This window comes from Humulus lupulus, chromosome X (assembly GCF_963169125.1).
Source record: "Humulus lupulus chromosome X, drHumLupu1.1, whole genome shotgun sequence".
In the NCBI taxonomy this organism is placed as follows: domain Eukaryota; kingdom Viridiplantae; phylum Streptophyta; class Magnoliopsida; order Rosales; family Cannabaceae; genus Humulus; species Humulus lupulus.
In genome coordinates, this window is record NC_084802.1 from 1,998,510 (window position 1) to 2,070,598 (window position 72,089).

At 33.2% G+C, this 72,089-nt stretch overlaps 4 protein-coding genes and 1 long non-coding RNA gene across 7 annotated transcripts; 2 read left to right on the forward strand and 3 right to left on the reverse strand.

Annotated features, from left to right (window-relative positions):
- Window positions 1–18,866: 18,866 nt before the first annotated feature.
- LOC133803372 (mitochondrial carrier protein CoAc1) lies at window positions 18,867–22,394 on the reverse strand. The gene is made up of 7 exons (XM_062241386.1): window positions 21,580–22,394; window positions 21,165–21,250; window positions 20,868–21,075; window positions 20,379–20,511; window positions 20,093–20,277; window positions 19,636–19,767; window positions 18,867–19,237 (listed from the first exon to the last, which is right to left on the reverse strand). The coding sequence occupies exons 1-7, from the start codon at window positions 21,754–21,756 to the stop codon at window positions 19,136–19,138; spliced, it is 1,023 nt and encodes a 340-aa protein (XP_062097370.1). The 5' UTR covers window positions 21,757–22,394; the 3' UTR covers window positions 18,867–19,135.
- Window positions 22,395–25,322: 2,928 nt separating this feature from the next.
- Window positions 25,323–27,965, forward strand: LOC133804100 (uncharacterized). 2 transcript variants are annotated; one of them, XR_009878307.1, is made up of 3 exons: window positions 25,323–25,495; window positions 25,577–26,182; window positions 26,901–27,965. It is a non-coding gene; the product is annotated as an uncharacterized LOC133804100 (long non-coding RNA). The 2 variants fall into 2 exon arrangements; XR_009878308.1 differs by having other exon boundaries at window positions 25,577–25,652.
- A 6,697-nt stretch (window positions 27,966–34,662) lies between these two features.
- LOC133803800 (cytokinin riboside 5'-monophosphate phosphoribohydrolase LOG8) lies at window positions 34,663–37,634 on the forward strand. Of its 2 annotated transcripts, none has more exons than XM_062241914.1 (8): window positions 34,663–35,065; window positions 35,184–35,318; window positions 35,648–35,745; window positions 35,912–35,942; window positions 36,269–36,368; window positions 36,494–36,564; window positions 36,648–36,791; window positions 37,357–37,634. In XM_062241914.1, the coding sequence occupies exons 2-8, from the start codon at window positions 35,205–35,207 to the stop codon at window positions 37,447–37,449; spliced, it is 651 nt and encodes a 216-aa protein (XP_062097898.1). In that variant the 5' UTR covers window positions 34,663–35,065; window positions 35,184–35,204; the 3' UTR covers window positions 37,450–37,634. The 2 variants fall into 2 exon arrangements, with proteins under 2 accessions (XP_062097898.1, XP_062097897.1); XM_062241913.1 differs by having other exon boundaries at window positions 34,664–35,007.
- Window positions 37,635–46,422: 8,788 nt separating this feature from the next.
- On the reverse strand, window positions 46,423–50,465 carry LOC133803563 (probable magnesium transporter NIPA9). Its single transcript, XM_062241649.1, has 9 exons — window positions 50,273–50,465; window positions 49,654–49,752; window positions 49,242–49,371; window positions 48,803–48,891; window positions 48,548–48,604; window positions 48,401–48,459; window positions 48,056–48,176; window positions 47,754–47,902; window positions 46,423–47,015 (listed from the first exon to the last, which is right to left on the reverse strand). Exons 1-9 carry the CDS (start codon window positions 50,381–50,383, stop codon window positions 46,793–46,795), a joined length of 1,038 nt encoding a protein of 345 aa, XP_062097633.1. The 5' UTR covers window positions 50,384–50,465; the 3' UTR covers window positions 46,423–46,792.
- A 2,897-nt stretch (window positions 50,466–53,362) lies between these two features.
- LOC133805253 (phenylacetaldehyde reductase-like) lies at window positions 53,363–56,453 on the reverse strand. Its single transcript, XM_062243384.1, has 6 exons — window positions 56,252–56,453; window positions 55,605–55,774; window positions 54,962–55,153; window positions 54,420–54,582; window positions 53,861–54,047; window positions 53,363–53,696 (listed from the first exon to the last, which is right to left on the reverse strand). The coding sequence occupies exons 1-6, from the start codon at window positions 56,376–56,378 to the stop codon at window positions 53,552–53,554; spliced, it is 984 nt and encodes a 327-aa protein (XP_062099368.1). The 5' UTR covers window positions 56,379–56,453; the 3' UTR covers window positions 53,363–53,551.
- Between the last annotated feature and the right edge of the window lie 15,636 nt (window positions 56,454–72,089).

The window sequence follows — 72,089 nt, forward strand, 5'->3', positions numbered from 1 at the left end:
TGTATGAATATTCAAGTCTTGTGAATCCCAATTTCATTTCATTGTTGTAGCTCTAAACAATTCCAAGGAGAATGCTAGGAATAGAGATTTTTGGACAACAAATCTTCATTTGTGTCAAGCCTTGTAACATTTGTGGTTCATATAAAATCATAATCTTGTGATTTTATGTTTGAAGGTTATTCTTCAAGAAAGGTCAACCCTACACTTGTTTATTTGTGTTTATGTACTTTGTGATTCTCTTCCATTAGAGTTAGATTACTTGTGATTATTGTTTTCAGTTGTAATACAAAACCAAGGTTATTAGCCTTAACCCCCAACAAGATGAAGAGCTCCACTTTTACAGCTAAAGATATATTGGCATCCAATCGAACCCTTACGTCCTCATCCGATCCTAGTTGCGGAGAAATACACCTTGGGAAGATTTTTTAGGACAAGCTTGATTTGAAGAACAAAGCCCACGTCTTCAAAATGAAGAATAATTTTGAATTTGTGGTGAAGAAGTTGTACTGATGTGTGGTAGATCACTTGCAAAGATCCCAATTGTGGTTGGAGATTAACAGAAGAAAAAAAAACTAGTTCACTCCTCCATGTTTGAGATTACTGTCTACAACAATGAACACTCATGCTCACTAGAACTATTTGAAATTCTTTCATTATTAACGGCAACCTACCAACGAATAAACTCATCACCTTCGCAATCGGCCAATATATCAACCATCATCAATGATTTGAGGTACAATTTTGAGCCAGACAATTTCCAAATAATGAGCAAAGTTGATTGAAGTCAATACTGAATAAGAAATCATGAATGGAGGTATGTGATCAAAGGCGAATGGAAGTGGGGGAAAGTGGGGTCCACTTGATTTATTCTATTAGTAATTTAGTATTATCTATATTTAATAGAGATATTTGTGGCGAAAGTACCTAAATTATTCGTTTGTAACACTTAAGTACTCAAGTTATTTTTTTGCTGACGAAAGTACATTTTGTTCATGTTTTGTTGCAGCCGTTTATTCCAAACGTTAAATGTGTTTGTGACATGTTGGTGAAAGTACCAAATTAAATTAATATTTGCAGTGAAAGTATCTAATTTAAGATATATGTGCAGCAAAAGTACCTAAATTATGAGATATTTAAAGCAAAAGTACCTAAGTTATATGCAAATTTGACGACACATGGTACACTTAGCGGCAAAATAAACAGTTGTAACAAAATATGAATGGAAGGTACTTTTGCCAGCAAAAAAATAACTTGGGTACTTAAGCGCTACACACGTAATAATTTAAGTACTTTCGCCGCAAATATCTCTATTTAATAATATAGAAATGAAGTTTAAGCAATTTGGAATGAAAAAATCCCACATTTATTTTAGATATAATTTTATTTTGGCTAAAGGTTGTAAATAGGTATTGTTGGTTGTTAAATAAAACCATCTCAAAAACAAAAATTATATATTTTCTTAAATAATGAAGATTTATATGCCATTTTGGGTCTATATTTTCAATATTAATCTCATCTAGAGGGGGTTTTTAATATTTTTCCCATATTCTTTGGTGATTAAGGAAAATTCTTTATTCTTTAGTTGGTGCAATTTTACACCAAAGAGGTTGGCGAGAATTCTAATCAACCGGAACCGACTAATAGAAACACTCCTTTGTTCTCGTAGCCCTAATTTATTATAATAGGAAAAATAAAGCTTGCAATGTTGGATGTTAAAGAAATAATTATAGGAAGTTGATTAAAAAAAGATCAATGACAAATAAAAGAGACATGATGCTATTTTTGCTTGAACGATATGCCCTTTAATAATAAAATCTTTAAACCAAAGACATTCTTGATACATAAGATAGTCTTAAAAATCAAAATAAAAGACTGATAAAACAATTGGGATAACATTAGATCATATTCATAAAAACAAAAACAAAACACTGATAATTATAAGCTATGAAATAAAAAACAAAGAACAAAATCGAATTTCTTCAAGAATAAATAAGTGGAGGAATTTGGGTAGGCAAAAAAGGATGCACAAGAGTGAAGTTGTGAATCAAGTTAAAAGGAATTTCATCAATATCCTTTCCATCTTCCCTTCCAAAATATCATACTCATGAAATGGAAAATTATTGAATCACAAAATATCACATTATTATTGTTGGGATGAAACCAAATTCCATGAGAAAGTTAAGTTCTCATCACCATCATGTGACAACCTCTATGCAAGTCACACTCGATCCTGAACTAGTCCAAAACAAACATTTGTATTATAACAGTGATTTTCACCATAGCTGAAATCCGAAAGAAAGTTAATTTCTTTGCAAAACTTATTGTTGTCACTATTGAAGAGAATGAATGTAATAATTCTATTAACATTGTTGCAGCTTTCATAATAAGAGGCTAGCCAATGCAGCAATGTGTTGTGCAATGATGCAAAATGAGAGTATGTGTCACAAGTTCCATACTCAAATATTGTTGATATAGCTTGATGCATTCAATGGTGTGTACATGACCCGACATTTTACAAGCAGTTGGAGCTATGAGTAGGTACATGGGTGATCCTAATAAAGAGCATTGGGAAGCTGTGAAATGGAATCTACAATATATTCTGAACACCGTAAATGTTCGTTTGATTTTTGAGTGGGATGATACCATTGGTCAGGTAAACTACTGGTTATGTTTTCACTCTTGCAAAGGCATCAGTTAGTTGGAATTAGGGGTGTTCATTGGTCGGGTTATAACATTTTAATCAACCCAATGTAAAAATTGGGTTGCAAAAATCAAACTATAATTCATCCAATTAAGAACAGATAAAAAAATTATTCGTCTAATGTTTTAGGCAGTTTGGCTGGGTTAACCCACCCAAACCAATCTTAAGTTTTTTTTAATGTTCAAATAATTAGATTCAACAAACTAAAAGTATAGTATATATCCTCTAAACTTAAATATATTATTATAAATTGAAACTTTAAAACATTATTCTAAATTCATTGTTAAGAATTTCAAAAAAAATAACTAATATTACATATAATGTATGTAATAATATACATAATATATATATGTATAAATGAAAAAAAATTCTTAATCGGTTTATTCCGGTTATTTGGGCGGGTTGGTATAATTCTCAAACCGCTTATTATGATAATTGGGCGGTTTGAATTTTTGTCGGGTTATTTTGGTTGCATTTTTTTGTCAGTTTTTTCAGTTTGGTTTTTGCGGTTTATTCGGATTGAGTGATTTGCAAAAAAATTTACACATCCCTAGTTGGAAGTCTACTTGACGTCCAATATCACTTTATGCAGGAAATTATTGAAAAATGTGAAATACTACTTCAGAAAATTGGAGCTACTAATAATCTTGCATATATGATAACCAAGGTGGTGACAACAATCAAGTTGAAGTAGTTTCACTCTCAGCTGTTGAGATGGCGTAGTGACATGTGAGAACAATAACAATAGAAGCAGTGGAAGATTTTGTAGTAGAATATTTAGTTGTTTGAGGTGGAATAAATTCAAGCGTCCTGGCTAGTAGATCCGAGCAAGTAGACATTGATTTAGTTGCTTTTGCAGCTAATTCTAATCATGATGTTGATTCGACGCTACTTACCGGTGATAGTCGCAGCACCAAGAGCTTTCAAGAGAGGTAGACATGTCTAGAGAGTAGAGTGTCATATCTTCTAAATCAAGGGTCCCACCTAGTAAACACCATATAGGGAAAATACATGAACTTGGTTAAAATTTTGCAAGTTTGAAGCGTCTACAGATGCATTTGGTGATGTTGCTTAAGTTGAACAAGAGATCAGAGGAGTTTGTGGCTCACAAAGTTGCCAAGGTAGAGATTTGTTGAAATGGATCCTTTATGAGCTTTGAGAATAAGTCCCACATTAGTTGGAAATGAGTATTAAGCTATTCCTTAGGCTTATAAATAGAAGCCTTCTTCACCATTTGTAATCATCCCTTAAATTATCATTTTTCTCTTTTGTAAATGTTATTGTTAACTCAATGCTGACCAGGTCACTCCACAATGTAAGAGATGTGATATCACAATATTTGTTAAATGTTGAGAACTACAAAGATAGATGTAGAACCAATTACATTATGCAAAGAGATGTGGAGATTTAGAACAAAGAGATGAACCAATTACATTAAGCAAAAAGATGTTGAGAATTACGAGAAATTAAAGTAAGATAGTTCAAGGAAAAAAACAAAGTGATAGGGTAAGAGTGACAGTAGTGATAGGGTAAAAGTGACAGTGATAGTGATAGGACAAGAAAAAAATCTCGATACATAAAATAATCTTAAAAAATTTATACATAAGATAGTCCTAGTGTTGTGAAATTTTTACTATGCAAGTGTACGCAGTCAAGCAACTAATGATAATAGAAGTAAAGTATCGTTCCCACAAAGAATTGATCTACTAATTACCAAAAGTGAACGTTAATTTCTATTTGACTAACGAAAATAGAATGAAAATTAACTAAGAACCATAAACTAAAATAGCATAATTAAATTAATGAAAATTCAATAGAGAAAATATTAGAGCATTTTAACGTTGTGGTATTGTAATTCCCACTTACTGACTTAAAAGACCCACTAAAAATTACCTTACGTTTTTTTGGTAGTTGCATTTGGTATTTTGGAAGATTCGTCTATTAAATATGTTACAACCAAGCAGGGGCATTTCATGTATTGTCAAAAGTTCTAAAACTAAACTCATATATATAGCTTTAAAAAGAGCTTCAGAGGAACGATTTCATTCATTCTGAGTTTTGGGATTTTGGGAAACACTTTGAGAGTACTTGTAAGGTTTGTGAGAGAGAGTTTTTGTTATACCCAGATTTCGAGCTATGTTAAATATGACATCGAAAGTTGGATTCACAAACAAGTGGACTTATAAAGTTGGAAGTATGCTCCAGGATTAAATATCGAGCCTGCAGGACATAGACGACCTCGAATATGGTGACCTCGGAGTGTTCATGATCTCGAAAGGCAGCTCCGGGGAAGCTTTCATCTTCAGGGATGACCTCGGATCAGGGGTCCCGAGCTCGACGCACATACGATCTCGAAAGCCATGTGACCTCGGGAGATATCTCTAGCTCGAAAGATGACGGGAAACCTGGGAGGCTAAAGCCTTAGAGATACGTGATAACCACCTTGAATATCTATAAGTGTTGTAAATACGAGTTGTAATCCTCATTTATTACTGTAAATCCCCTAGAATCGTGGGATATTATTTGGTCAGTTATACGTCCCCTGGTCTTCAGCGGACGTTTCCTTTTATATCTGATTATAGGCATTTAAAGCCATTAATTTTATTCACAAAAAGGGTAACTACCCAAAATATGTGGGATAGTATTCTGCAGCCTTCTCTATAAATAGAGAGGTTAAGCACCATTGTAATGGACCGAAATTCTGAACTTTGGGAGAAAACTCTGAAGAATTCTTGCTGAAGAATTTTCAGAGATAATCTTGAGTTTAATAACAGAGACTCGTGGACTAGGCAGATTTAACTGCTGAACCACGTAAAAATCGTGTGTTTGTATTGTCTTATTTCAATTGGCCATTATCAGTTATTGTTTATGTGCTCTTCTTTCACTGTTTGACGAAAAGCGTCAACAGTTTTGATTCTTGGAGTTGTTTTTCTTCAAAAACTTACATGTAAGAGTTTCCTCTGCTCTAGACACAAGTGTTTTCACCATTGTTGATCATAGGCTGTAACAAAGAACTTGTCATAGCGGAACCCCATTCATGGAGGAACTGGATTAGGCTAACACATTATTAGTTGAACCAGTATAAATTATGGTTGTCTTTTTCCTTTTACTTGTTCTTTGTTTGTTGATTTTAGTATTGTTGTTTGAATTTGAATATTGCTAGTTTTGAGTTATGTTTTGTGTATTTACAACAATGGTACCAGAGCCAGGTTTGGCAAAGAGAGGAACTCATAGATTGAAAGGGCATTGATTCAGGAATCTTCAAGTAAGCAACGACAATGGCTTCTGCAACAGCAAGATTTGATCTGGACAAGTTTTATGGTTCAGGGGATTTCAGCCTTTGGAAAGAGAAGATGATGGCTGTTCTAATTTACCAGAAATTGGACTTAGCTCTTGAAGAAGATACACCAGAAATGAAGACAGATGTGTCTGTGAAAATGGAAGACTCAACTTTGATCATGAAACAAGCTTGGTCTGCAATTTTCATGAATCTTTCAGACAATATTTTGAGACAAGTTATCGGAGAAAAGACAGCTTCGAGTTTATGGAAGAAGTTAGAGCAACTTTACATGACCAGAACTACTGCAACAAAGATTTTCTTGAAGGAAAAATTCTACGGTTTCAAGAGGAATGCAACCATGTCTTTGGACCAGAATTTTGATGAAATGAATAAAACCATACTTGGCCTCAGCAACATGGGAGAAGACATTAAAGAGGAGGATCAAGCCGTCATCCTTCTGAATAGTCTTCCTGATCAATTCAAAGAATTGAGGACTGTAATAATGATATTCCACAAAAGTAAAATAAATGGAACGAAATTACCGAACAATATTTTCTGGCTGAGTCGCGGACAAAGTCGCTCTCTTTAAGACGTTTCGCGGCTCTGCCCTAAGTGTGCATGGCAGTCTATCAACCACGCCGTCCCCAGGATAAAACAGCCTCTGTACGAATCCTCCCTGCACCGAGAGGATCGTTCTTGTACACCCTTTATAAAAATTGCTCTCTGAAAATTCTCGTAGAACCCAGAACCCAGTAAGAACAAAAAGAACTCTCTGTTTGTATATTTTATTTCCAAAATAGTTCTATCTTACTTATACACAGAAAAATCCCCAAAACATCTAAAAACGTTTTTCTAATAAATCAGAGGAGGATTAAATGGCTAAAACGTTTATCTTAATTAAAATAAAAATCGTTTTTGTTTTATTAAAGTGAACGTTTAAAATTTAAATAAAAGGATAAACGTTTAGATACTTTTGTTTAAAAAATAAAACTTAAATACGACACCACACCACCCACCCGCCAGCCAGCTCAGCTCGGCTTGGTCGGACGGACAACGGCGGCGCGCGCGCGCGCGTGTGGTGGTCAAGTGTGTGAGTCCTCACCCATTTGCACAAAACTGGGTACCCCTTGGGGCACACCCCAAGTCATTGCATTTGCAATATATATACACTCTATGAAGAGTGTTCCAAATCCATGTGGGACTTTTCCCATATCACACACAACTCTAATGTATCAATTTTTTAATAATTCATTGAAAAAGGTTCCAACAATCCCCCACTTGAATTTTTTAAAAATATTTTCTTGAGCAATTTCAGAATCTATAAGATTGTGCATAAACAAATGTATTTTTCGATTTGAACATTTGCGTAGTGAATACGATTTAGATTATACTAGAGTGACACGTAGTCTTGAACTCTATTTCTAACATCGTACCACGCACCAACCTTTCAAGGGTGTAATAAAAAAAGCCCGTGCGTTAATGGCCATGCACGTCTATCCCAGTATAGTGAATGCTCTAGAAATTTTGCCCAAATTCCATAGGAAGCGGCCCCACTTCCACATTCACATAGGTGAGTCTATCAAGAGTACTCCTGTAGCTCGGTACTCCACTCCACATAGAGTATAGATCTCATTAAGAGTTTCTATTAACTCATCCTCTCATCGCTTCAAGAATTCATGCTTCTATTTGCTTTAACGGAAATAGCATGATTCAACTCATATCACTTCACAACTTGTTATTACCCATTGAACCTAGTTCTTGGGATCTCCAGTCTTTAGGTTGGGTTACCATCATGAGTGATTCATCATTCTAAGGGCAATAGTCCCATTCCCTTCGATGTTTTAAGGACTTTCTCTCTAGCTAATCCTTTCGTCAAAGGATCTGCTAGGTTATCATCAGTGCGTACATGATCCACTCTAATAGCTCCTGTTGAGAGAAACTCTCTAACAGTACTATGCTTACGACGTATATGTCGTCTCTTACCATTGTAATAACGGTTATGAATTTTTGCAATAGCCGCGGTACTATCGCAGTGGATCAACACAGCTGGTATCGGTTTTTCCCATAAAGGGATCTCAGCTAGCAGGCTTCTCAGCCAACCTGCTTCTTCACTAGCTGTAGCTAGTGCTATCATTTCTGACTCCATGGTGGACTGTGCCAAAATAGTCTGTTTCTTAGATTTCCAAGAAACAGCTCCACCAGCTATACTAAAGATATAGCCACTTGTTGCTTTGGAGTCATCGGACAGAGAGTTCCAGTCTGCATCACTATAACCTTCGAGAACAGCTGGAAACTTCTGATAATGTAATCCAAGGTTCATGGTTCTCTTTAGGTATCTCATGACCCTTTCAATAGCATGCCAATGCTCTATACTAGGTCTGCTAGTAAACCTGCACAATAATCCCACGACATAGGCAATGTCGGGTCTCGTACAATCAGTGGCATATCGAAGACTGCCAATGATGCTCGCATAGTCAGATTGTCTTACACCGTCACCAGTGTTCTTAAATAACTTTACACTTGGATCATATGGTGTGCAAGCAGGTTTACAATCAAAGTAATTATATTTCTTTAGAATCTTCTCAATATAGTGAGATTGATCCAGAGAAATTCCCTTTTCTGACCTAGTAATCTTAATACCAAGGATTACATTCGCTTCTCCGAGGTCCTTCATATCAAAGTTAGCACACAGCAGAGATTTCACAACATTCACAGCATGGATATTCGAACCAAATATGAGCAAGTCATCCACATATAGACATACAATAGTGCAAATGTCATTATCAGATTTATAATAAATGCATTTGTCACTTTCATTCACTTTAAATCCATGTGAGATAACTAAATTGTCAAATTTCTCATGCCATTGCTTAGGTGCCTGCTTAAGACCATACAAAGATTTATCTAACTTGCAAACCTTTTGTTCCTGGCCATGGATCACAAACCCTTCCGGTTGATCCATATAGATTTCTTCTTCTAATTCACCATTCAATAAAGCAGTCTTAACATCCATTTGGTGTACAACTAGATTGTGAATTGCAGCTAGGGAAATCAAAACTCTAATGGATGTTATTCTCGTAATAGGTGAAAAGGTGTCAAAGAAATCTATGTTTTCTCTCTGCCTAAAACCCTTGGCTACCAAACGAGCCTTGTATTTTTCAACAGTACCATCGGGTTTCAATTTCTTTTTCAAGATCCACTTACAACCTATAGGCTTACAACCAAGAGGTAAATCAACTAAGTGCCACGTTTTGTTAGACTCAAGAGACTCCATCTCATCATTTATTGCTTCTTGCCAGAGGTCAACATCTAGGGAGCACAAGGCTTCTTGGAGGTTAGCAAGATCCTCCTCTAATGTATAGACACAGAAATCAGAACCATAATCTTTAGCAACTCTAGTTCTCTTACTTCTCCTAGGTTCTGATTCTCTATCCTCAATATGTTCATTATTCCTAATCACAGGAATGTTGCTAGTAGATGCGCCCCCACTATTTCTCAATTTAAAAGGGAATCTATGTTCATAAAAATCAGCATCATTTGATTCCACAATAACATGCGCATTTAAATCATAGAACCTATATGCCTTACTATTCATTGCATATCCGATAAATACACATTCATAGGCTCTACTTGCTAGTTTAATTCTCTTAGGATCAGGAATACGAACATAAGCCAGACAACCCCAAGTTCTAAAATAAGACAGGTTAGGTTGCCTATTTTTCAAGATCTCATAAGGTGAAACTTTACTTTTAGACTTAGGAACTCTATTAAGCACATAACAAACAGTAAAAAGCATTTCACCCCACCAATGAGATGCAGCACCAGAATTCAATAAAACAGCCACAACAGATTCAGTAAAAGTTCGATTCTTCCTTTCAGCTTTACCGTTCATTTCAGGTGAATATGGTGCAGTGGTTTCGTGTACAATGCCATGTGAATTATAAAACTCAACAAACATGTTTGAATCATATTCAGTTCCTCTATCACTACGAAACATTTTAATTTTCTTATTAAATTGATTCTCAATTTCAGTCACAAATAATTTGAACATGTCAAGCGCATCACTTTTATTTTTCATCAAGTACACATAAGTAAAGTCAGAACAATCATCAATAAAAGTGATAAAATAACGTTTACCATTCCTAGTTAACGTTCCGTCAAGTTCACAAATATCTGAATGAATTAAATCTAGTGGCTCAGATTCTCTAGTAACAGACTTATGAGGAGTCTTAGTTATTTTTGCTTGACTACAAAAATCACATTTTTCAAAATCGTTTTCTAACACTTTAGGAATCAGTCCTATGTTACTCATGTTCTTAATAATGCGCTTATTAACATGACAAAGTCTAGCATGCCAACCATTAAAATCACACAACATATAAGCAGAAGGAGAAACTTTATTGGATTCAACATTTAACTTAAACATACCATCAGTAGCATAACCCTTCCCAACAAAAATACCATTCTTAGTGATGGTGTACAAATCAGCCCCAATAGTTTGAGTAAACCCAGCCTTATTAAGCAGAAAACCAGAAACCAGATTCTTTCTCATCTCAGGAGTATGCATTACATCTTTCAGTAATAAAGTCTTTCCTGAGGTAAACTTAAGCTCCACATTTCCCATCCCAGCAACAATAGTGGTGTGGGAATCTCCCAACAGCACTTTCTTATCATCAGCAGCAGTGTATGTTTTAAACATAGCACGATCATAGCAGGCATGGCGAGAAGCGCCAGTGTCTACCCACCACCCATCTGATCCACCAAGAAGGTTGATCTCAGAAATCATAGCTATAAAAGCTTCTTCAGTCAAGTTAGCCTGCGGAGCAGTGCTTGGCTTGTTCCTACACTTACGTGCCATATGACCTGGCTTGTTACAAACGTAACAAAGGAATTGTCCAGAGTCATTCTGTTTAGGTGGAGGCTGCTGCCTTCCATGTTGGTTCCTGTTATGGTTCCAATTCTGATTGTTGTTTCGAGGATTGTGCTGGTTGTTGCGGTTGGAATTTGAATTCGCGTTGCGGTTGGAATTTGAATTCGAGTTGCGGTTCTGATTCTTAAAGGTTTTTCCATTTGGCTTCAGAACCGCAGGTGTGGGCTTCTTAGGGATGCTGTTAGAGACAACAAGCACCTCTTCTTTCTGGTCTTGTTTCCTTGCTTCCTCCTCGATACGAAGGCGGGTGATCAAACTTTCTAAGGAAAATTCCTTAGTCTTATGCCTGAGAACATTTTTAAAGTCCTTCCAGGAAGGAGGTAATTTGTCAATTAAAACAGCAACTTGAAACTGTTCATCAAGGGCCATACCTTCTGAGATAATCTCATGAGCAATTTTTTGAATTTCGTGAGATTGGGCCTCCACAGATTTATCATCAACCATCTGATACTTCAGGTAGCGACTAACAGCGTATTTTTTAGTCCCCGCCTCCTCTGTATCATATTTCTTTTGCAGCGCCTCCCAAATCTCCTTTGCTGACTTGTCTGAGTTATAATAGTCATAAAGATCATCAGATAAACCGTTAAGAATGAAATTCTTACATAGGAAATCGTTTTCCACCCAGGAGTCCAAGTCCTTCTATTGCTTCTCACGTTCAGTCTGATTGTCCTTGTCGGTCGAGGCTTCAGGGACAACCGGCTTCAGAGCAGTGAGCACAAACGCCACCTTCTTCATGGTCAGATAAAAAAGCATCTTCTGTTTCCAACGCTTAAAGTGCAAACCCTCAAAGCGAAATGGCTTGTTAATATCAACAGATGTAGAACCAGAAAAATCATCGGTCGCAGCCATAGCAGAACAGAACGTCTTAAAATTGATATTCCACAAAAGTAAAATAAATGGAACGAAATTACCGAACAATATTTTCTGGCTGAGTCGCGGACAAAGTCGCTCTCTTTAAGACGTTTCGCGGCTCTGCCCTAAGTGTGCACGACAGTCTATCAACCACGCCGTCCCCAGGATAAAACAGCCTCTGTACGAATCCTCCCTGCACCGAGAGGATCGTTCTTGTACACCCTTTATAAAAATTGCTCTCTGAAAATTCTCGTAGAACCCAGAACCCAGTAAGAACAAAAGGAACTCTCTGTTTGTATATTTTATTTCCAAAATAGTTCTATCTTACTTATACACAGAAAAATCCCCAAAACATCTAAAAACGTTTTTCTAATAAATCAGAGGAGGATTAAATGGCTAAAACGTTTATCTTAATTAAAATAAAAACCGTTTTTGTTTTATTAAAGTGAACGTTTAAAATTTAAATAAAAGGATAAACGTTTAGATACTTTTGTTTAAAAAAATAAAACTTAAATACGACACCACACCACCCACCCACCCGCCAGCTCGGCTCGGTCGGACGGACGGCGGCGGCGCGCGCGCGCGTGTGTGGTGGTCAAGTGTGTGAGTCCTCACCCATTCGCACAAAACTAGGTACCCCTTGGGGCACACCCCAAGTCATTGCATTTGCAATGTATATACACTCTATGAATAGTGTTCCAAATCCATGTGGGACTTTTCCCATATCACACACAACTCTAATGTATCAATTTTTTAATAATTCATTGAAAAAGGTTCCAACAAATAATGTACAATCGGGAATCATTAACCCTAGAGGATGTCATGAGTGCTCTTAGATCAAGAGATGCTGAACTCACTTGGGAAAGGCTGCAAGATTGCACTTACAGAAGCAAGATGAAAGCCTCATTGTTCATGGAAGAAACCAGAAGAGAAACACTTCGAGAGGACCTTCAAGATTTCATTCAAGATCTAAGTCAAGGCCAAAGGAGACCAAAAAATGTCATCATTGTGGCAAAGTTGGCCACTTAATAAAGTATTTTTGGGAATACAAGAAGAAGAAGAAAGAAGAAGATAATGGAAATTCATTAGCTTTGGTGGATGATCCTTATAGTACAGATGGGGATGTGTGTTGTGTTTCTGTAGATAGAGATGCACAAGATTGGATCTTGGACACAGGATGCACCTATCACATGTGTCCTAAAAGGGAGTGGTTCATGAATTATAAAGAGACTAATGGTGACAGTTTTTATGGGAAATGACCACCAATGTAATGTGATTGACATTGGTTCAATTTCCATAAGAGGTTTAGATGGAACCATGAAAATTATGAACAATGTAAAACACATACATGATCTGAAAAGGAATTTAATTTCCCTAGGCACTCTTGATGATGAAGGTTACGACTACAGAATCAATAGAGGCGTCATGAAGATTACAAAAGGTTCTTTAGTTGTCATGAAGGGAATGAAGAAATCTGGTCTCTATCACCTTGATGGAGAAACTATTCCTCCAGCTCATGCATCGGTAGTAAAGAAAGGAAATTCAAATTCAGTAACTTAGCACACAAGAATGAGGCACATCAGTGAACAAAAATTGGTTGAGCTATCCAAACAAGGTATAATTCCTAACTACACTCATGTTAACTTACCATTTTGGGAAAACAACACAGACTTAAATTTAGTTACAGCAACTATATAGCAAAGAAACCATTGGAGTATATACATTCAGATCTATGGGGAGCAAGTAGAACACCTACTTAGGGAGGCAATCTCTATTTTTCATCAATTGTCGATGACTATAGTAGGAAAGTTCAGGTTTACTTACTCAAGAACAAATCTGTGTTGGGGTTTTATGCCCTAATTAAAACTTAATTTTTTTGTAATCTTATTTTATTATCAATAAAAGAATAGAAATCAATTTTTGACTTGGTCAATTACTTTGCTCACATGTTTTATTTTTGTGATTATTTGTTTAATATAAACTTCTATTAAATCCCAAGGCTTGGGGTACCAAAAACGTCCCCGAGGGTAAAATAGTCAAAATCATTATAATTCCCTCCTGATCTCACTAACTCCGAATATATCCTCGAAGATTCATTCTCATTACCCAATATCCTGGTAATGTACTAAATACCCACAATACCCCTTGACTCACCTTGAGTCAAGTATTAATCCCGTTGTGACTTTCCCGCTAACTTGCTTCCTAGGATCGCCTCGTGCCGAGTATCCCAAGTATATCCACATAATAATGTGTTCTAACACATATATCACATATATGCCAAATATATCCATAACGGGCCAAATTACAAAAATTGTCCTTCTTATAAGAAACATGCCCACATGCATATTTAATACACCTAAACGTGCATATCAAGTCATATTATAATATAACTCACATAATCATACAATGATACACATAAATATTACATAAGCACATAGTTTTCCGTAGTTTGTCATCTTGGCCCCCTAATCAAGACCATAAATCTTATTAGGTAATTTAGGACGTTACAATCATCAATGATTTGAGGTACAATTTTGAGCCAAACAATTTCCGAATAATGAGCAAAGTTGATTGAAGTCAATACTGAATAAGAAAACCTGAATGGAGGTATATGATCAAAGGCGAATGAAAGTGGGGGCAAGTGGGGTCCAATGCCTGTAAATTTCATTAAATATTTTTTTATTCACCAAAATGATCCCTTTTAATTCTAAAATCAAAACTCAAAATTAGAGTTTGTTTTGTTTAGCCAAAAATGGTTTAAAACGAGATTTTTGAAGCAGCCAACTAAAAGAAAAATGGTTAAAGCAACATTGTTTAAGTAGAAATGATAAAAATGACATTATTCAAGTAAATTTGATTAAAATTTAAAGTTTTTAAAAAAATTCACCATGAGGCCCAACATACCCGAATCCGGTCCGAACCTGCCTGAAAATTCAAAATTCGAATCCGAAAAATCTGAATGTATTTCGGACGGGTTTTGATGGATGTTTTCATAAATCCGAACCCACAAAACTCGAATCCGAAAATCTGAAACCGCAAAACTCGTCGATGTGCACCCGTACTACAATTTGTCATCTATTGTGGTATTGTTAAACAATGAAAGTACTAATGTTTTCATGAGGGTTATCAAAATAATATGACAAACTTAAGGACTAGTGTTTCACGATAGGACAAAACTAAAGATTGTACCTCAAATTAATCATTTTACTTTCAATATATAAGTTTGGTTTCAATAATTTTTTTCCTACTTTCAATCAATAGTATTTAAAATAGAAGTTAACGCAGAGCTTCTCAAAAGAAACTACACCCTTAAGATCAATATAACATATCATTACTCTTTCAACTAAAGGATTGGTTATACCAATTGGACAAATTCCACCTGACCTTTTGTTTTTTAAAATATGACAAAGATGACCTTAGCCTGATCATAAAGATAAAAGCAATCACATCACAAAGATGACCTAATCTTCACTATCAAAATAATTGTCTTTGTCACTTCCTCATGTGTGGTAATGGACAAACTAATCTTAATGACTAGGCTTCCTGACTAATCTTCAATTGAAAAGCACAGTCCTCAAATGATAAATTGATTAATTCATTGAAAGAGCACAATTATTTTTTTTTTAGAAAAAAATACTAAGAGATTCCATACATAGTATATACTGATATCATCACCTCATTTCTGCAGGAGCAATGAGCATTGTTAGAGAATACAATTTTTGTAAGACTTTCAAATAAAAGACTAATGCTCCACGAATCTTAAAAAAAAATTAGGGCTATCTAAAAAGTTTTTTTTGTAATAGTGAAATTTTTCAATAATTAATAGAATAGATTTGAAAATATGATTTTATTGAAATATACTTAATATGGAGAAGCCCACTCATCACTTATCATAAGAGTAATGATATGTGCACCTAAAATATATATAGGAAATTCACAAATATACATTAACATTTAAAAAAAATATGAAAAATACGTTAGATTACAAAAATATGGAATTTTTATGAAAATCACGGAGGGGCAAAAGTGTAAATACGGAGTAGCTGTGAAATATAACTTTTTTTTGTTAATAGTCATTACAAATTCGTAAACATGTGTTACAGATGCGTAAATCAGTTACATAAAAAAAAAATTGTAAACAACATTTACAAATATATAACCAAGTTTTACAAGATTTGTAAACAAGTTTTACATTTTTGTAGACAACATTTACAAAATAATTCGTTGCTAATTTTTTTTATTTTTGTAACAAGAGTTTACATAATTAATTTTAAAACTAAAAAAATCTATATTTGTGACTAATATTTTTAAAAGTAAGTTGTGAATTTAGTTAACATGTTTATAACAAAAATATATAAAACTAAGTTTGTAACTAAAAGATATACTTTTATTTTATAACTAGTATATACAAAAATGTTAAATTACATTAAACAAATAACATATATTTTCTAAAAAAAAATTGTAACTACTAATAAAGAAATATATTATATTGATTAAATATATAATATTTTATGTATGCATAAATATTTATTTAACATTAATAATTATATTCATTTTAAATATTTATAAGTAAAATAAATTTATTTGTAATTGTTATTATCATTAGCATACCAAAAGTATGTATGAACTAATTGGTGAAGAGAAAAAAAGACAAAAAAAAATTAAAGGGTAAAGAATAGAAAGAAAAAGAGTAAGATTATATATATATAAATATTTATTTTTTAGCATACTCAAATATTTATCATATATATATATATAAACATCTATTTACATATATATATATATATATATAATATTAGTTTGAGGAATAGCGCTAAAGGATGTATAAATGTATGGATGTGAAAGAGCATGAAAGTTAATATAGAAAACTAGAGTTTATACCGTAAATTTATAATTATTTTATATAACTATATATTTAGTTTTTTTTTTCTAAAACTCCGTACAATTTGTAATTAACTCAATATATATGTCCTAAAATAGAGATAGAGAATTTTAACTCCTTTGTTCTGGTAGCACAAGATAATATTATACATTTTAACACATGTTTTTTTATATCATTTAAAAGTTCAGTGACAAACATTCAATCAAATACATAAGGTACATAAAAAAATTAAAAATTAAAAATTAAAACCTCTAAGCCAAAAGCAATGAAAATAATAAAAGACTGATAAAACAATCTGGCTAGATTAGATATTCATAAAAACAAAAACAAATGACTAATAATTAAGCTAGAACAAATTAAATCGAATTTCCTCAAGAAAAAATAAGTGGAGGAATTTGGGTAGGCCAAAAAAGATGTAAAACAGTGAAGTTGTGAATCAAGTTACAAGGAATTTCATCAATCTTTTCTCATTTTTCTTCCAAAATATCAATCTTAAAATTAAATTAAATAATAGGATAAAAATATTTTGAATTTGAAATATGCACCTAAAAGCTAAAAAAATCTAGGGCTTAAATATATATTTACCCTTTTCAAATATATATATATATATAATGTCATGTCATGTCCCAAACTACAAGGAGTTATTACCATAATTTAATTCTCATATTTTTAGCACAAAATTATTATGTGACAACTGGAGAGGTAAATCCGGGCCAAGCTTTTTCGCATAGTACAAGTCCGAGAAGCATGAACATGACACGATACGAAAAAATATGGTTTTGGACTAAGCACGACACAAAGTTTCAAATTGGCACGACACGAAACGACAAACTCGAAGGCATATCACAAATAGACTAGCATTAAAGTACGACACAATAAAAAACCTGATAATTTGATATTAATAATAATAATAACAAATTTTTTATTTGTCAATTATATATATATAAAAATGATGACTTATTTTTCTTAATATTTTTAATTTTATAATTAAAATAATTATAAAATATAAAATTTAAACTATATTAATTTATTTTAAGATTTGTGAGTTAAAAAATTGAACATTTATTAGTAGGTATTCAAATTCTAATAATTATCTTTAATATAATTTTGTATAAGATATTATTAAAAAATATATAAAAATATCTCAAACTATAATTTAAAATAAATAAATGTATTTAGGGCCTGTTTGGCATAGCTTTTACTTTTACTTTTAGACATAAGAAGAAGAGAAGTAAAAATTTGAGCTTTCTAATTCTTGTTTGGATTTATATTTTAAAAGAGCTTTTTTCTTTGTTGAAGAGTTTTTCAGAGTGTTTGGTATATACTACATAAAAGCACTGATAAAATAAATATCAAATTTAACCATAAATATATGTTTATAATAATAATAATATATGTTATGTCTGAATTCATTTGAAAATTAATTATTTTTTGAAGAAAAAAATCTAATTACATACATATATAAATTAATATTAATTAATAAATAAAAAATCATAAAAATCTAAATGTAATTAACAAAAAAAATTTAATTAAATATTCAAATATAAAAATCTAAATGTAGTTAGAGAATGAAATTATATATATAAAATAATAAAAAGAAAAATAAAAACTAAAAAAAATTGTACTTAGATTTTTTTTTAAAAATTAGATAGAATACTTTTTAAGAAAAAAAAAATCGTATTATATAATTATTATCTTCATAATTTAGGATAAAGATATAATTTATTTTTTTGTTTTATAAAAAATAGGAGTAAAATAAGTATTATGAAAGATTCATTAAAACAAGAAAATAACTTCCCGTGTTTTTTTAAAAAAATTTCCTGAAAAAACGGGTGAGTCAGTGCTTCTCTTAAAAACTCTCCTAAATTCAAAAAAAAAAAATTCTATTGGGTCCTTTGCTCATTGACTCAAGGTGAAGGTTACATTCAACCTATTCACATTCTTTTAACAATAATAAAATGGGCCTAAAGATGTGCCAAAATAAAAAAAATAGGCTAGCTCGACATGGACCGAAACTTGCAACGTTTTCTCCTTCAAATATGGGTCAGGCACAAATCTAGTGACATGACAACCTCGAGTCACATGAAAAGTTAATTTCAGGGTAATAATTGACAACATAATAATTCTATTAACAACGTGGCAGCTTACATAATAAGAGGCTAGTCAATGCAACTCATTTTAATTATATATACCAATACTTAAATTAATTAACTAATCAATATAAAATATCAACTCTCTTCAACTAAATGATTGGTTAGACCAATTGGGCAACCTCCACCAGTCAACAAAATTTACAGCAAAAAGAATTCCAAAGTGTAAAAAAAAGCTAAAATTATTTTCCATAAATCAGTATTGACCATTTCTTTGACAAAAAAAAAATATATATATGTATATATATAGCTGACAAATCCTCAATGTTGTTGAACTGTCTGAAAATGACCTCCAAAGTGCAAGGGTGCAGTTTTGTTAAAAATGGATCCAACAGTGCCTTCATGCAGAGGATGTTGGTTGAGACTTCTGTCGAGGCGGAACCCGCAGCCAAAACTTCATCGTGTCGTATGCAGTGAAACCAATAGCCACCGACGGAACAATCTGCGAGCACGGTTTAGCTGTAAGTCGGCGAGAAAAAGGATTCATCTTGAACACACTCAGTAGCAAGCACAAGCAATCACATGACTAAGAAGATGACCCTTGACTTGAAAAAATAAAGCAATCACATGACAAAGATGACATAAAGATAAAAGCAATCACATGACTAAGATGACCTAAGCTTAACTCTCAAGATAATTGTCCTTGTCACTCCCTCATATGTGGTAATGAATGACCAAACTAATCTTAATGACTTGGCTTTCTGACTAACCATACAATTGCTATGTAAGGACCGGGACTCGAAGGAAGCAAACCACATACTTAACCGTTCGAGCCACACCTGTTGGGTTTAACGACCCTGAGTAATGGACATTAGTGATTATGGTTATGAGAAAAATCACCTTGATATAGTTGATGCTTAGGCCTGCAAACAACTGCCTCCACCCTTGCTTACGAACGATAGTGGTAAGCCCTTCCAATGTGTTCTTGAATCCGGCTTCACCACCTTGAACCGTACTCAATCTATTTCCAACCTGAGATAAAAAAATAAAAAAAGCTAATGAAAACTCAAAATCCTACTTTCTTTACAAACTTTAATATCTCATAGTTATCATGACCTCAGCGGCAACAGAAGAAACAACTTCAAATCAGTTATCATCTGCCTCTTGCTGTGGCCATGCTCATATTTGCTGGATAAAGATGAGCTGAGTATAAATGTCTAGTTTTTAGATACCATAGAGATTATCTATCAAAGAACAACATCTAATAGACTTAGCAATGATTAAGTTATGCAGATCTTCATTACTCCACAAACACATCTAAAGGGAAAGGGAACCAGTCTTCGCAATGAGACAATACCTGCATTTGCCTCCTAACAACATCTAAAGGGTAAGTGAAAGTCTGTCCAAATAATCCAGCTAACGCTCCACAAGAAAGCCGCATGGTGATGGAGTTCTCATACTCTTCTGGAACATGCCTCTTAAGTTCTTCATATATGTAAAACTTCAAACCGGCATAAGGGAGGATTCCAATGAGTGTTGGGCCTACTCAACAAAAAATAGCTTCAGAAGAACATATATAATATGTGGTATCAAATAAGAAGACAGCCAGAAAAAATTGGTGAAAAAATGCAAAACATACGTACCAACACCTCGGTACAGACCACGGGTTCCCCCTTCCTTGTAAACACTGAAAAGCACATCTTTTATGCCTTTGTAAGCAGTCTGAGATTGAAAACCCTTTCTACCATACTCAAAGCTTCCTCTTTTATCCACAAACTACAGAGCCATAAAAAATTTAATAGAAGGAAAAAATGAGAATGGACTACCAAACTATCAACTGGAAAGAGTACAGAATGGTAACCATAGATCAAATGAAAATCCACCAGGACTATTAAGTAGCTATTTGTTGAATAACTTGAATTGAACTATAAATTGTTCTAGAAATTTTTTCAATAAGACTAACAAGAACTGCTTTCTAAAGAAAAATCACTAATAACAAAACAAGACAAAGATTTGACCCCTGAGAATTCACAACCCAAATAGCATCATACCACCCTTAAACAAATTTCATTGCCACTTAAATATTCTGCAAATACTATACTGAGCTATAAAGAAAGAGATCTTAATCTGACCTGGTAAGCAAGTCTCGTACGAGCCAGGTCCAAGGGATATGTGCACAAAACAGCTGTTCCACCAGATGCTGCGCCAGCTAAGAGATCAATATGAGTCCCTGATCCTAAAATAGGATAATGATTCAGAATCCAGGACCTATACTGCTCATAGGTCATGTAATGTAAGGCTGCATAAGGAACTATACGAATAACACTAGCACCATTTCCCCTGATGGACCAAAGAACACAAGGGAATTTCATGAGTGATAGATATGTAACAAAAGATCAGGAAATTATACAAATTAATATCAAACTTACTTATAGAATCCCTTAACACCTTCATGCTTCAATAACTTTTTCAAAGATTGATGCACCCCAAGAGACTGGAACCCATTAGTCCTCGTCTACAAAAGAAAAAACAAGCAAAATTTACATATATTATTCATCCTAAAACATATGGCAACATACCAAGTAAAATAAACCAACAGATCCAACCAAGTTGTATTAAAAAACATTGTAAACTACTAAAATCAATCATCTGTAGCAATTAGATATGTTCTTTATCTAAATATTTTCCTTTCCCCAATACTAAAGGTCAACTTCAATTCCAAAGCATCACTTCTTCTCTATAGATTCTATGTCATGGTCAAGTGGTCATATTGAGCTTAATCATTAAAGCAATAACATTACTACAATTAGGAGGGTTCAAAGTGCAATTTGCTTAATATTTAACCTGCAACAGTATCTTGATACGCTCCAATGGCGCAACCGCCGTCTTCGCAAACGCCCCTGCAGCGCCTCCAGCAATCAACTCCTTAACATAAACTGGAAAATTATCAATGTAGGAAGCCTTTTCATGTGTGGTTGAACCATCCACCAACCCCAGGGTAGACCTTTGTGCAGAGCCCATCTTCAATTACTATAACTCAAACCAAACCAATTCTCTTGTATAACTAAGACCTTTGTGGATCACACAAGTTTTGATCATCCACCCTGTAAAGAGAAGAACTCTTTATCCCACCTATCTCTCTTAACACAGTAAGAGAAAGCCGTTTGCTCAAAGGACAATTGAAGAGGCCTGAGAACACCCAGAAACGATTTGGGCAGGTTCACAAGCCAAGATTCTTCTTCAATGATAATAAGATACATCCAAGGATACACTTTAAGTTTCCCAAGCAGATCACAATCAAACTTTTAAAAAAACCCTCCAATAATAATAACGACCTACACCAATCCCATCAATACTCAAACACAAACCCAGTATCAAAAATAAGAACTTGGATCGAAATTCATCAAAACAATCAATTCGTCACAAGCCCTTTGATTAAAAGCAACAACCCAATCACTTTAGGCAGAATCACGAATACCCAGATGAGATTTCTCGGGGTTTGATCTATGAAACCTAAAAAGATTGGAACTTGACTGGGTCAGAGTAGAGAATGTAGGAAAAGGAGAAGTGAATCTCCGGGGCCGCGGGAAGAAGAGGGTTTTCTTGGCACTAAAAAAAGAGAGAGAAGAATCTGACATTAACGTTTGTGGAAAACAAAATATAGAAACGGGATATTCGCTTCTTCCGTTAAAATCAACGCTAATTTCGCTGCGTTTATACTTAAGATTCAAAAAGTAATAAATGAAAGACAAAAATAATAAGAAAGCTTTTATTTATGGGTTGATGCATTTTTAGATTATGTGTTATATGGCTTATTAATTATTTTGATTTTGTATTTTGATAAATTATTTTTTGGACCTTGTATTTTCTAAAATAATTTAAATAGACTTCTATACTTGACTTTGATTAAAGTTTTTTATACTAAAATCACAAATTATGCCTAAAAATTGTGTTGTTATATTCAATTTTTTTGTTCATCAAAATCAGTTTTAGGAGTCTATTTGAACTATTTTACAAAATACCGAATCTAAAAAATAATTTTCAAAATACATGGTTTAAAAATATATAAACCCTTTACGATATATTTACACCAAAAAATATATATTTTTCAAAATAATAAATATTAAAGAAATTTTTTAGTTAAAAAAATATATTTTTAAAACTTTTTTTAATATTTTTTTTGGCATTCTTTAATTTCTTTTTTTTTTAATTTCAATAATTTTATTTTATTTTGTTTTCATAATTTTTTTTAAAAAATAATATATAATTTTTTTTAGAAAAAATATTACTTTAACAAGTTTTTATATATTTTTATTTAAATATTTAAAATATATATTATTTATATGTATTTTTTAGAATATGAAAATGAAAAAAAATTAAAAAAATATGAGCATTAGTTGAAAAAACAATATATAATATATATATTAATTTTTAATAAAGATGGGATGTTTTAATAAAATTTTAGAATGCGAATGTAATGTCCATTTATTTATCATTATTATTTGAGAAATTATTAAATTAGCCCATGCGTTTTAAAAAATTACTGATTGCACTTTGTGTTTGCACAACCATCAAGATAGTACTCTAAATCTAATTTTATTCAAAATAATTTTAAAATATAATATTTCCTTATATGTTCTTCAACTATCATCTATGTTTCTCTAACTCATCGTATTACTGAGAACCCAATAATTAGGGTGGCAATTCATGTTCATGGGTCGTGTCGAGGCTGTTGTATTATAAGAAAATGCTTAACCAAAACTTGACCCATTTATTAATCGTGTCGAAAATTAAAACACAAATCCGACATGTTTATAAACAGGTTGACTCGACACGATACATGTAACCCATTTATATATAGATCATGTTAAATTTGGGTCAATCTATCAACCAATTAACTGTTTATAACATATTTAACACATATTTATTATACATTTATGACTCATTCAAAAATTGACTCTGAGATATCTACTCGTCCAATCTCTTGATAGAATCATATATGTTTCAATCAAGGTTTCCATGAAAGCATCGAGTTCATCACCCATCTTAGGGTCAAGACAGAATGTGGGGATCTTGTGTAATTTTATCCAAAAGGTTACTTTGTTGAATCTCATTTTGGAAATATACCCCACCCTTTTTGGTTCCTCCAAAACTAGTAGAGAATTTTCAAAAATCCATGGTCCACCCATGGTGATGTGTTGTTTATCGGTATCAAGATCGAATTGGAAAAGGAAAACATTGGCTCTTAGTGATTCCACCTCAAAATGTCCTTTGAGTTTCCAAAAAGCACGAACTGCATTAGTAATGGATTCTCTTAGGATCATTTTAGTCAAGAAAACATACCCTACCACTGTTCTTGCCATATTGTCAATCCCTTTATCACGAACAGATCGTCCAATATTTGCCTCAATAACGTCGTTGTCATCTTCATCAATCTCTAGTGAATTACACAGTGTGGCTAGCTCGTCGTCCTGCATGGTAGACGGAAGCAGTAAGTGACTTTCGATATTAGCTATGGACCTTAGCCTAAATGCAAACCCAGGCTTTAAAGAGTCGAGGGAGAGAATTTAGAGAGAGAGCAAATTTTTCAGCCAAACATAATATCCATTGCATGTTAGACATTTTACTAATAGAGTAATAATATGTGCACATAAATTGTACACCAAATTTTTACACATAAAATCATATTCTCTTAAAAAGACCATTATGTCATTTGTTAATTACAGTCAACGTTGAGTTCTAAAGAAAGGGATGCTCTGCTAGGGTTTCGGTTTCTTGATTCTATAGTTGTTCTCCCTTTAATCGAGGGTTTGTCTTGTCTTTGTAACATGGTTTTGTGTGTTGGTTCTTCAATTGTTTGAGACATTAGATAGGTTCTGTAGCACCCACATTATTTTGATATATTATAGCCAATAATCACATGATTGCATTGCATTGCATTACATTACATATCATACAATATGTATAATTTGAGCATATGCATATTCTTATAAGTGTTTTCATGTAAAAGTATAAAAGTTGTGTATGTGATGTCTATATGTATGCTCAATATTATTAACCTTGTGGCATTTGAGTTGTCTTTTATGGGTGTTTGATGTGTTCAAGATATAAGAAAGTATGAAAAATATTGACAAGGCATGGAATTAAGTGATGAAAGTGAGATATAGAAGGCAAAATAGGTTAAGTAGTGAAAAATAGTACAATGTCGATTACTAGTATTTCGGTGTAAAATTGAGTATTTATGGATTTACCAAATGTAATCGAGGTATGATTAAGGTCTCAATGATGATGTAAAAATGGTTTTAGAACCATTATATCAATTCTTGATGGGAGGTATACATAATCAGTGGTATTGATGCAAAGTCAAAACGAACTTAGCATAAGTGCGCTACGCTCGATCGGGTAAGCATAACTATTGGGTATGAAGTCATATGGACCTAAGGTTTGGTGTGAGTGTTTTACACATAAGGATAATAGTCCTAGCATATGATTAAGTCGAAATTATTGAAGTGATAAGGTTTTCATAAGTCAAAAGGTGAAATGATGAGATGAAAGGTGTCAAATTTTGATACAATAAGGCCAAATCATTGAAAATAAAGAATTTTATTCAACCTTATCACTTTGCACGATCATTACTTTGAAAAACAGAGAGAAAAGAAAACCAAAAACCATTTCTTGGCTGGTTTGAAGAAATTCTAAGGAGATCCAAGTGAAAAAAAAGTCAAAGAAGTGGATTAAGCTTAGTTCTAGCCTTTTTATGGTAAGTTCTTGTACTTGGAAGTTAAACTATGTTTTTGAATTTTGCTGAGAGCTTATCTATGGTGTTTTATCTCTTGTTAAGATATTTCTTGGTGGTTTCCAAGTGGTTTGAGGTTTAGAAAAGCTTGAAGAGATTGTTTTCGCCGAAAAGTTGCTCGGTAAGTGAAATTTTGTGTTTTATGAGGTTTTTGGGGTTCTTGGAGTACAAGATGATTTTTGGTTATTTTATTGAGTTTATAAGAGAGTATATATGTTTATAAATGTTTGAATAGATGTGGAGACTCATTTAATTAGGGTGATGATCTAGAAGATAAGAATTTTATCAAAATCGATATATGATAACTTTATGATGAATCATGTTGGTATTTGAGATATATGGTTATGGCAGGTTATTTGATGTTGATTATTGGTTGATTTTGATATTTGAGGATAGTTAAAATTAAGGGGAAACTCTGTCAAAATTTCTCCAAATGTCTAAGATAAATCTAATGCTCGATCTAGGTGGTTTAAGGCATTTTAGGCATGATTTGGATATGAAAGTTGATATGATGTTTTATGAGTATTTTTAAATGATAGTTCAATGTCTTACTGCCTTCATTGTGATGAGAAATCCATATCATTGTCGGGATAAGCATATCAACACCTAAGACATCACTTGTTACACGGTGAAATATATTTTGGACAAAAGGTAAGTAAAGTACTCAACTGCAACACAAGAGTTACATGTTATGTGAAAGTATGCATTATATGAATATTTTGTGAGTAAGTGGTATTAACATACATTGACACTTCATCATAAATTTGTATGCATGCCATAATAGTGATGTGGTAAATTATTATATGATATAAGACCATGCATGATATTATGATGATTAATTATATGATGCCTTTGCAAGTTTTGTGCAACATAAAAGAAAGTTGTAATAAGAAGTTTAAGTTCAGTGCCACTGTTTTGAAAAGGCAAATGAAAGTGTTAATAAGTGTAAACGGAGGCCTATAATAGGCTTATAGTGGCTGCCCAATAATTTGGGCTAGGTTTTAGTGAACCAATTATATTGTTTGCCATGTTTCCGTTTTTATTTCTCCTCCATATGAGTTATTGTTATATGTATTGACACCACAGTGTGTGGCCGCCTTAACTCTTGAGCCCGACGGGGCAATGATGGAATAAGGTTTTTAATGTGCCCTACTGTGGTGATGGCTAGCCGGAGGAGAACCCATGGGATTTTATATTGTATGTGTAACAAGCCCTGCAGGCATTGACCAATTCAGACAGTGTGCACAATATTAAGGGGCCCAAAATGTAAAAAGAAGTTGTGTATGTCCATTGATATTGGGTAATCATTAGCATTGCATGCATTACTTTGCTTACTGAGCTTTAGGCTCACAGTTGTCTTGTGTTGCAGGTAGAGAAAGAAATGTGTGAATGACATGAGGAGAACTGAAGCATGGTCTTGACCCTGATTTGTACATATGAACATATCGACCTTTGTGGGTTATTTCAGTTTATCAATGTGATATTTGTAATAAAGTGTGAAGTTATGTTTTGAAAACAAATTGGGTTATTTAATATTTATGTATAATATGTTTGAGACACACTTTATGTTTAATATAAATAATGTGAAATAAATTTTCAAGTTTAAAAAAAAAAATGTCCAGACTTCCGCAGTAAGAATTTATGATATAGTTTTAAAACGTAACACCTCAGATATGGTTTTAACTAAAATAAGTGAGGGTGTTACAGGTTCTTGGTCATCGAGCCATTCTTTGATGGATTTGGAAGATCTTTGTGCTAGATTGAGTCTTGAAGAAGAAGAACAGGGAAGCCTTTCTTATGATAGTGCAGAGGAGGTGCGGTCTAAAATTGATGCTAGATGGTGCTTAGTGAGAAGATTCTTCAGCCCAGAAAAGCCCAGCTGCTCCCTTCCTCTCAGCCCAGCCCTTCGGCCCACGACGCAAGCCAGAAGCCCTCAACCGCATGCACCCTTATTGGGCCCGTTTTTGTCATGTCCATGACCCAGTGGCCTAACAGCAACTGCCAAACCCAACAAGCTCAAATAAGAGCAATTTTTCTTGAGCCCAACAATGTTCCATTGTCCCACAATGTCCAAAAATATCATTTTTTTACCCAACTTTTCTACATATTTTACTACAAAATCAATCATTTACCCCAAAAATCACCTTCACATCTTTTTACACTAATTATACCGTATTATTCTTTATTTAAAAATTAATTTAATTAATATAAATTGATTATTTTAAACACTTTATTTTTGGTATAAATAGGTAGTTTTAAGATCATTCTGGGGGTGCTTAATTTTTGGGTTACCATCATCTTTTCTACATTTTCTCTCTTCCTTTTGAAAGACCATTTTGTGCCAAGTATGTATTTCTTATGCAATATATTTTGGATTCTAGTTATGTGCTTCTAATCTTTTTCATAAGATTATTAAGATCAAAATGAAACAACTTGTAACTAGATAATATTTATTGTTGTATATTGATTTCCCTTGTAATGCAACAAAGTTTATGGATTTTTTTTCTTCATATATGTCTTTCATCTTTAATATCTTGTATTTTGGATTGTTAGATAATATTACACTTTGTTTTCATTTTGCTAAACATAATATTCTTTTATTAAGATGTGTCAATAAATTGTACACATCCAATGCATAGAACAAAAATATTATATTTTGCCTTATAAATAATGTTATTTGATTTTTTTTTTCATTAGGTTGATTCCCAATAAATACTTTGAAATTATATTTTTTTGAAAAGTGAAGAAAATTCTATCTTTTTAAAAATAATTTGTGCTTAAATTATAAATCTATTTGGAAAATGATAGTTTGATTTATTTTAACTATCACTAAAACTTGGGAATCAATATACAAATAAATATTATTAAACTTACATGTTGTGGATTATAGTATCTTAATATTCTTTCTTTTACAACTTATTTGCAAATCATAGTTGGTTTATTTTTCTTGTCTTAAATATATTTATTTCATATCTTTTATTTTATTGACATTAAATTTTATCAATCTTTGAAGCTAGGTTATAATTTATTTAATTTTGGTTTAAAATAATTTATTTTTTATTTTAGACAACTCATTTGGGTTCGACATCCTTGCTTACACGAACTCTATACTATATATACGATTCGTGCGCTTGCGATATACATATTAAAACATACCCACTTTTGGGTCCATCAGAATATTAGTGCGTACTCTGCTGGGGATGAGAGAGGCTACGCAGAACAACACTTATTTGGGGCTCTTGAGCCTAATTGGTCATAACAAAAGATCAATATTAGGCTTCCTTAAGGATTGAGTGTGCAGGAGGATACAAGGCTGGGAAGGAAAATTGCTCTCCTAAGCTGGTAAGGAAGTTATTATTAAGTAAGTAGTCCAATCCTTCCCTATGTATGCAATGAGTGTTTCTCGTGATATTTTTTCTCAATTAAAGAGGTTGGTGAGCAAATTTTGGTGGCACTCTTTTGCTAGCTGAGGGAGGGGTATATATTGGATGTGTTGGGATCGCTTATGCACCCATAAGCTGGGCGATGGTTTGGGTTTTCAACATTTGGCCATGCTTGGAAAACAAGGTTGGCGACTGCTTTCGAGGGAGCATTCTATGGTGGCTCATTTGTTCAAAGCTCGATATTATCCAAATAGCTCTTATCTAGATGCTTCATTGGGTAACAATCCGAGCTTTGTTTGGTGTAGTATTTGGGTTGCTCAAGGTTTGGTTTGCTCTGGGTTAGGTGGTCTATTGGGTCGGGAGTTGGTATTCCTATCATTGCGCAGCCTTGGCTCCCGAATGATCAAGACTCGTTTGTTCAATCAAGGCTGTGACAGTCAGAATCCCGTGATCCGTAAGGGGAAAGACCGGGTAAAGCTGTGCAATCCCATACTGCCTTGAGAAGGTCAAGTGTGATGATTCTAATACTGTGTAGGTATGGAACTACACAGTTGAAGAGGGCTTAAATGGATTGATGGGTACTACCTATATCAACAAGATGCATCTTTTTTTCGGTAACCCATCACTTGAGAACTCCAAAGCACGCTGGAAAAACTCGTGTTGGTTTGTAGGGCCAGTCGTCATTCTAGAAAGCAGCCATAGTGACGTGGGTCGTTACAAAGGCATCCAGGATTGGTAATTAGTCTGTTCGAAGCTTAATGCAGAGAGGAGCTCGGGCTTGGGATGAGGGCAGTTTGGCAGATTCATTTAAGGCCAAGGATCGTGAGCTGATTCGTAGTACTCCTTTCAGTTGGTTTGAGGGGGAGGATCACTGGTATTGGGGTCGCGAGGTTTCTAGAGTTTACTCGATTTGAAGGGCTTACCGATTATTGTAGGCTCTCAATGGTCGTTGGGTCTCGGGTGATAACTCTGGGCTCTGGCGCACTCTTTGGAATCTAAAAATTCCCCCCAAAGTGAAGAACCTTCTGTGGAGAGCAACAACATGTTGCTTATCTACAAACGTCAAACTACATAATCACTTTGTAGACATTAGTATCAATTATCTCGTGTGTCATAGAGCTGCTGAAACTATGATGCATGCTCTGGTTAATTGCCCATTTGTGCAGATTTTTTGGACTCAATTTGGGGTAGTCTTTCAGAATACTAAAGGGTTGGATGTTGGCTTTTGGCTGCTGCAAGTGTTCTCTAAGGGTCTGGGGGAGAAGATGTTTATGATATGTATGATTTGTTGGATGCTTTGGAAGGCCAAGAATGACCTGGTTTGGAATCGGAAGCGTTGGTCTGCGGCTGAGGTGCTTGTTTCGGTCGTTACTTATTTTGATCATTGGAAAGCTGTCCAGGAAAAGGGTTTTGAGTTCTCGACAGTTCCTATTGCTAACTTGAATGAAGGAGAGCATTGGACTAATTCAACCTTTGGACAATAAGATCAAAACTAATGTGGATGCAACACTGTTTGCTCAATATGCTTTGTTTGGTATAGGATGGGTTGCTAGGGACCATCATGATCTATTGGTGGAAGCTCACATGAATTGTTGGCGAGGGATTGTGCAAGCTTATATGGCGGAGGCTATTAGGCTTAAAGAAGTTCTCAATTGGGTGAATTCTCAACATATGCAAAATGTTTTTATTGAGATGGACTTTCAGCTAATAGTGCAAGCTATTCATAGTCAAGCTAAGCTAATTTCTCCTTTTGGTCTGCTTATTCGAGATTGTAAAGTGTTGTTATCACAAAGTCCTCATGTGACTGTGGTGTTTGTCAAACGATCTATTAATAAGGTTGCTCACTTTTTAGCTAGGAGCTCTTGTTTAAATCCAGGTCGTATGTATAAAAGTTTTAATGTACCTCCAAATTTTTTGCGCAAGTTAATAAGATTTGCTTTTTTACTCCAAAAAAAAAGCATATTCTCTCATATTAGATCGTGTGGTGAGAAAGTCATATGAAAATTTAAATATTATAGACCTAATAATAGTTAGGTAAAGTTGGTACATTAATTCAATACACAAATATATTAAATATATATTTTATAAAAATACAAAAATATGTTGTACACTTTTAGAGTTTTGCTCTTATACGTGTATATATTTATGTAGTAAACAAGCTAATGTTAGCTCATTTTTCTTACAATAAAATTATTATTGAAAATTCACCAAATTCCATACTTTTTATTTCACAATTCATGATGGATCTTGTAAATATTAGAAACTTGTTGCATACATAGTATGGATTTGATATATTGAACGTGTGATATATATTCAAAATAATAATTAATATTTTTAATTACATTGTATGTTTTATAAAATTTTCTTATTATCTTCAAAATTTTCATATTTGGTGCCCTAAAAAAACTACTGTTTAAATCTAGCTATGTCCCTGTTTTATGTTTTGTATGCCTACAATCAAATCCACCAATTTGCATTGAATACAAGTTTGTTGATCCACATGCATGTTTTTCTAAATTTCCCTTTTATTAAATGGAAGAATTATTAAAAACAAATTAAAACAAGTCATGAGATTAATGCAACTAAAGATTAACACAAGTAGTGTGATCATATATGATTATATATATACTCATCATGTTTGTTTATGATGATCTTGAAGAAGAAGATGAAACTAGGGCATCTTGATCAATACAAGAAGATTGCCTAGAAATGGACAAAGAACTCCCCGTTCTAGGATGATAAGCAGAGATCTTCTTTCCTTTCCGCTCATAAATCACAGCTTCTTCTTCCTCATTCGAAACCTTACACTTCTCTCCTAATATGATTGTCTTCATCCAAATCGACTCCTCATGTTCCATCTTTCTCTTCCCTTTTTTATTACTACTACTCATCATCACCGCCGACATCTCCTCATCTTTAATCTCGCTTCTCGCCATTAAAGACAAGCTCCTCCTCACTTTCTTGCTCGATGAACCAACTGCTATTGTCTTCTTCCTCAACTCCTTGAACGAATAGGTTCCTCTCATCGCCCTCTTCGTAGGATGCAACTCCTCATCTTTGTTTTTGCATAATTCTACATCGTGATGAGAGAAAGAAAAAGAAGAACAATGTGGTGGTGGTGGTGGTGGTAGTAGAGTGAATTCATTATTTTTTGGATTAGCCAACGATGGAGGAGGTAGTGACGATGATGATGGTATTGTTTTTTTGCGACACTTGATGCCGCAAAGCCCGCTGATTATGGCTATTGCGGCAACCATTCCTGCTGCGAGGATTGAAATAGATAGGATTGGATTGATTATTTGAATTTCGGTGTTGGGAATTCTCCTTCCCATAACTAATAAGTTTATATATGTATTTATGCTTAAGATAAAGATGTTTGGTTTTGGTTATAGAAAGACTTTTCTTGTTGTTGATTTGTTTTTGCTTTTTCTTACTATATTTAGTATTGATTTTTTTTTTTTTTTTAGCTTTGATCTTCGAATACAAAAACAAGTAGTGATGAAGTTTGAATATGACTTTTTTTTTGTTTTTCTTCAAAGTAATCCGAAACTGAATGCTTAAAGTTAGGGTTTGTGTGAAAGAATGCATAGAGGTAAAAGAGACCAAGTTTGAAAATGTGACATATGTCTTTCTATACTTGGAAAATTCCATCTTGATGGTCAAGGTTGTTTTATGAGGAATTTACAATTTTTTTTTTCTCTTCATTATTATTATATTATTATATGTTTAGTATATATTTTGTTGATGTTGGGTATAATTTGGTATCAATATATGTCTTTTTTACAGCATAAGAATAATAGAGTTATGAAAATTAATATATATATTTGATTAAAAGTAGTATTTTAAAGTATAACAACAACATAAGAATTGGTTACATATCAAAAATTCCATGTTACAAAAATTCCTAAATTAACTAAGCAGATATTGAAATACATGTAGATATTATATACCATGTACTATTGTTATAAGGGCAATATAATTATTGGTTAATTCTATGGTGCATACCTAAAAAGGTATGCACCAGTGCATACCTTTTGTGACCTTGTATTTAATTTGGATTCAATTAATTATAAAACAATATTCACCAAAAGAAAATAGTAGCACAAAGTAACTAGAATAGTAGAAACATAAAAATTGAAAGTTGCAAAATGAAAGGGGGGAAAAAGAAGAAGATAAAGTCATAAGAAAACTAATAGAAAGCATAAGTAACCAACATAAAAAATTAGTAACCAATCTAATTATAAAATAACATAAACCAAATAAAAGCAAACCATTTGGAAAAATAAAATAAAAAAGGCTTGAAAATTTTGAATAACACCAAAAAGAAAAAAAAACTAGCAGCAACTAAGAAAGATCCAACTTCACCATCAAAATAAAAACTTCATCAACAAGAGGTCAACAAATTTGAAGAAGAATTAGGTCGTCTTTATTGCTGGTTATTTGTGTTTCCAGATGTATATCTTTCATGTTAGATATGCATTACAGATAGAAAATGAGATGACTTAGTTGGAAGAATATTCACCTTGTATTATAAACATTGTGCTTTAGTATGCTTATTAATGAGTATTTGGTCATTTGTCAAAAAAAAAAGTGTTGGAATGAAAAGTTGAAACAAATATGTAATTTAAGAAAAGTATTTAAAAGTAACCAAAAAAAGAAGATAAAACTAGAAGAATACCAATGGTAACTAGTAGTAACAAAAAAAAAAGAGTAACCAAAAAGATTGTAAAATAACATAAAAGATAAATCAAATAATAAAAGCAAACCATTTGAAAAAAAAAATCAAAAGCTTTTATAATTTAAAACAAAACCAGAATAAACAAAAAGTATTTAAAACCAAGAAGCACTAACCAAAAGGAACAAAACACAAACATAAAAAAAATAAAACAAGACCCTTTTGAAACCAAAAGTAATGTAAAATATTAACAAATAAAAAGAATCATTTGAAATAAAACTTTATGAGATGAACTTGTCTTTGACCGCCTTAAAGGAATACTTCATCATTGAGGAATCTTTCCTCTTTAAAGATTTGGAATAAATGAAATAATGGCAATAGAAACAAAATGAACAAAAAAATATGAATAGAATACAAAAGAAAAACCATCTAGACAAAGTAAGAAGATAATAAGAAAAAAAATTGCATACATGATGGAATATGAACTTTAGATATTTTGCAAGTGGGACAAAAAAAATTGTATTATAAAATCAACTTCATAAAATTGTATTGTTGTACATAATTCGTATTTATTTGGATCTATCTTACAATATCATGCATGTATGCTTGATATCTAAGCTTGACACTATACATAATATCGTGTCGTGTCATGTCGTGTCATGTTTGATCTAAACTCATATTTTTTTGCCAATAAAACTTATTTCATATAATCTCACATTTACAACTTCTAATCCACTTAAGTGAGAATGTATTTGATTGGGTTACCATCTCACTCCAAATTGAATTAAATTATTCAATACATAAAAAATTAGTTATATCTTAAAATACTCATTCATTATTAAGCTATCCCATGTACTCGGAACCTTCCTATCAGATTGCCCAGATCAACTATAGGTCGTTGGATCAGCTCCAATCTTATAAAATGGAGTTGATAATGGAGCCTGCGCCTGATAATATTAATAAATAATTATAATAATAAAGAAATTAAAGTCAAAGTCTAGTGGGATCTACCATCTCTGCTCTAAACTCAGTTTATACCAATTTGCCTTCTCCAAATTTCTATGATTAGAGTAGAAAAGCTCTAACCTTTGATCTGACTTGACAGACCCAAAAATCCCTTGTGTAGTTTTATTTATATATATTATATAAAAATACAATTTTTATTAAATAAATTTTCATTTTAATTCTAATTTTCTTGTATTTTGCTTATCTATATATATTTGATTGACACTTAACAAATCTTAAAAGCCCGACAAAGAGAGACGTTGGATTAGAGAGAGGAGGCATGTGGGCTTCCTATGCTCCATTCTTGTGTGTGTATAAGAAGTAGAAGAAAGAACTATCTATTTCTCCCATTCAGATTGCTTAATTCTCAAATTTAGGATCAGCCCAGATTGTCTTTTTTAGAATCCCACCTAGTATTCCTCTTACCCTTTTGTTGATTCTTTCCATTTATACACTTTTTATCTATTAAAAGTAAGAAAATAAACAATCTTGAAAAAAAAGGCTTTTTTGCCTTTCTATATATATATATATATATAGATGCTATATTGTTCAATGCTTTTGGGATTGATAAGGGTAATAATATTGTTAGATTAAATATCATCATCTGGGAATGGAGGGAGCCAAAGCTAGTAGCAAGTTTACTAGGATTTGTGTCTTTTGTGGAAGCAACTCTGGTCACAGGAAAGTCTTCAGTGATGCTGCTCTTGAATTGGGAAACGAAATGGTTGGTTTTTGTTTCTTTTTCTTCACTTTCTTCAGTCATTATATGAATTTGTTTGTATACATCTCAAACAAGCACTGGTTTGTGATTTTGAATTTGATTGTTTCAATGGGTTCTTTTCCCTTTTCTTTTTTGGATAATGAACTGTTTTGTTGGCTTTTTTTTCTTTCCTTTTGGGTAGTTCACACGCAGCTTTTTCATTAACCATGTTCTTACCCTTTTTGGTAATGACACTTTTTTCTGGTCAAGAACACTTTTTTCTTTCTACTCATCAATTGATTACTTTTACTTGTTTGTTTAAAGGGTTGCCCTTTGGTTGTGGTGGATTGCAGGTGGAGAGGAAGATAAATTTGGTGTATGGTGGAGGAAGTGTTGGGTTGATGGGTTTGATATCCAGGACAGTGTATGCTGGAGATTGTCATGTTCTTGGGTAGAAACTTAAAAAAAAATAATGCCTAGACTAGTACATTATTGATTGTTCTTTTCATTTGATAATCTCTTATTGTGCTTAAACAAGCATGGTGTTTTTCAGTTTTGTATCAAATTTTGTCACTTTACAAAGTTGGTTATATGTTTTTTTTTCTTCTTCCATGCAGGGTCATTCCTAAAGCTCTCATGCCTCATGAGGTACCTTTTGTTCTCTTTTTTCTTATACTTTTCTCCTCCTTGTTCACTTGGCTCTAAATCACCACAATTTCTCCTAGAAAGTCCTTGTGTCAAACATTTTTCACATTGAGAGGTTGGCTCTTTCTATATCATGATATACTTTTACACCTGTACTTCATTCTTGAATCAGACAGATCCCAAAGTTGATAATGAATCTGAAAGTTGGGCTTTGGCACATACAATAAATTACATTAAGAACTGTATATTGAAGTTGTTTTCAAACACAAGATTGCATTCAATGAGTTCTATCAATTGGTTTTTACTAACTGCTGTGGCTAAATTGGTAGATATCTGGTGAAACTGTTGGAGAAGTAAGAACTGTTTCGGACATGCATGAGCGAAAAGCTGCAATGGCTCGAGAAGCTGATGCGTTTATTGCTCTACCTGGTAATTACCTGGAAATAAATTTACTAATTTGGAAGCATGAGAAGACATCTTTAGAAATGCAGAAACTTTGAGCAATTTGAATATTTATGTTAAGACACATTTGAAACAAATAATTGTCCTTGTAGGAGGATATGGAACAATGGAGGAGCTGTTGGAGATGATAACATGGGCCCAGCTTGGGATTCACAAGAAACCGGTAACCTTTTCGCCACTGATCATTGAAATACCACAATCAGCTAATGGCTAAAAAAACTTTTAATTAGGTATTACTCTATGCAGGTTGGTTTGCTAAATGTAGATGGGTATTACAATTCTTTGCTAGCACTATTTGACAATGGTGTTGAAGAGGGATTCATCAAGCCAGGTGCTCGGGAAATCGTTGTCTCTGCTCCAACAGCCAAAGAACTCATGATAAAGATGGAGGTAGTTTCAGCTGTATAAAACTTTCTTTTTGTTTGTTTTAATGACAGAAATGTTCCTTCTGTAAAAAGAACAGAAAGTCAAGGCTGTCTTCTGATGTTAAATTTTCTCTCTCATAATGTATGTGCTTTGCTGGCCTACTGACCATAAAAGACCACTTCTTTGCACTTCCCAAGAATAGTTTATCCAAATTTGATCAGAAAATTACTTTCCTTTTGCAATCAATTTAAGAATCATGTAAAATATGTGGTTAAGAACTTGACACAAGTAAAAATGAGCATGTGAGATGTGAATATTTTATCCTTTAGTTGTTGTTGTTATTGCAAAGCATGGAACATAAACAAGGTCACATGGCCTTATCTCTCACCCCTTTGGGCAATGTTCTTTTTATTTTTAGAGGAGTTATCGCTAAAATCTGACCGACATGCTCGGTAAATTTAAGCACAGTCTGGTGGTTGGAGTTTTTTGTGACAAATTTTGTGATAGTGAGATGATGCTCAACATGTTATCCTATGATTCAATACGTTAAAATACCCAAAATCTAATTCTTCACTGCAATTTTTTGCAGCAATACGCTCCTTCCCATGAACACATTGCATCTCACGAAAGCTGGCAGATGGAACAACTTGGTGAGTATCCAAGCCAAGACAATTCAAGGTGATCGAAACTGTTATTTCCGGTAGATCATTCTCCTATGTTTCTGATGTGATTCATCAGCTCTTGAAATGTGTAAAAGAATCCATTTTTATGGGACCAGAAACTGTTCATTGCCATGATCTTGTTTGTTCTTGTTCTACAATTTGAGTCCTAGTAATAAAATTATCTCTGCTCTTTGACCACATATAATTTGTTTGATGTCCATTGTTCACACTATTACCACAGTCATATTTCATTGATGCCACTTAGTAAAGTACTAAACTACTGTGAAATAAAAAGGAGAAGATAATATTGTAGAACAGAATCCTCCAAGTGCTTGATAAGATGGTCCCACAATGTAGTGGCTTTATTGAAGTAGATATAGATGAGTTGAGAACAACTTAGACTTTTGGTTGACATCATTGAGGCACAATAAGCTCCAATTATTGATTAAAAAATTATATGATGAAATATGTCACTAAAGTTTTTCCAATAAAGCTTTCAAATCTTTTCTTTTATGGTAACTAAGGTACTCATGTAAGAAAATGGAGGTGAACTTGTTCAAACAAGTTACAGTTATGTGCCCAAGATTGCTTGAAAGAACTATTCATTGAGCTTCATACCACTTACTCTTCCTCACTCATTTTTACAAGCTTTCACACAACTACAAAACTCCCTAGAAATCGACATAGTATCTCATCGACTTTTTACATTGCTTGATACCACGTCGGTTATCAACTAACAAGGAAAGTTTGCTCTGTAGTGGTGACATCTCAGTCCCTACTTTAGAAGGAAGACATGTTAGGTATTAGAGATATTATTCTCTTAAAATGACATAACATGTTCACAGAATCTTATGATCTTGTTACCTTGAGTTTTATTCTCTACTTACCATCAAAGAAAAAGTAGCATATTTCTCCAAGTAGAGAAATAGAAGAATATTTCCATTATGACTAAATGGACTTAGCTACAAGCTTGGTGCTTGTTTTGTTAAGTCTTTCTTCTAGGTCCCACAAAGATGGGAAAACTGATGGCACACTTCATTTTCATTCAGCCTATTAAGATATATCCATTTGCAAGTACAATTAGTTTTGAGAGGAGCCTAGGCTACCCCATTTTGACTGCTTAAACTAACTCTCTATCTCTATTGTCTGGCAGCATTAAATGATTCTTAATCTTTTCCCAGCAGTAGGAAGCAAGAGCTGTTTTGCTATGTGAATTATATGAGAAAAGTTATAGCCTTTTCAAGAGGGTATTAGTAGTATAGTAGAAGCAGGTACCATATAGACAACCAAACATGTCTAAAAACAAAGCATAGGAATCACACTGTTCTGTCAACTTTTTTATGAGATCCCAATTCATATGTATAGCTAAGCTAGCTACAATATAGACTAAAAACTTCAGCCTCACATGGATTTATATTTATATCCAAAAGGTAAGGCCATCTTACCAGCTGAAGAGGGCCCCCTTTGCCTTGAGCCTTCTTCTCTCTTATTAATGACTGTTTTGCTGTCATTTTCCCACCAAAAGGAAAAAATGGATAGAGAATTGCTGGTTGTTGGAATGACATTGATGCCTTCTCATAGGCTCACACTATAATGTGGGTATTCTTGATATTGTGTCTTGTCAAGCATAATAATAATAATAATAACAATGGAATAGAAGTGGCTTGCAAGGGGCCAAGTGAATGGTGGACCTTCATTTCTAGTTCTGTCATCCATTAAAGGGTAATTGTGGAAAATGGTTGTTGCTTGATTTGGGATGAGGAGGCCCTCTTAGGCTCCTTGCTCTCCTTGTTTTTAAATGGGTCTGAAAATCCACTCACTGCCCTGGCACCCATGAAATGATGAGTGATTGAGCCACTTCCTCACTTTTGAGTAGATGTGTCAAAATAGGTCCGGCTTAGGAGTTCGGTATGGGCACGATGTTTATATGATGGCAAGCACAACACAACACGACACGACACTGTTAGCATTCGTGCTTGGATTGCCGCTACGTAATAGGAAAATTTAGCTATATGTTTGGAAAAACCAAAAACAAAATTATTAAATGAAGTTATGTTTATGATATCATGTTACTTGTACATTCAATTTTTATGCCCCAAGAAATAACCCCTCACGTGCAAAATTATAGAAGATCCCCTTTAAGATCAAACAAATCCATCGAATTGAGTATGATTGTATGTGTGATAGCATCTACTATACCAGGAATATCAATGAACCCGATTATTGAAATTGCTCAGGATACCCTTTTTTAGCTTCTAGAACCTATTTTTTAGTTCAAGATCCCTCTTACTAACTGGAATCAAAGAATTAGTAGACATGTTCCGCCCAAAAGGGGAATGGGCTAGGGTTATGAACTTATAATCGATAATCTGATGAACTTCATTTGCTAGTTATGAAGTATTTTGAGTTTTGTATAGCAGCAAGTTACTCATTCATATTGGTGTATTCAGTCATAAATTTAAATAATGTATAGGATTTTTAGTATGACAAGCCTTTGAACAATACATAGGTTTAGCAAATCAATTATAGTAATTAAATCTCTAATCTCATTAAAGAATAGCAATTAAGTCTATGTATGTGATTTTGGACTAATTTTTTTTTTTTATGAAAAAAATGGTACAGCCAAATTAGCAACATGAAGATCTTTGGATTCATCATTTTGTTCATGGTGTCATAATATGCACAAGTTTATATTTTTTATTATTATTGGGAGATTGAGATGTTAGTATTTTATAATTGTATCCTCTCATATTGTCATTTTAGTAATATCATGCAATCTTTTCCATCAATAATTAGACAAAAAATTACATATAGTAACTTAATTGTTACTGTTTAATGAGATTAAGGACTTAATCGCTAATATCTTATAATTCAAGGATCTTTAGAGTTTAAACTTTAAACTATTTACTTCAAGTGATTGTAAGGAGATACGAGGCATTGAGTAATGATACGTATATTAAAATTATATACCAATTGACGTGTTAGTTTCTTTTAACCAATTATATTTATTTTAGATGAAATTTATTGTCTCGACAGTTGTTGTTTTAATATTTTTGTACATAATTTTATCGAGATTTGTATAATAAAATCAAAAGAATTAATAAATGTTGATATTTGGGAGTGGGCACATCCTTTGAAAAATTGATAACAGTTACATCATTACTCATCACTATGTCAGACTGATAGGGCCACTGGTGAATAAATTTTGGAAGAGGCAAAGTTGGATTATCTCATATCACTTTCCTTGACAATGTTGATAACTTACACAATTTTTTTTTTTTTTTTTTTAGAGAGGATGTCTAAACATAGTTGAGAACTTCAAATTATTTTATGAGTATAGGAATAAAACTCCTATCATTTTTATTTTTTTTTTGGAAATTACATGGGATATGATTTTTTTTGCTATTTAATTTCTTTTTATGAGAATTTTGAATTGGTAATATTTTTATGGCTTCTATTTTAATTTTTTTTAAATATGTACTTTTTTATTTTCTATATAAATAGTTAAGTTTAGAATTATTCCATATCACACGTAAATTGTATTATTTTTTAACGGCGTTTTGAAAAATTCATATTAATTATTGATTTTAAAAGTTAAATCTATGGTAATACTATATTTTTATATATTAAATTTTAAACCCAATATTTTTAAAAAGATCTCTTTTTTGAAAAATGGCTATTTTTTTATGTTTTTTTAAAAAATATTTTTATAACATCGAACAAATTTTAAACAAAAATTATGGTTGATTTATTATCAAACAATAGGTGCAAGCAACGTGCAATGCATGTTTGCTTAGTTTTATTTAAAAAAATTATTAATTATTTTTATTAAGTTTTTATGATTGTCATATAAATTTTAAATAAATAAACAATATTATATATAAAATAATGGCATAAACATATTAAAAGAAAAATAAAAACAAAAACAAAAACAAAACAATGTTTATGAATTTTTTTCTTCAAAAAATAATATGATAATTTTTTAAATCACAAATTATTCTATTTAATGGACAAAACATTCATGATATTATTAAAATCATACCACAATGATTGAAGAAGAAACTTCTTTATTCTTGATAGAAAACAAATGTTATTCTAATTTCTTATTTAGTTACACAATTATACACGATATTTATATATAGTATATTTATTATGTATTATATATTATTGTAATAATAATATTTTATAACATGTGAATTTGTATTACTATAATTATTAAATATATAGTTTTGTATTAAATATTATTATTATAATATTTGAATTTAATAATAATATTTTATATGACATTTTCTTTTATATTAATATAATTAATAAATATTTAATGATATTTTATAATATTTAAATTTATATTAATATAATTAATAAATATTTATTTTTAATTAATTTTAAAGTATATTTTATTAAATATTTATAATATTCTATTAAAATTTGCCAAAACAAAAACCTTAATAATTTTGTTATCCGCACAATTTTAATTTTTATATAGAATATATATCAAGAACATATCAAGTGTATATCCTCCACATCAAATAAAAATATATTTTTATAATATAAAATTATATTGGATGTAATATTTTATTTATTAATTTATAGAAAGCGATGTAATTCCTAAATTTTATCATCAAAACAATAATTATTGTTTCAACGCCTAGCCACAAGTGGATATAAGCCTAGCTAGTAAAAAAAAATTCCTGTGGGTCAGTCCCTATTATTATTTTCTATTATTTGGAGGGGTGTTATGTTCAATCAAATAAATGAAAAATGTAACGTGGCACAAAATTAAACATAAATTTATAAGAAAAAAAATGAAATATCAATAATAAAAGTGAAGATATTATTTTTGTTTTTGTGTTTTTTTTTAATATGCGATCAGTTTTTGTATTTTTTTACATGACAATTTAGATTAGATACTGTGTTTTACAAAATGGATCAAAATAGTACTCTAGACTCGATTTCGATCAAAATATTTTCAATTATAAGATCAATTATCGGGTCGTTAGTGATGCGGTGGGTTCACAGAAGTGGAGAAAGTAGTTGATGAGCTGAGAATAAAATATTATATTTGAATTTTTTTACTAAAATTGGGTATAAGGTACTATTTTGATACATTTTATAAAACACATGGTCTGAATTGTTATTTAACAAAACACGAGAGCTGATCGCGTATTTGGAAAAAATATAGAGGACAAAGTGGTATTTTCCCATAATAAAAATTGGAAGAAAACAATCATTTGAAAAAGAAAAATTGAAAAAAATATATACATTTTTTAACTATGTATTTTGTCACATTATTTGTTTAGACCATATATTTTAATAAATTATTTTTTAGATTCTATATTTTATAAAATTATTCAAATAGACATCTAAACCCAATTTTGATAAACAAACAATTAAATATAACAATACAATTGTTAGATAAAATGATTGAGATTTTGTTCAGAGTTATTAGTTCGGTGAATCATTTGTAGTTTTAGTTCAAAAAAATTTGATCGAAATCAGATTTATAGGTATATTTGAATTATTTTACAAAATAGAAAATTCAAAAAGTAATCTATTAAAATACGGTGTCCAAATAAATAATAAGATAAAATAGAATATCAAAATAGTATAATAAAAAAAAAACCTTATTATTATTAGTGAACGAATGAAATGTCTTTGTCTAAATTATAATATTAGATTGTAATGTGAGAAAACTGCACTAAAAGTCGAAAAATATGACAATTCCACTGTCTTAATTATTTAATTTTTTAAGTACAAAAAGCCTTTTCGATTATAATAATTCACTTAAAAACAATGTTTGGTGAAAGCTCCTAATCAAAGCTTGCTACCAAACAAATTATATTTGGCATTTGCTATGAAAATACATCTAATCTAGTCTTATAAATATATATTATTATTGGGACTAATAAAAATTAAATTAAAAAAATGGTAAGATAGAAAAAAATATATATTTGTAAATGAAGACATAGGTTATAGCACATGTTTATATTAATTTTTAAAAGTATATATTTTTTATTTTAGAATTTTTTTTTCTCTCATCTCAAGTTTTTATTTTTCATACGATTATATATTTTTTCTATTTTGCACAAAAATTTTTTATTTTTTTTATTTAGTGATTTGTGTAACAAAAATATATTTTTCTAAAATAATTTTTAAAGTAGTAACCTAAAAACATGATTTTTGGTTATGTATATGATATTCATTCATAACACACTAAGCTAACAAATATATATAGGGAATTTCATAGGTATGAGCATAACTTTAGGTATCTTTGTTTTCGGCAAATGGAGAAATTATAATCTAATTTTTTTATATGACGATGTACAATGTAATTATAGCAGGCATTCTATCACTTTTCGAAATTTTTTGAATAATTTGTGATACCGGAAACATGGCTCAAATAGTATATTTTACACGCGTATAAAAAAATAACCACACATGCAACTATTTGAATCATATTTTTCGGCATCGTAAATTATTTGAAATTTTTAAAAAAAATTGTAGGTTGTCTGTTATAACTACAATATACACCATCATATAAAAAAATTAAATTATAATTTTTTTATGTACCAAAGACAGAAACACCCCTACTGGTAGGAGCAAAAATGATGCTATATCAATGAAATAGCTTCGACTGATACAATTCTTTTAATATTAGACTAAATTGATGCTAACATGAAATCATATATTAATAATAACAATTAGAAATTTCATATACATATACAGATATATAGTTGTATTATAAATAAAATATTCTGCCCTTTTTATCATATGCAATATATAGGGAAATTTTATATGGTATCAACCTACAGGTAGGGCCATCTCTGTTTCCGGTATGTAGAGGAATTATAACTCAATATTTTATATGACGTTGTACATTGTAGTTATAGCACGTATCCCATCAGTTTTAGTGAAATTTCAAATAATTTAAGATGACCAAAACAAGGTTCAACCAGTCAATTGTACACATGTGTTTTTTTATGCTCATGCAACTAAACATTATGAATTTTTGTTTTCGACAACTAAAAATTTGCGTTATAAACATTCAAAAAAAACTTAAAAACTAGTGGGATACCTACTATAACTACAACATACATCATTATATAAAAAAAGTTGGGATAATTTGTTTACATGCCAGAAACAGAGATGCCCCTACCGGTAGGGACAAAACTGGCACCCCTACTATAGAATTTCTCATATTATCTCTCTTCCCTATTTAATCTTTATTTCTGAGTTGTTCCCTCTACAATTTTAATCTATTTCTTTTCTCACGTGTAATTTGAGTTGAGCTATAACTATTTTTTTTGTTTAACCGAGATTATTGTTTTATCATATCTCTTCCATTCATAATCTAAATTTGAAATTTTCTTTAAAAAAATTAACCAAAATTATGAATTCATCCGTACAAAATTTATCATATTAGTTTTCTTCTAGTTCTTGTCCTACATGACTCATTGTCTTAACGGGTAAGATTCCTTGTCTAAATGGGAAATAAGGTAGGGACGACAATAATTTTCATTCCCCAAATATTAAGTGCAGCAAAGGTGAGGATGGCACTCCCTGCCCCAATGAGGTTCGTTTAAATTTTATATCTTTTTTTTTTATGTATTGTTGTTGTGTAATAGTAAATTTAAAAAAAAATTATATTTTATTTTGAATAGTATTTAGTAATTTAAATTATAAATATTATGTAATATTTTAATTTTTATATATTTACCATTTTTACTATTAAATTTTATGTTAAATATATTTTATAAATAAATAGATTTTTGTGGGAATTTCTCACTCTAACAGGGATTCTTCACTTTGCCCCCGAAAGGAAACAAGATGGAAGCGAAGATAAGATTAAGATTATAAATGAGGACTGAGACAAGGGAGCAGAAAGTGATATCCTAATTAAAAGTAAAACTCATGATTAAGAACAAGAATAGAAATAGAATAATAAAAGAAAATGATTTTTTTTTATTGTGTGTTGAAATAATTTTTATTTTATTATTTTTTTAAAAAGTAATCATTCCAGTAAAATATTATAAAATTATTCTATTATAATGATATTCCCATCAAGCACCATAACTCAAATTTTAATTACCTATATTAGTTTTTTAGTTATTTGGAAACAAAATTAATTTATTAAAAAGTTACTATATTAACTTTGAATTACTATTAAAAAAAGCTGTAAAAATAATTTAGTAATTTTGTGTCTTTATAGAATTTTTTTTCCACTTTATCTTTCTAATTTAAAAAGGAATTTTTCCATTCACTTTTATCTACTATACTTTCTTTACTCATCCTTTTCTTCTCTACGAAAAATATGGTAAAAGAAAATCCTCTAAATTATGAAAAATAACATTTCAATTCCCCTAAATAAAACTAATAAATAAATTAAATTCTAGCTCCATTCCATATTCCAATATCTTAAATTGTAAATAAACAGAAATATATATATATATATAGGGAGCAACTACAACACATCCCTTTTTTGCAACACCAGTGCATTTTTTTTCCTATTTCTGCACCTGAATAATTATAATCTCAAATTTTTTTATATGATGGTGTACATTATAGCTATCTAGAACATCCTACAAATTTTCAAGAAATTCTGAATAAATTATAGTACCAAAACACGGTTTAAACTGTCTGTTGCACGCATACCTGTTTTTTTGTGCATGCGTGCAAAATTTGACAATTAGAATTATGTTTTCGGCTTCGTAAACTATTCAGAATTTCTTGAAAATTTGCAGAATATTCTAAATACCTACAATGTACACCGTCATATAAAAAAATTTGTGATTATATCTATCCAGGTACAAAAATAGAAAAGAAATACACCAGTGTTGCAAAAAAAAATGAATGTATTGTAGTTGTTCCCTATTTATATATATAGAATGAAAAAAATTGTGATTATATCTATCCAAGTGTCGAAATAAAAAAATAATGCATCGGTGTTGAAAAAAAAGAATGCGTTGCAATCATTCCCTATTTATATATATATATAGAATGAAAAAGATTTTTTTTTCTTTGCTAGAATGTAAGTAATACAACACATTATTAAGGTTTTTCAGAGGACTGGTCCTACAAGTTACAACATCTTCAAAGTTCAAACCGTAGTAAAACAAAATGTTTTTCAATTGATAAAGAATTCCAACCAAAAAAATAAAAAAAGTAACAAACAAATTCAATGCCTCCAAGGTCCTTCAAAACCCTCCTTCCCCTCTCAGGACCCCTAAACAGAGACTGTATATACTATACAATCCAACCTCCAATTCCAATTACCAGCCAAAATGTGGAGCCAGCTCCATTGTTATGTGCAACCCCGCCGAACCAGAAATTCGACAAGTGCAGTTTTTTCTATCAATGTCATCTTCAAGCCTTCTCTTTAGCAGAAGAAGATGCCATCAAATGATGCAGAGTTGCCGCCTGGATAACGGTACTAGGGTTTGAATCCCTACCACGGTTGGACCCGGATTGTCTTGCACCGAAATTCCGATCAGCGCCACTTTGTACATACCGTCTTAATCGGCGGGGAAGAAGTCTAAGAACCCGAGTTGAACTCACAAGTAACATCACACCGAGGATTATTAGTAACCTGCAGTGAAAATTTTCTGGAAATTTAACCACATGAAGGACAAAAGGCAGGACACAAGGACACAAGAATCTATACCATAGGCATCTCACAAACATTTATAACCAAATAACTAGAGACCACAATATGCATGGACCACAGTTTACCCCATCGACGTACAGAGGACAGTATTTTGAATAACAGCCATGGAGGTATGCCAAAAGACCTAATATCCAAGGATGCATCCATGTATGTGTCCACATTATTTTGTCCAAAATGCAGTAAAACGTCTTTACAATGATAAACAAAATTGAAATGACTTCTATATAATCATAAAAAATCCTAATCCCAATCTCAGTGAGTTATAAACAAGAGTAAAACTCCATATTGTAATAAGTTGGAATTTTTTTAGGTTCCATATTAAGAAAATTGCATCGTAGTAATAACTCTGTGAATATTCTAAAAAATATATGCCATGTTATTGTTACATTAAGCGTTAAGATAAAATAAAATATTTATCTAAAATTATTTGAGACTGATTTATTCTTTAGAGTACTAAATTCTGAACTTGTGCGTACACAATAATTCATCAACATGAGTAACTTCTTGTTAAGACAAAATATTTCTAGTTGGTAATAAGATTAGTTTTGTTTTTACACTATAACTTAACAATACAGAGATTTTACTGTAAATATTTATGAGATTTAGATCTTGGAGAAGGTTATTTAGTATTAAGTGTTCTAATTCATTATCTAAAGTTACCATCCAAGCAGAAGCGATAAACGGGCTGTTGGCGCTGATGGCAATCTTTCACCCAAAGCGAGCATTCCAGCTAGCACACCGGTAACAATTGATGCCACAGCAGCACATGTAGAAACCACAATCGCCCTCCCATGCTTTAAACCCCGAGTCTGTTAATAACACAACATCATTTTATTAGTGACAAAATAACTCAACAAAAAGAAAAAATAACCGTGTTTCTGTAACAGTAGCATTCCCTACAGCCTACTTACAATGATCTTAATTTATAGAGATGACAATCTGATCTAGTTGAAGTAATTTACCTGGTAATAGAATCCTGTGCCGCTACAACATATGCTAATTGAGATGCATATAGGAACTAGCATCCTGGGGAAGCCCTGCTCCAAGAAAACAAATCCCATCTTTGATATAACAGATGCCATCCTGTAATTACATGTGTAGACATAATTATAAGCTTAAGCATTACTAAAATAACAGAAGGGCGTCCGCTAAATATTTTTTATTTAAATTACATCATCATCAACCAAGAGGAGTTTCATTAGTCCTAAACTGTTGTGGTTCCACTTTGAAATATGTAAGTCGTTAAAAATTATGCTAAATCATTTAGAGTAAATTTTGTGTCTAAAACAGTCAAAAAGATATTGTACCCGAACAAAATGCCAGATTCTAGGCCATATATAATTTCCTCAACAACTTCAAATTCCATCTGCACCACAAAAGAGTGTCAAAATTTTTCAAGATCATGAATCAAGTTACCACTTCCTGTACACAAGGGAAAGCATAAATCAAGTTACCAATTCCTGTTCTCTTCGTTGACGTTTGCAAATACGGAGCCAACCATTGAGAAGTACCTGTTAAAAGGTGTCATTTAAGGCCTCAGATTCTCTAGAATGCATAAAACAAACAAGAAGAATTGACTACATGCTGTTCAATTATGATTTAGTAAGATTAAACCTAGCATGAATGGCACTCACAGTCTTGTTTTTACACTGACTAGACTACAAAGGCAAAAACCCAAAATCAGATGAACCACAAGATAAGGTACCTACAAACAAGATGGCGACGATGATTACAAGCCATGGTAACTGAAGTACAGAAATGGCAGAAGCCTTTTGTTCCTCACCACCAGCACCAACTCCTGTAGATAAAATAGTAACAACTCTGTTTATAGTAAAATAAAAAATCAGTTGCCGATGCTTGAACAGCTGTAGAGAATTTACACAATCATCAATAAACTTCAATTTTCCAGAGATTTGGATTTTGGCAATTTTACTTAAAATCCTTACTAAATAGGAGTAACTACTAAGATTCATCATACCTGATAACATACTGGAACCAGGGAAGACGTGGGGTATAAAAAATGAAATAGAAAAGAGGTCTCTCTTAGTCTTAGTTTTATTTAGAACATTTGTATCGTGGCATTAATTGGCAACCAAAAATTTGCATAAAGTTGATAATCAACAAAGAAATGAGAAGAACTTACATTACCTAAGGTGCCAATGCCTGCTAAAGTAATTCCCATCCAGTCAATAACATTCATGGTTTCCTTTAGATAAAAGTGCGAAAAAACAGAAAGAATAGCAAGTCCACAGCCAGAAACGGGTTGGATAACTGATACCTGAAAGAACACCAACCACATTATCCTTATTATCACAAAGATTTGCCCATACAACATGAGATAATATACAAATTTCAACCAACAAGCACATTAGTTTCTAGATATAGTGAAAAGTATTGTCTCTTGTTATAGCGCAATTACTTATATATTAAAGTTAACCCTTTTAGTCTCATTGGTATTCTAGATAAAATAAACAATAACTGGCTTCATGCAATGCTTGTGGATATACACTACAATCTACACATAAAATATGGACAAGGAAGCTTGGAATAAAGCACTTACAGGAGCTAGAGATAATGCTCTCAACATCAACAAAGCTCCAAATATGTCCATCAAAAAACCCAACAACCAAGCTCTATTAAGGGCATATGCCCTTATCACCTACAAACACAAAATCACACATAATCAATCATTTCAACATTTAGAAACAAAGCCTGCAATATCATCATGACCATGAAAAACCATGCAACACTTGAGAATCCATAACATATCCCAGATTAATCAAAAATCCCATTTCCAAATGAATCCCAATTTTTCTATCGTACTAACTTACTATCTTAATGTATTATAAATGGCATTGTGATTTCCATTGGAATGAACCTAATTAGAATCTATAACCCAATTAAATTGTCCAATACTTCATCTGATTAGTTATTCGAAACTCACCCATTCCCAATTCCCAAACAAAACAATAAAGACCGTCATCAAAACCCAACTAAAAAAAAAACTAATTTTCCAATCCCAAATGCTCCTTCAACAGTTCCCCCTTTTCTCATCCAATAAAGACAACAACTTTGCAATTAATTAGCAAAAAAAAGAATCGTCCGGCGGCCCAAATTAAGTGGCAATAAAATGAAAATAAAGAAAGAAAGGAGGGGCAAAATGGTCAGGAAAAAAAAACCTTGAGCTTGAACGAGAGAGGAGGGAGAATGACGGTGCCCTTCTTCTGAAGGACTTTTCCGATGTTGTTACCGGCGGTGGCCGCCAAGGTCAGGCAAATCGACTCCCACATGATCAGATTTCGACGATCCTGATTTGATTTTCTCTTTCAAATTCTCTTCGTTCTTACGTTACGTTTCGTTTGAGTTGTACCAATTTTTATTTTATTATTTTATTAAAGGGTTTCTTGGCAAAATTGCCTATTTTATTAAAATTGCTTAATTTTAATAATTTTTTTTGTAAAATTCTTTTTCATACTTTATACAGTTAGTCGAAAATTTAGATAATTGGTCAAAAATTTCGACAGCTAGTCAAAAAATTCAGACAACTAGTCAAAAATTTTTACAAAATTTGTTGATAAGTGATCGAATTTTAGACAAAGACCACTAAAAAAAAATATTATTTTCACCAATTTTCCTTTATTAAATTTAAATAAATATTAAATATTAAATTTATTAATTTTGTAATTGAGCTGTGTTGTGTAATGATGACCTGTTAGTTGACCTTTTATATTCTCTCTCATACGTGGCATTTTTCTATTTGAGGAGAAGGTGTGCTTTCTATGGTTTTTCATTATTTTGATTAATATGGCTAAAGTGTTGGGTTGGCAATTTTTGGGATGGATGGTTAGAAAGTATATCAAACTTAATTTAAAATATGTTAAGATTTTTTTTTTTATTAACACTTAAAAAAATTATTTTTTATTTAATTAATCAAATATATAACATGTTTGGTAATTTTATTTTTATTTATTATTTTTTAAAATTTTAATTAAAATTTTCAAATTTTAAAAATAGAATTTTTTCATTTTAAATTTTTTTAAAATTATTTTCTACTTTTTTTTTTTTTCTCTTCTTCAAATCAACAATTTATATTGTTAAACAAAAAATAAAAATTATTAAACATGTTTATAATTTATTGTTTTTAAAGACAAAAAAATAAAAATAGTTACCAAACATATTTTTATTATTTTAAAATAAAAAAATTCTAGTTTTGTGTTTAAAAAATTCAAAAATAACAATTTAACCGAACACAACCTATAATTTTTAATTTAGGTAGAAAATAAAAGTTGCAATTTATAAACTGGATGCATAATGTGTTGCCTAATAAATATTAATATGTATTACAAACTTTGTTTAATATAATTGAGTTGGTTTGACATAGTTAAGTTTTCAATGATTAATAGTGATCGATCAACAACTCAGAAGTGAACAAAAAACATCTCCTAATAAGACAAAATCTAATCCCGATATATATAAATAAAAATAATTGGAACAACAATTTTTTTATTTCTATTTTATATAAGAATGGTTAGAATTTAAATTTAAAATAATTTCTATAACTTTGTTAAAATTTAAAAATCAACAACTCTCAAATACAATATTATTAGGTAAAAAAAATAACATCAACCCTATTTATCACGAGGTATATAAGTAAGAAATTATCAAATGACTCAAAATTATACTATTGAAGCAACAATGAAGGAAAAGCCCCCAAGACTATTGATTTGTAGAAAGTTTAATTTTTTCAAAATATCATCTCATTATCATAATTTTCTTTATATATATACAAGAATTTTTAAGAATTATATCTCTATATTCTCAACCAAAAAAAACTAAATCTCTATATAGTGATTATATTTCAACAATATAAAAAAAAATTAATCGTGATTATTGTTAAAATTATCATTTTTCGTCTTCATATGATATATTTAAAATATAAATAAAGTAACTATTGAATAAAAATCTAAAGGCTTCATTATTTATAATTACCTATTTAATAAAGAGAAATTTACGTAAATCACTACAATTTAAGAAAAAATTACATATATATTGTAGCACGGCGTTTTTTTTCTTTTTTTTTACGATTCAAAGTATGTTTTTTTACAGCTATAGACGTCTTCATCTTCATGCAGTCGGACTTCATCTTCTCTGATGAGGCAGCAGCAGAGAACCCAAGGAGGTATCGAACTCTGCTAACCAGGGAACTAGCCTTCGCGCTGCTCAGACCTTCCACCTTTGTCCCTCCACTCCTCTGTTGGGAAAATGTTGGAGCTTTGCCCGTAGCCATTGGAGAGGTACTTTGGAGTTGGAAATGGTGGTGATGAGCTTCTACAACATATGGGCCTCAAGCCTTATGCTTCAGGAGACTATTCCATAGTTGTGGTTCAAGCCAATTCGTCTCTTTGAAGATATCAAGGACAAATATTCACTTCTCCTTTTGCCACGCATGTTGGTATCTACGACAACCATGGCGGTTCCGAAGCTTCTCGATTCATCACCTACCATCTCTAGCTCTTTGTTGTTGGAGTAGAGTTGGTAAAGAATCCAAAAATTAACATATGAATTGCATAAGCTTTTTGAGAAACTTTGGAGCAACTAGCTCCCTGTATTGCCTTGTCGTCATGCACATGAACTCCATTTTCCTTCCTGAACAACTTCCCATACGTGGAGAATAATATAAAAAAATAACTTATCTTACAAAGAAGACTTTTCTTTAAAGAAACATGTCCTCTCACAAAAAAAATAATAAAAAAATAAAAGGAATGATGAAATGTGGAGGCTCAAAACGTGGAGACTCACACGTGGAGATTCAAAATCATAAGTACTTTTTTTTTGTGAGGGCTAGGTGCAAGTTCTGGGTTTTTTTTATATATTGCATTGCAGTGTGTTACTTTTTTAAAATGTAATAAGTTGCATTGTGTTGTTGTGAGGTTGTTTTTGTATTGTTTAGCTTTTATATATAATTGTTTTCATATTGGTTTTTTGTTGTTTAAATTTATATATAGTTGTTCTGTTGTTGTATTGATGTCTAATTGTTGTTTAGTTGTTTTCAGATATATATTTTTTAAAAAAAACATATTAGCATGTAGTGAATTAATGTTAATTTGTTATCTTATTGTTGTTTTTTAGTTGTTGACACCGTATTTTCGTGAATATAAAACTTTAAAAAATATATTTTTTAAAACTTAAGATGTACTTTTGAAAAAAGAAATCAGGCACCATAAAAAAATAAAAAAACACCAAAAAAAAAATATTTTTGAAAATACCTCTTTAATAAAAATGATACATTTTATTATAAAGAAAGGAGAAGAAGCAGTAATGCCATTTTTCATTTCCTTCTTCTTAGTAGTAGAGAATACCAAAAGTTCATCAGCCAAACAAATACCCCATTTTATTAAAAACAAATCATTTGAAGGGTTGTAGTGGTAGAAACTACTATTTCTACACTATTATATGACTTAGAAATTGACAAACTTCTTCTCCTTCAAGCTCTCCACAGTCTCCTTCAGACTAGTCTCTAATGGAATGTATTCAATTCCCAAGCTCTTTGCTTTCTCCTTTGACACATGATATATTGGCACTAAAGGTTTGTCATCTGCACACCTGCCAAACCCATTTCAAAGTTAGGCTCCTCGTCTAATATTTGAGGACCATAAAACTATAACAATCGCTATATAGGCGTTCAAGAAGGACTTGAACTTGGGAACAAACCACATGTCCGACCATTTGAGCTACCTGTCTTAGGCGAAACGAAAAAAAGAACTTACTTCTCGGGAAGTTGAAGACCAGGGTAGAGCTCGCTTAAGATTTTTACGAGTTCTGCAGAGTGGACAACTCTCTCAACCAGACAATATCTTCCATTAGCTGAAGGGATCTCATAAGCTTGAATATGGGCATTGGCTACATCTTTCACATTGACCCATCCAAAACTAAGATTGCTGTATGCCTGTGCTCCTGCATTAACCATTCAAGTGATGAACAACCATGTCATTCATAGACAATTTCGACACCAAAATATAGAATGATGCAATCAATTAGGTACAGTCATTAATGTAATGTTTGGAAAGTAAGATTGGATTAGATTAGAAATGTAAACACAAACTTAGAAAAAATGAATATGTTGACCATTTCCCAATAATAAATTGTGAGGCAACAACAAATTGATTTATCTAATCCTATCAAATCTGATGCTATACTGCATACATGACCAGAAAAAGTATCCCAACTGGACTGCTCTCTAGAAAATGCTTGTAGCAATGAGGGAGATCCTAAATAAGATGTTATGGTATAAACCTTGGTAACAATGAGTAGTAGATAAGAAAGTACCATTTATCAAGTTCAAAATTGCAGCAGCACTTGTGTTTAGTGTTGGCTGTAGCAGAGGACCAATCACCATAGCCGGGTTGATTGTAACCATGTCAATGCCCTTCTCATTAACAAACTTCCATGCAGCATCCTCAGCCAATGTCTTTGAAAGCACATACCATAGCTAGAACCAAAAGAGAGGAAAGTGATCAAAACCAACAAAGCATACATATAAGATGACAGAATTCCTATACTTTCAAAAGCCTTTCAACAATCAAACACAAGAATGGAATGGAATTCATTTTCATTCATTTTTTTTATTTGGTTAGAAACTATAGTATTGGAGTAGCATTCCAATATAATGACTTTCTTACTTTTCAACCATTTTGGGTGGATTCCACCTAAAAATATATGGAAAAGTCATTCCAACCATTGTATTACTTTTCCTCTATTTTTATTACTTCCAACCGAGGACGAAAGAAGTGGAAACATGCTTAACACATTGCCATCATCACCATGGCAAGTAAACCCGAAGAACATGAAGAACGAAACTACACACATACCTGAGATTCCTTACAAATATTTGGATCTGAAAACCAGGTCTCATCCACTACAACATCAGGAGTTTTTGGTTTTCCGTTGTATGCAACTGCTGCAATGGAAGATGTCAAAACCACCCGCTTAATAGATGGGAATTTTGCAACTGTGTTGAGAACATTGAGTGTTCCCTTTAATGCAGGATCAAGCAGTTCTGCCTGAAAAAAGGGAACCAGCTTAAGTACCAGATATGAAACAGTGCAGCAAACTAAGAACTTATCTTGTTACACTTATATGTGTTACTTAATTGGCTAGTAGAGGTGGCTATCATTCAAAAGACTCCTTCTAATATCATAAACAAAAGTACACACATAAATGTGTTTGACATATTTTTTAGTGTTACTTTATAGAATGATCTACACCTATCGAAAAGAAATCATTTTACAACATGGTGTTGAAAAAAATGTCATCATTATGGAAGGCAGGTACTGCTTAGATGAGTTAATTGGCTATTAGAGCGGTCTATCAATCTAAAGACTAACATAACCTTCTAATATCGTAAACAAAAACACACACATAAGTTTGGCAAAGTGGATACTTTTTTAGTCTTGCTACACATATAAAAATGTCTATTTTATAAAGCAGTAGTAATAGTAGTGGAAGAAGAACCTGTGGATCCTTGATATCATGATAAAAGGGAGATGCAGTGTGAAACACTCCTTCACAACCCTCAAGACAAGACTCAAATGAACCTTCTTCCAGTAAGTTTGCTTTGTACAGCTGAAGCCTTTCCTTAGCTCCATCAAGCGAAGTCAAGTGGGCAATCTTTCCTGAATCACCTGTGGAAATCATATACAAAGTATATTAGCTCAAAATCTATTTCAACATCTAAATGTTTGGGAAAACTCAAACTCATTAGGAGTCAGAATCCAATTAATCAGCAAAAAAATAAAATATAAAAAGGGCAAAATCCAGGTGCAAAATCAAGTTTCCACAAATCACTGTCATGAACAATATATGCTTCTCTTTAATGATAATATATTAAAGACTTTTTGGGCTTTCTTCCAATTACTTTAATATCGAATTTGTATCTCAAAAGCTCAGTCAAATCTTATTTAAACATATAGCCTAACCCAGTATCCAAAAACAAATCTTTTTGGCTTTTCTTGAATCGATAGGCCAAAACCTGAAAAGGGTATGTTTAAAATCAACAAAAAGAGTCAAAAAAAAAAAAAAAAACAGAGGAATCAAGAAGATCGATCGTACGCATCATAGATACACACACGAAAGTGAAAGAGAGAGATGGGAAGACTAACTTGGGTCACGAACAGAAGCTTTGACAGTGTAGCCGCGTTGGAGGAGAAACTTGACAATCCATGAAGCTATGTAACCAGAGGCTCCGGTGACTCCCACCACCTTGCCAGCGCCGGATAAGTTGCTCATCTTTCTTATTCTCCAGATATTTTGGAGTGTGTAATATTGTTACTACTACGTTTTTACACGGCTATATATAAGTTATGATTATATTTGAACAAGAAAAAGAGCTACTTTCCTCTCCTATTTTCAGCTAAAAAAGAGTACGGATTGGTGCATTGAATATGATCTCAATTAATAAAATTTAGCTAAAAGAGCCCACTACACTAGTGGTAGGTGGGTTTGGTTGAGTCAAAAAGTAATATTAATTTATTCAACTTTGTGAGGTGTAATCCATATGAAATCAAATAGAACTACTTTTACTTTGTTTTAAAAGTTAGTTTAAAAGGTTGTTATAAGTTAGTTGTTAGTTGATGTCATTAGTTGATTGACTCAGTTTTGTAAAGCTATAACTAACCAGCTATGTATATAAGCTGTGTCATTAAGACATGAAATATAGATAGCGTGTGAGAGAGAGAAAGATCTGAGACATGAGATTGATAGAAAGACAGAGAAAGAAGCAGACCAAGATTCAAGAAGAAAGGTGCTGCTTAACCATGACATTCATGGTGGATCGACAAGCTTGAAGAAAGTTAGATTGGTGGTGTTCTGTCTTATGATTGATGAGTAACATTGCATAGCTTGAATTGGTGTTTGTAATCAACATTTTGATAGTGGAGAAACTCCTTGAGGGAGAGCTGGAATAGGACTCACATTGAGATCCGAACCAGGATAATTTCTTGTGTCCATTTGCTTTATTTTTCATTTCTGCTTTCATTTACTTAGCATCAGCATTAGCAATATTAAGTTTACATTGATTCTTTGATTAGTTTTGTTTGTTGTTTTGCTTTGAGTCTGTGTTGTAGGAATTTACAACAGTGGTACCAGAGCCAGGTTAGAAGGATCCGAGACTCAAGTTGCAACACAACCAAGAATCAAGAAAGAGTTGATCAATGGCCTCATCATCAACCAGATTCGATTTAGAGAGGTTTGATGGATCGGGGGATTTCAGTCTTTGGAGAGAAAAGATGATGGCAATCCTAATCTACCAAAAGTTAGATTGTGCATTAGAGGAAAAGATTGAAAAGACAGAAAAGGAACTTGATGCAACAAAGAAAAGTGAAACAGAAACAATCATGAAGCAAGCAAGATCGGCCATAATAATGAATCTTGCAGATAATGTATTGAGGCAAGTCATTGGAGAGAAAATAGCTTTGGGGATATGGAACAAGTTGCAGCAATTGTACATGGCTAAGTCGACAGCCACCAAAATATTCCTAAAAGGAAAATTCTATGGCTTCAAGATGAATGCCACCATCTCATTAGAGCAGAATTTGGATGACCTCAACAAGATTGTTCTGTCGCTAACCAACATGGGAGAAACAATCAAAGAAGAAGACCAAGCAGTAATCATATTGAATGCCTTACCAAATCAGTTCAAAGAAATGAGAACTGTAATAATGTACAGTAGAGACACCCTCACCCTTGAAGATATAATGAGCACACTGAGATCGAGGGATGCAGAATTAAATTGGCAAAAGGCAGCAAGACAGGAAGCTAGAACTGAGGAGGCATTGACTGTTCGAGGAAGACAACCAAGAAGAGGAAATTCAAGATTCAGAGAGAACTCTAAACCAAGATACAACTCAAGAACAAGAGGGTACAACAGATCAAAGTCTAGACCAAGAGAAACTAGGAAATGCCATCACTGTGGCAAAACAGGTCATCTAATAAGGCACTGCTGGGAACTCAGAGATAAGAAAAAGCAGAATAGGGATGAGGAAGAAAAAGGAAGCGACTCTAATGCAGCTGTTGATGACAACTACAGTTCAGATGGAGATGTTTTTGTGGCTATTAATGATCTGGAGGAGTATGCAAATTTGGGGAAAGCTTGCACCAGTTCAAATTGTAAAGATACTGATGAGTGGATTTTGGACAGTGGTTGTACTTACCACATGAGTCCAAACAAAGAATGGTTCAGTGAGTATACAAAGATTGATGGTGGAAATGTCATGATGGGAAATGATCACAAGTGTCAAGTTGTTGGTATCAGCTCAATTGCTTTAAGAAGCTATGATGGCACTATTAGAATACTCAGCAATGTTAGACATATTCCTGAGTTGAAAAGGAACTTGATCTCACTTGGTACCTTAGATGATGAAGGTTTAGAATACAGAACTGGTAAAGGTACAATGAGAATCACAAAAGGAGCACTTCTGGTCATGAGAGGCATCAAAAGAAATGGTCTATATTTTCTGGATGGAAAAACAATAACTCTAGCACAAGCTGCAGCAGTCACTAAGTGTAAAACAGATTCAAAAGTTTGGCATGCTAGATTGGGACACATAAGTGAACAAGGCCTGGTTGAACTATCAAAACAAGGTTTGCTTTTGAATTACACTCATGCAAATTTACCTTTTTGTGAGATCTGTGTGCAGGGAAAACAACACAAGATAAAATTTTCGAGAAGCAACTATAGAGCTAAACAAATTCTGGAATATCTACATGCTGATCTCTGGGGTGCAAGCAGAGTAAAAACTCCAGGTGGAAATCAATACTTCTTATCAATCATAGATGACTATAGCAGGAAGGTATGGGTTTTCTTATTAAAATACAAAAATGATTGTCTTGGTAAGTTTAAAAACTGGAAAATTTTTGTTGAAAACCAAACTGATAAGAAAGTTAAAACATTGAGGACTGACAATGGACTTGAGTTTGTTAATGATGAATTCGATAAGCTATGTATAGAAACAGGTGTCAGAAGGCACAAGACAGTTGCTTAGAATCCACAACAGAATGGTGTTGCAGAAAGAATGAATCGGACACTACTCAACAAGGTCAGATGTATTTTGTTAAATTCTGGTTTGCCTAAGAAATATTGGGGTGAAGCATTATATACTTCATGTTACTTAATAAACAGAAGCCCAAGTAGAGTAATAGACCTTAAAACACCAGAAGAATTATGGAATAATAAACCACCATCATTAATGCATCTTAGAACCTTTGGTTGTGCTGCTTATGCACATACTGTAGGAGATAAACTTGGACCAAGATCTGTTAAATGTGTCTTGTTAGGATATCAAATTGGTGTCAAGGGTTATAGATTATTACCAACTGAAACTAATAAAGTCCTAGTTAGCAGAGATGTAGTCTTTAATGAAAATGATTTCCCTTTTAAAAGAAATGACAAAGGTATCTTGTCTGATGTTTCAGGTACAAATTCTCAAAGTGGAGTTCAGATTGAGGTGGAACCACTGCAGCATGCAAATTTAGATTCAAATGATCACACTGATGTAGATCAAGAAATTGAAGAAGAAGGTCAATCTGAGGACTTAGAAGGCTACCAGTTAGCAAGAGACAGAACAAGAAGGGAAATAAGACCTCCTGCCAGATATGGTGAAGCTGACATTATTGCTTATGCTTTTGCTATAGCAAAGGAATCAAAAGAAGTTGTGCCAAACAACTATCAGGAAGCTTTAAAATGCAGACACTCAATGAAGTGGAAATCAGCTATGAATGAAGAAATTGCCTCATTAAAGAAGAATGAAACATGGTCATTAGTCTTGAAACCAGAAAGGCAAAAGATTATTGGATGCAGATGGCTTTTCAGAGTTAAAGATGGTATAACAGAAGCTGAACCAAAAATTTACAAGGCCAGATTAGTTGCAAAGGGATTCAACCAAGTTGAAGGGGTGGACTACCAAGAAATATTCTCACCAGTTGTTAAAATGAAGACCATCAGAATGATGATTGCACTAGCTGTTCAACTCGACTGGGATATACAACATATGGATGTAAAAACAACATTTCTAAATGGGAAACTTGAAGAAACAGTGTACATGGATCAGCCTGAAGGATTCAAGGTGGAATCAAAGGAAGGGGAACTTGTTTGCCTATTAAAGAGTTCACTATATGGTCTTAAACAATCTCCAAGACAATGGTACAAGAAAATCGATTCAGTGATCACTAAGTTTGGATATATTAGATCTGATTTTGACACATGTTTATACTTCACAAATTTGAAGTCTCAAGCTGCTACTTTTCTGTTAATCTATGTTGATGATCTACTAATCATGGGGAAAGATCAAAATCAGATAAGGAAGCTCAAGTATGTTCTAAATAGTGAGTTCGAAATGAAGGATATGGGGGCAGCAAGGAAAATACTTGGTATTGAAATTCTGAGAAACAGGAAAGAAAAGAAACTGATGCTTACACAGAAAGCATACATCGAGAAAGTCATAAAGAAATTTAATATGGAAGGTGGAAAGGAGACCAAGATTCCTCTAGCTGACCATTTTATTTTATCCTCTGAACAATCTCCAAAAGATGACATGTCAAAGAGAAAAATGGAAGAGATCCCTTATGCTAAAGCAATTGGCAGTGTGATGTATGCAATGATAAGCACAAGGCCAGACATTGCATATGCTGTTAGCACATTGAGCAGGTTTATGTCAAACCCTGGTGAAGATCATTGGAAAGGTTTGAAGTGGCTATTGAGATATCTGAAAACTACTTCAGATTATGGTTTGAAATTCGAAAAAGGAGGAGATGACTTGAAGTTAGAAGTATATGTAGATGCTGACTATGCCTCCAATAGAGATACCAGAAAATCAATGACTAGTTACTGTTTTATGCTGAATACATGCTGTATCAACTGGAAATCCCAGCAGCAACATGTTGTTGCATTATCCACCACTGAAGCAGAGTTCATGACTGTTACAGAAGCCTTCAAAGAAGCAACATGGATCAAGGGTATTTTACAAGAAATCAGTATGCTAAAAGGTAGAGTTTATGTATTCTCGGACAGTCAATCAGCAATTCACTTGAGCAAGAATCCAGTTTACCATGAAAGATCCAAACACATTGACATAAGGATGTTTTGGATCAGAGGCAAGATAGAAGTTGGTGAAATCAATTTGGAAAAGGTGCCTACTGAAGAGAACCCTGCTGATGCAGGAACCAAAGTGCTGCCTGTGAGCAAGTTCAATCACTGTTTGGACTTGCTCAACCTTGGACCTGTTTGAGCAATCAGGTTCACTCCCTCAAGAACGAAGATACTTCTAATTTTCTATGGATTAAGGTGGAATTTGTGAAGTGTAATCCATATGAAAATCAGAAATAGAACTACTTTTACTTTGTTTTAAAAGTTAGTTAAAAAGGTTGTTATAAGTTAGTTGTTAGTTGATGTCATTAGTCGATTGACTCAGTTTTGTAAAGCTATAACTAACCAGCTATGTATATAAGCTGTGTCATTAAGACATGAAATATAGATAGCGTGTGAGAGAGAGAAAGATCTGAGACCTGAGATTGATAGAAAGACAGAGAAAGAAGCAGACCAAGATTCAAGAAGAAAGGTGCTGCTTAACCATGACATTCATGGTGGATCGACAAGCTTGAAGAAAGTCAGATTGGTGGTGTTCTGTCTTATGATTGATGAGTAACATTGCATAGCTTGAATTGGTGTTTGTAATCAACCTTTTGATAGTGGAGAAACTCCTTGAGGGAGAGCTGGAATAGGACTCACATTGAGATCCGAACCAGGATAATTTCTTGTGTCCATTTGCTTTATTTTTCATTTCTGCTTTCATTTACTTAGCATCAGCATTAGCAATATTAAGTTTACATTGATTCTTTGATTAGTTTTGTTTGTTGTTTTGCTTTGAGTCTGTGTTGTAGGGATTTACAACAAACTTGATTAGCACTCCAGATCCAATCGAATCAGCACTCTACATATATATATATATACTAGGTACGTGCCGAGGCACGTAGCCGTTAAGTAAAGAAAATATTAAAAATATATATACACAAAAATGAAGAAATAACATTAAATATGATAAAAAAGATATAGAACAATTGATATAATTGCAAAAAGCAAGAGGGTAATTGAGGAAATTATTTTATGATAGATGTCTTGGCTGACGTGTTGTTAAAACGTGAACAGTTAAAATTTCTAAAAAGTGATTACAATTCAATATATATTGGAGGCGGCAGAAACGATGCAGGCCTCCAGTATATATATAAATATGTGGCATATATATAATAAATAACAAAAAAATAAAATTTAATATAAATATATATATATATATTAAATCAATTATATATGGAAGAGAATGAATTTTGAAATGGTGTCAAATCTTAAAATGTTATATAAAAGAAAAGAATAAAATGACATATTATCAATCAAAACAAGATATAAATTACTAACAGAGAATAAAGAAAAATAATGAAAATGCAAAATACAAAATACAAAATATATTAAGGAATCTTTTATGAATAGGGAATATTCCTAAACTAATTAGTCATCTACACTTTTATATATTACTATATATATATTCTAGATCCAAACAAATAATGTGCAATATACACATTTTCTTAGTTTTATATATAGAATTTATTAGTTATTTTTATTAAATTTATATGAAATAAATATCCTATTTTAATTAAATAATTTATTTATTTTTGTTTAAGTTTATGTTTGTTCTATTTTATGAATTTGGGAGTGACAACAAGAGATTATATATTATATGTTTAATGTAATATTAAATATTATACGTGGATTTTAAATTTAAGTTTCATTCTACTTTTTTTTTAAAATAATTTGTTGCTAATTCAAAATAGATTATATTATATTTTTAATATGATATTATCATAATAAGTGAGTTTAAGTTTAATTAAATGTTTATTTAAGTTATAAAACATATGATTATTTATTTTTAAATAATTATCATTGTAAAATATCTCAAAAATATCATATTTTAATTTGTTTAATTATTTATGTAACGCCCTGGATAACCAAGACCGTTACACTGTGTCTTTAAAATAGTGCAAGACTTGCTAATCAAGTCATTTAAACAAAGTGTGAATTCAATGTCGTCAACAGATTAGGAATAAAAGATTTTGGTCTCAAACAGGCTATTTTCATTAAAAATGACAGTTTAACACATGGAAACTCAAAACAGGATTTAGACGTCTTAGTTACAACAAATTCCAAGAGTTACAAATAATTCAAGCCACTCTAATGGCAAAATATACATTTTAGGTTTCCGTCCCTGTACAATTCCTCGACCGTGGCGGCCGAGCTGCTGACAATGTACACCTCGCCCCCAGAGCTCTCAAACTCATAGTTGATTCAGCCTACCCTTGCCTTTACCTGCACCATGTAGCACCCGTGAGCCGAGGCCCAGCAAGAAAGCATGATAACATAGCAAGATGAACATCAATTATCAAATATTTCACAATGCACAACCAAGAATTCAGCATTACATAACATTTATCCAATCAGTGATAACACACAACAGATTAATAGTTTGTCATCCAAACAGCCAACAAATCACATTCATAACACAATATTCACGATCATAATCAATAGTTTATCACATCATCAAATGATACTCAGGGTCAGCGCCCTTAGTCGCACCCTCTATTTGATACATTGTCTTCGGCTCTCTTGGGCCGCCCCCAGTGTAATACTCACTGACTCCGGCCAACTTAACCGAGCTCAGTGATAGATAAGCTGCCTCAGCTACCAGTGGCCGAGCCGCGCCCTGTGCGCAAATATTGATTCCGACACTCTTAGGCCGGTTATCGCATGTCCCATGGCATAATAATACCACCTCATGACATGATATACAAGTGTAGGGAGCTCTTAGTCCCATCGTGTCCACATGGTTAAGCACATTCACATAACAATGCATACAAACATAGGGAACACTTAGTCCCAACCTAGCCACATAGTCAGGTGCAGCTTTCTTACCTTTGGCTTTCAAACGAGCTAGTTATAAGCGATGCTCCTTGAGCGCGATCCGATCCCCGAGCCCTAGCTTAGCACCTAGTCACAACCAAGATAAAGGATACCATTAACAATCTTAAATGAGCTTCTAAACCAAGTTCTAGTCCTCAGAACATTGAACTTCACCAAATATGGTAAAAGACTCAACCCCGAGCACCCTAGGTTAAATTCCCAAGCTTAAAATCTCAAAATCCCAAAATCCCTTAAGCGCCGCGGCATGGGCAATCCATGCCGCGGCATGGCCCCTGACAGAACCCTCCATGGGCACAAAAACAGGTAAGGGCCGCGGCATTGCTTGGACCATGCCGCGGCCCGCCCTCCTTCCTCAGCGTGCAACAACTTCGAAGGGCCGCGGCCCGACCCTTCGAACCCAGAAAAAACCACCATTTTCAATCTCTAAACCTCACCTTAAGCCATCCCAAAGTCCCCAACTCAAAACCAATTAATAATAACAACATTAGAATGATTTAGACAACACAACCCAACCTAAATCCAGTCTAAGACTCACCAAAATCCCAATTCCAACCTCTGAAATTTCAAACCCACAGAACTCATAACCAGCCATGAAAACTCTCAAATTCAACCATCAAACTTCAAATTAATCCTTACCTCAGCTGTAGAATCGTTTCTCCAAGAGTCCCCTGACCTATCTTCAAAGTTTCAAGCCTCAATTTCCACCTTAAACACCAAAATCACAGATATTTAAAACTCAGCCATTTCTCTAAATTCCTAACCTCAGAAACAAAAATTCAAAACTTACCTTGGCTCTATCTCAGTCCTTGATTAGTTCTTGAGCTAATCCTCTAGCTTATCCCCTTCAATTCCCAGAAATTAGCTGGTTTCCCCTTTACAAAATCAGAGGTTTTTTTCTTCCTTAAGAGGGAGAGGAAAGAGAGAGAAGGGAGAGAAGGCTGAAAGGTCGGTTTACATCTTCTATCTAGTATTTTCTAAGTCTTTCCAATTATATCCTTAGGTTGTTAGACTAATCCCAAAGCTTGGGGTACCGGAAACGTCCCCGAGGACAAAATAGTAAAATTCCCCAGTACTCCCGCCTAAACATTCTAACCTCAAATATATCTCCATATATTTATTTTCATCACCCGATATTCCAAATCACTACACGATACCTAAAGTACCCATGACTTGCCCAAAGTCAAGCATTAAGCCCCGTTGTGACTTTCCTGCTATCTAGCTCCATAGGACCGTGTGATGACCCACTAATCTAGACTCTTGGACCATTATCGAACTATACATACAAATTCTTACTAAAACATACATTTTGCGAAAATACCATAATTTATTACAAACTTGTAGAAACAAAGGTTACTTTCATAAAAATAAGTAGGATATGGGTACCCATTGTCTTTAAAACAAAAATAACTTAAAATGAAAAGAGTTACATAGAAAATGCGGAAAATACATGTAAAACCATAAAAAAAGTAAAATGAGACTACATCCTCGAATCGAATAACGCTCGGCCCCTTGACTCCATTCACCATCGATACACATCCTCTAAGCGTCATGATTCTTACCGCCTCTAAAGCTATTTTCCTGCACATAAAACAAAAAGGAATGAGCCTAATGCCCAGCAAGGAAAATCTAACACATAGTCATACACATAAATTTCATAATAAACGTAAAGACATATCATAACACTTAATACATACACTTATTATAATGACCATTATTACTTGGGGTCCCATAGACTAAACAAGCTTATGCCCATGAGATTAGTGGGACCTACTAGCTAAGTAGGCATATGCCCATAATCTTTTTGGGGTCTTGTTAGTCAAATAGGGCATAAGCCCAAGCCTACAAACATACATATTCATAACGCATTTAGTAACATAAAGCATAAGATAACATAAGCATATAACATATTGATTCTAGCCTATTTTCCTTACCAAGTTACCGGGATATGTGGACTGAGTTGGGACTTTTTGGAAAACTCCTAATAACCATTAAAAAGAGTGAGTCTAAAGAAGAAAAGAGATGAAATGAAAGGGATGGAAAGACTAAACCATTGAAAGTTACACTTACCAAAACTTATGTGCTCAAGAGCTTAGATTTCCTAACCAAAATAAAATGGGTTAGGAGACTGAGTAGAAGATTAAGAGAAGGGAAAATAACTTAAATTAAAACAAATGAACTAGAGTTTTGGTTACCTCAAAGACTTGTAAGATCAAATTACACCACAACCGAAATACTATAGAACCTCACTTCCCAAAGTGTTTGATAAGCTTATGATGTTTAAGCTTATGATGTTTAAGCTTATGATTTCCCAAACCAGGTGTTTACACTCTCACACTCACTTAGCACTAGCAACTTCTGAACTTAGAGCAAAAGGTGAATAATGGCTGGGTACTAGGTCCTATTTATAGAGTTTGGGAATGAAAGTATCTTGATTTTACTTGAATAAAAATAATGGCTTTTTAGGTGAAAATCATTTGAATAATCGTTCAGCAGAGGCTGAAGACTCGTTCAAAAGATGCTGGACTTTTGAAGAAGTTTGAATGGCTGAAAGGAAAAGAATTCAAAAATGTTTGAATTTATGCTGGAGGAGGCGATATATCGCCCCCTATAGGCGATATATCGCCTGGACCATTGTTCCCGAGGCGACCGTGCATCGATTCGTGTTTTCCGTATCTACGTGCTGCGATATATCGCCCCCTATAGCTGCGATATATCGGCACACGCTGAATATTTAAACACGAAATTACACATTTTTAGCTAAGTTTGAATGGAGTAAACAGCCTTGACTAAGCCTTCAACGTATTCAAAGCTGCTGACTGACCCTATAACATTCAAACTTTACTCCTTATTAAATTTAATCCTCAAAAATACTTAATCCTTAATCACCATTCATAACATGTGCTTAAAATCCTATTGGTTGATATCTAAACCTTATATTATAATAAATATAATCCTTAATTATCAGTCATATAATCAAACCTTAGGTTATACTTAATATTCTTAAACTATAGGTTAAACTTAGAAAATCTATAATAAGTACTACTATGAGTGTCCAAATAATTCCCGGTTTGAACCAAAAATCCACAGTAACAAAGATAATACTATACACACTATAATACTACTAAATAATTAGCTAAGTAAAGTTCTTGGACTCTACAGATCGCCCCAAGTCACCGGCTGCACATTTATCCACATAATAATGTGGTTCTCACATATTTCACATATATATATCTACATATCCACATAATAATGTGGTCTCAACAATTTATCACACACAATTACGTTTATGCCCTAACGGGCCAAAATTACGATTAAGCCCTTATCAGTCGAACAGGGCCCACATGCTCACCCAATACTCATAATCATGCATTCTCACACTATTGATTCACATAACCTCCAATTATGCCCTCCCGACACACTAATCAAGGTCCTTAAGTCTTATTAGTAATTTTGGGTCGTTACAATTTATTATTTAAAAATAATTATCATTGTAAAATATTTGAAAAATGTCTTATTTTTAATTTGTTTAATTATTAATTATTTTAAAATAATTATCATTGTAAAATATCTAAAAAATATCATATTTTAATTTTTTTTATTTCTTTATTTTATTTTATTTAAGTTTAAGTGTTTAGAAACTACTGTTAAATATAAGAATATTCCGTTAAAGTTAACCTTAAAAAAAATAAAAAAATCGTTAAAACTAATAATTTTCATTATCTACACACTTATTATATAGAAGAGATATATAAGAATTCTCTTATAGGGGCTTCACTTTACGCCCTACTAATGGGGTTCTCAGTGTTCTCAACCCATGAACATTTTTCGGCGCGATTTTTTTTTTATGACTATGTTCATTGTGGTTATTTAAAAATTATAAAATATATTAAAAATTAAATTTTATATAATTAAAATTTTAAAAAAAAAATTTAAAAATAATATATATATGTAAAAATTAAATAAATTATAATCTCATTTGAATGTTTAACTTAAACTAAATACTAATATAAATTTTAGCATTCTTCTTGCTTGGTTCCTAGAGGTCCTCAAAACCTTAAGCATTCATTTTACTTGGTTCCTAGAGGTCCTCGGAACCTTTGAGCATTCATCTTGCTCGGTTCGTGGAGAACCTCGGAACCTAAAGCATTCATCTTGCTCGGTTCCTAGAGAACCTCAGAACCTTTGAGCATTTATCTTGCTCGGTTCCTAGACAACCTCGGAACCTTTGAGCATTCATCTTGCTCGGTTCCTTGAGGTCCTCAGAACCTTGAGCATTCTTCTTGTTTTGTTCCTTGAGGCCCTCAGAACCTTTTAGCATTCATCTTGCTCGACTCTGGAAAACCTCGGAACCTTTGAGCATTCCTCTTGCTCGGTTCTTTGAGATCCTCGAAACCTTGAGAATTCTTCTTGCTTGGTTCCTAGAGGTCCTCGGAACCTGGAGCATTCATCTTGTTCGATTCCTAGAGAACCGCGGAACTTGGAGCATTCATCTTGCTCAGTTCCTAGAGAACCTCGTAACCTTTGAGCATTCGTCTTGCTCGGTTCCTTGAGGTTCTCAGAACCTTGAGCATTCTTCTTGTTTTGTTCCTTGAGGCCATCAGAACCTTTGAACATTCATCTTGCTCGGCCCTGGAGAACCCCAGAACCTTTGAGCATTCCTCTTGCTCGGTTCCTTGATATCCTCGGAACCTTGAGCATTCTTCTTGCTTGGTTCCTAAAGGTCCTCGAAACTTGGACCATTCATCTTGCTCGGGTCCTGGAGAACCTCAAAACCTGGAGCATTCATTTGGCTTGGTTCCTAGAGGTCCTCGGAACCTGGAGCATTCTTCTTGCTTGGTTCCTAGAGGTCCTCAAAACCTTAAGCATTCATTTTACTTGGTTCCTAGTGGTCCTCGGAACCTTTGAGCATTCATCTTGCTCGGTTCCTCGAGAACCTCAGAACCTGGAGCATTCATCTTGCTCAGTTCTTAGAGAACCTCAGAACTTTTAAGCATTCATCTTGCTCGGTTCCTTGAGGTCCTTGGAACCTGGAGCATTCTTCTTGCTTGCTTCCTAGAGATCCTTAGAACCTTGAGCATTCATTTTTCTTGGTTCCTAGAGGTCCTCGGAACCTTTGAGCATACATCTTCCTCGGTTCCCTCGGAACCTGGAGCATTCATCTTGCTCGGTTCCTAGAGAACCTCGGAACCTTTGAGCATTCATCTTGCTCGGTTCCTCGAGGTCCTCAGAACCTCGAGCATTCATCTTGCTCGGTTCCTTGAGGTCCTCAGAACCTTGAGCATTCTTCTTGTTTTGTTCCTTGAGGCCCTCGGAACCTTTGAGCATTCATCTTGCTCGGTCCTGGAAAACCTCGGAACCTTGAGCATTCATCTTGCTCGGTTCCTAGAGAACCTCGGAACCTTTGAGCATTCATCTTGCTCGGTTCCTTGAGGTCCTTGGAACCTTATGAATTCTTCTTGCTTTGTTCCTGGAGGTCCTCGGAACCTTTGAGCATTCATCTTGTTTGGTTCCTAGAGAACCTCAAAACCTGGAGCATTCATCTTGCTCGGTTCCTAGACAACCTCGGAACCTTTGAGCATTCATCTTGCTCGGTTCCTTGAGGTCCTCAGAACCTTGAGCATTCTTCTTGTTTTGTTCCTTGAGGCCCTCAGAACCTTTTAGCATTCATCTTGCTCGACTTTGGAAAACCTCGGAACCTTTGAGCATTCCTCTTGCTCGGTTCTTTGAGATCCTCGAAACCTTGAGAATTCTTCTTGCTTGGTTCCTAGAGGTCCTCGGAACCTGGAGCATTCATCTTGTTCGATTCCTAGAGAGCCTCAGAACCTGGAGTATTCATTTGGCTTAGTTTCTAGAGGTCCTCGAAACCTGGAGCATTCTTCTTGCTTGGTTCCTAGAGGTCCTCAAAACCTCGAGCATTCATTTTACTTGGTTCCTAGAGGTCCTTGGAGCATTCATCTTGCTCGATTCCTGGAGAACCTCGGAACCTAGATCATTCATCTTGCTCGGTTCTTAGAGAACCTCAGAACCTTTGAGCATTCGTCTTGCTTAGTTCCTTGAGGTCTTCGGAACCTAGAGCATTCTTCTTGCTTGGTTCCTAGAGGTCTTCAGAACCTTGAGCATTCATTTTACTTGGTTCCTGGAGGTCCTCGAAACCTTTGAGCATTCATCTTGCTCGGTTCCTGGAGAACCTCAGAACCTGGTGCATTCATCTTGCTCAGTTCCTAGAGAACCTTGTAACCTTTGAGCATTCATCTTGCTCGGTTCCTTGAGGTCCTCGGAACCATGAGCATTCATCTTGCTTAGTTCCTAGAGGTCCTTGGAACCTTTGAGCATTCATCTTGTTCGAATCCTGGAGAACCTCAGAACCTAGAGCATTCATCTTGTTCAGTTCCTAGAGAACCTCGGAACCTTTGAGCATTCATCTTGCTCGGTTCCTTGAGGTCCTTGGAACCTTGAGCATTCTTCTTGTTTTGTTCCTTGAGGCCCTCGGAACCTTTGAGCATTCATCTTGATCGGTTCCTGGAAAACCTCGGAACCTGGAGCATTCATGTTGCTTGGTTCCTAGAGAACCTCGAAACCTTTGAGCATTCATCTTGCTCGGTTCCTTGAGGACCTCAGAACCTTGAGCATTCTTCTTGCTTGGTTCCTAGAGGTCCTCGGAACCTTTGAGAATTCATCTTGCTCTGTTCCTAGAAAACCTCAGAACCTTTGAGCATTCATCTTGCCCCGTTTCTTGAGGTCCTCGGAACCTTGAACATTCTTCTTGCTTGGTTCCTAGAGGTCCTCAGAACCTTTGAGCATTCATCTTGCTCGGTTCATGGAGAACCTCGAAACCTGGAGCATTCATCTTGCTCGGTTCCTAAAGAACCTCAAAACCTTTGAGCATTCATCTTGCTCGGTTCCTTGAGGTGCTCAGAACCTTGAGCATTCTTCTTGTTTGGTTCCTAAAGGCCCTCGGAACCCGGAGCATTCATCTTGCTCGGTTCCTTGAGGTCCTTGGAACCTGGAGCATTCTTCTTGCTCTGTTCCTAGATGTCCTCAGAACCTTGAGCATTCTTCTAGGAACCACGCAAGAAGAATTTGTCTCCTTGAGTCACCTGGATCTTCAAGCATAAGAATTGGCTAAGGTCTGCAAGCAGCTCGGATCTTTTTACTATCACTATTTGCCATGCTTAGGTCTGAAGCATCTCGAATGGCTTATAAGACAACTCGTGAAGTTATGCACACCAGAACTACTAAAAGATCGACGAAGTCAAGAAATGATACGTCCAAGGCCTAAAGGTCTGGTCCTCGTGAAGGGAAACTTGAATAGAGTTCACATGATAAGTCAGCCTTATGCAAACATGAAGACTGACTTGGGGGACAATTGTTATACCCATTTTTGGAGTATCATTACCCACCAGCCCAGATCATGCCTAGAGCCTAGTCAATTGTAACTTTGTATAATTCTTGGGCCAAACCCAATAACTTAAGCCCACACTCAAATGTAACCCTAGCTTTTCAATAAATAAGAGGAGAGGAGAGAGGAAAATGGGCAACAACTTTTTCATAGAGAGAGTTCTCTCCATCTTCAACGGACTCAAATAGCTAAGAGCTGAATACAAATGTAATTCATGGCTTGGAAGATCAATGACAGTGACTAAGTGGATGTATGCCATTTTTTTGGGGCTGAACCACTATAAAACTATATCTATCCACTATTTCTGGGCACTAGACACATTTCTTATACTTTATTTAGCTCTTAAAAATCTTTTCAATATTATTCTTTGGGTGTTAGACGAATTAACGAAAAAACGAGTCAACAATATCTCTATATTCTCAACAACAAAAAAAATGTGATTAATGTTAAAGGTTAAATTATCATTTTTAGTCTTTATATAATATATTTAAAAGGTTGATATAGTAACTATTGAATAAAAATCTAAAGGCTTCATTATTTATAATATCTCTTCTATATAAAAAGTGTGTAGATAACAAAA

Excerpts from the sequence above, each read along its gene's own strand:
- LOC133803372 (XM_062241386.1), bottom strand. The coding sequence starts at position 21,756 with ATGGGCTCTGCACAAAGGTCTACCCTGGGGTTGGTGGATGGTTCAACC. Across the intron at positions 21,251-21,579 it reads GTATCAAGATACTGTTGCAG|ACGAGGACTAATGGGTTCCA; the intron begins GTTAAATATTAA and ends TTTCTTTTGTAG. Across the intron at positions 19,768-20,092 it reads TTGTTAGGAGGCAAATGCAG|GTTGGAAATAGATTGAGTAC; the intron begins GTATTGTCTCAT and ends TTTTTATCTCAG.
- LOC133803563 (XM_062241649.1), bottom strand. The coding sequence starts at position 50,383 with ATGTGGGAGTCGATTTGCCTGACCTTGGCGGCCACCGCCGGTAACAAC. Across the intron at positions 49,753-50,272 it reads CTCTCTCGTTCAAGCTCAAG|GTGATAAGGGCATATGCCCT; the intron begins GTTTTTTTTTCC and ends TTGTGTTTGTAG. Across the intron at positions 47,016-47,753 it reads TTATCGCTTCTGCTTGGATG|GTTACTAATAATCCTCGGTG; the intron begins GTAACTTTAGAT and ends TTTTCACTGCAG.
- LOC133803800 (XM_062241914.1), top strand. The coding sequence starts at position 35,205 with ATGGAGGGAGCCAAAGCTAGTAGCAAGTTTACTAGGATTTGTGTCTTT. Across the intron at positions 35,746-35,911 it reads GGAGATTGTCATGTTCTTGG|GGTCATTCCTAAAGCTCTCA; the intron begins GTAGAAACTTAA and ends TCTTCCATGCAG. Across the intron at positions 35,943-36,268 it reads AAGCTCTCATGCCTCATGAG|ATATCTGGTGAAACTGTTGG; the intron begins GTACCTTTTGTT and ends CTAAATTGGTAG.
- LOC133805253 (XM_062243384.1), bottom strand. The coding sequence starts at position 56,378 with ATGAGCAACTTATCCGGCGCTGGCAAGGTGGTGGGAGTCACCGGAGCC. Across the intron at positions 55,775-56,251 it reads AGCTTCTGTTCGTGACCCAA|GTGATTCAGGAAAGATTGCC; the intron begins GTTAGTCTTCCC and ends TGATTTCCACAG. Across the intron at positions 55,154-55,604 it reads ATGATATCAAGGATCCACAG|GCAGAACTGCTTGATCCTGC; the intron begins GTTCTTCTTCCA and ends CCCTTTTTTCAG.